Here is a 72,089-nt window from a genome sequence, read left to right as displayed (position 1 = left end):
GGCAAGAACACTGTAGTGGGTTGCCATTTCCTTCTCCAATGCATGAAAGTGAAAAGTGAAAAGTGAAAGTAAAGTTGTTCAGCAGTGTCTGACTCTTAGCGACCTCATGGACTACAGCCCACCAGGCTCCTCTGTCCATGGGATTTTCCAGGCAAGAGTACTGGAGTGGGGTGCCATTACCTTCTCCGTCAGTTGCTCAGTCGTGTCCAACTCTTTGTGACCCCATGAACTGCACACCAGGCCTCCCTGTAAATAACCAACTCCTGGAGTTTACTCAGACTCACGTCCATTGAGTCGGTGATGCCATCCAATCATCTCATCCTCTGCTGTCCCCTTTTCTTCCCCCATTCAATCTTTCCCAGCATCAGGGTATTTTCTAATGAGTCGGTTCTTTGCATCGGTTCTTTACTACCAAAAGATAGTAGTTTTGCTTCAGCATCAATCCTTCTAATGAATATTCAGGACTAGTTTCCTTTAGGATGGACTGGTTGGATCTCCTTGCAGTCCAAGGAACTCTTAAGAATCTTCTCCAACACCACAATTCAAAAGCATCAATTCTTTGGCTCTCAGCATGCTTTACACTCCAAATCTCACATCCATACATCACTACTGGAAAAACCATAGCTTGACTAGACAGACCTTTGTTGGTAATGTCTCTCTTTTAAAATATGCTGTCAAGGTTGGTCCTAACTTTTCTTCCAAGGAGCAAGTGTCTTTTAATTTTATGGCTGCAGTCACCATCTGCAGTGATTTTGGAGCCCCGACCCCAAAATAAAGTCTGTCACACTTTCCACTGTTTACCCATCTATTTACCATGAAGTGGTGGACCTGCTGCCATGATCTTAGTTTTTTGAATGTTGAGTTTTAAGCCAACTTTTTCACTCTCCACTTTCACTTTCATCAAGAGGCTCTTTAGTTCTTCTTCGTGTTCTGCCATAAGTGTGGTGTCATCGGCATATCTGATGTTATTGACATTTCTCCCGGAAATCTTGATTCCAGCTTGTGCTTCATCCAGCCTGGCATTTCTCATGATGTACTCTGCATATAAGTTAAATAAGCACGGTGACAATATACAGCCTTGACATACTCCTTTCCGGATATGGAACCAGTCTGTTGTTCCATGTCAGTTTTAACTATTGCTTCTTGACCTGCATACACATTTCTCAGGAGGCAGGTCAGGTGGTCTGGTATTCCCATCTCTTTCAGAATTTTCCACAGTTTATTGTGATCCACACAGTCAAGGGCTTTGGCATAGTCAGTAAGGCAGAAGTAGATGTTTTTCTAGAACCCTCTTGCTTTTACTATGATCTATTTTTGGGGGCTCCAAAAATAACTGTAAATGGTGATTGCAGCCATGAAATTAAAAGACGCTTACTACTTGACAGGAAAGTTATGACCAACCTAGATAGCATATTCAAAAGCAGAGACATCACTTTGCCAACAAATGTCCGTCTAGTCAAGGCTATGGTTTTTCCAATGGTCATGTATGGATGTGAGAGTTGGACTGTGAAGAAAGCTGAGCGCTGAAGAATTGATGCTTTTGAACTGTGGTGTTGGAGAAGACTCTTGAGAGTCCCTTGGACTGCAAGGAGATCCAACCAGTCCATTCTGAAGGAGATCAGCTCTGGGTGTTCATTGGAAGGACTGATGCTAAAGCTGAAATTCCAATACTTTGGCCACCTCATGTGAAGAGTTGACTCATTGGAAAAGACTCTGATGTTGGGAGGGATTGGGGGCAGGAGGAGAAGGGGATGACAGAGGATGAGATAGTTGGATGGCATCACCGACTTGATGGACATGAGTTTGAGTGAACTCCGGGAGTTGGTGATGGACAGGGAGGCCTGGTGTGCTGCAATTCATGGGGTCCAAAGAGTCAGACATGACTGAGAGACTGAACTGAACTGAACGGATGTTAGCAATTTGATCTCTGGTTCCTCTACCTTTTCTAAATCCATCTTCAACATTTGGAAGTTCACAGTTCATGTACTGTTGAATCCTGGTTTGGAGAATTTTGAGCATCACTTTGCTAGTGTGTGAGATGAATGCAATTGTGTGGTAGTTTGAACATTCTTTGGGATTACCTTTCTCTGAGACTGAAATGAAAACTGATCTTGTCCAGTCCTGTGGCCACTGCTGAGTTTTCCAGATTTGCTGGCATATTGAGTGCAGCACTTTCACAGCATCATCTTTTAGGATTTGAAATAGCTCAACTGGAATTTCATCACCTCCAGTAGCTTTGTTGGTAGTGATGCTTCCTAAGGCCCACTTGACTTTGCATTCCAGGATGTCTGGCTCTAGGTGAGTGATCACACCATCGTATTACCTGGGTCATGAAGATCTTTTTTGTATAGTTCTTCTTATATTCTTGTCACCTTGTCTTAATATCTTCTGCTTCTGTTATGTCCATACCATTTCTGTCCTTTATTGAACCCATCTTTGCATGAAATGCTCCCTGGTATCTCTAATTTTCTTGAAGACATGTCTGCTCTTTCCCTTCTATTGTTTTCCTCTATTTCTTTGCATTGATCACTGAAGAAGGCTTTCTTTTCTTTTTAATATTTATTTTTATTTATTTGGCTGCACCAGGCCTTAGTCGCAGCGTGTGTGATAGTTAGTTGCGGTGTGTAAACTCCTAACTGTGTCATGTGAGATCTAGTTCCCTGACCAGGGAATGAACCTGGGGCCCCTGCATTGGGAGCGCTGAGTCTTAGCTCCTGGATCACCAGGGAAGTCCCTGAAGAAGGCTTTCTTATCTCTCCTTGCTATTCTTTGGAACTCTGCATTCAAATGGGTATATCTTTCCTTTTCTCCTTTGCCTTTAGCTTCTTTTCTTTTCTCAGCTATTTGTAAGGCTTCCTCAGACAACCATTTTACCTTTTTGCATTTTTTCTCTTGGGGATGGTCTTGATCACTGCCTCCTGTACAATGTCATGAACCTCCATCCACAGTTCCTCAGGCACTCTGTCTGTCAGAGCTAATCCCTTGAATCCATTTGTCACTCCCACTGTAAAATTGTAAGGGATTTGACCTGAATGGTCTAGTGGTTTTCCCTACTTTCTTCAATTTAAGTCTGAATTTGGCAAAAAGGAGTTCATGATCTGAGCCACAGTCAGCTCCCGGTCTTGTTTTTCCTGAGTTTATAGAAATTTTCCATCTTTGGCTGCAAAGAATATAATCAATCTGATTTCGGTGTTGACCATCTGATGATGTTCATGTGTAGTCTTCTCTTGTGTTGTTGGAAGAGGGTGTTTGCCATGACCAGTGTGTTTTCTTGGCAAACTCTATTAGCCTTTGCCCTGCTTCATCTTGTAATCCATGGCAAAATTTGCCTGTTACTCCAAGTATCTCTTGACTTCCTGCCTTTGCATTCCAGTCCCTTGTGATGAAAAGGACATCTTCTTTGGGTGTTAGTTTTAGAAGGTCTTGTAGATCTTCACAGAACTGTTCAACTTCAGCTTCTTCAGCATTACTGGTTGAGGCATAGGCTTAGATTACTGTGATAATGAATGGCTTGCCTTGGAAACGAACAGAGATCATTCTGTCATTCTAGAGATTGCATCCAAGTACTGCATTTCGAACTCTTTTGTTAACTGTGATGGCTACTCATTTTCTTCTAAGACATTCTCGCCCACAGTAGTAGATATAATGGTCATCTGGGTTAAATTCACCCATTCCAGTCCATTTTAGTTCACTGATTCCTAAAATGTCAACGTTCACTCTTGTCATCTCCTGTTTGACCACTTCCAATTTGCCTTGATTCATAGACCTAACATTCCAGGTTCCTATGAAATATTGCTCTTTATAGAATTGGACTTTACTTCCATCACCAGTCACATCCACAACTGGGTACTGTTTTTGCTAAGGCTCTGGCTATTCATTCTTTCTGAAGTTATTTCTCCACTGATCTCCAGTAGCAAGATATGTCTAGTCTTTAACAATGCTGCAGAATAACTCATTATGGAACATCCCATACTTTATTCCACAATATCTATTGTCAGTTCCATAGGCTGATTTGTTTTCTGTAGATAACCAGGCTGTCATAAATGCTTTTATGTATAAATCTTTCCAATTTGTATTTTAGTTTTGTAGGATTTTTAGGAGTAAAATCTTGCTACAGAATTGTATATTGAATATCTTGATAGATAATACCAATTTTTTTTCACAAGAGTTAGATTGTGTCATTGATTATTGTTGTTCAGTCACTCAATAGTGTCTGACTCTTTGCTACTCCATGGATTACAGCATGCCGCGCTACCCTATCCTTCACTATCTCCTGGAGTTTGTTCAAACTCATTTTCATTGAATTGGTGATGCTATCCAACCATCTTATCCTCTGTCATCCCCTTATCCTTCTTCCTTCAATCTTTCCAAGCATCAGGTCTTTTCCAATGAGTTGGCTCTTCACATCAGGTGGCCAGAGCATTGGAGTTTCAGCTTCAGCATCAGTCCTTCCAATAAATATTCAGGACTGATTTCCTTTAGGATTGACAGGTTGGATCTCCTTGCAGTTCAAGAGACTCTCAAGAGTTTTCTCCAACACCACAGTTCAAAAGCATCAGTCTTTTGGCACTTAGCTTTCTTTATAGTCCAGCTCTCACATCCATACTCACTACTGGAAAAACCATAGCTTGACTAGATGGATCTTTGTCAGCAAGGTAATGTTTCTGCTTTCTAACATGCTGTCTAGGTTGGTCACAGTTTTTCTTCCAAGGAGCAAGTGTCTTTTAATTTCATGGCTGCAGTCACCATCTGCAGTGATTTTGGAGCCCAAAAGAATAAAGTCTGTCACTATTTCCATTGTTTCCCATCTATTTGCCATGAAGTGATGGGAGCAGATGCTATGGTCTTCATTTATTAAATGTTGAGTTTTAAGCCAGCTTTTCAGTCTCCTCATTAACTTTCAATAAGAGGCTCTTTATTTCTCCTTTGCTTTATGCTCTAAAGGTGGTGTTATCTTCATATCAGAAGTTATTGATATTTCTCCCAGCAATCTTGATTCCTGCTTGTGCTTCATCTAGCCTGGCACTTCACATGATGTACTCTGCATATAAGTTAAATAAGCAAGGTGAGAATATACAGCCTTGACCTACTCGTTTCCCAATTTGGAACCAGTCTGTTGTTCATGTCCGGTTCTAACTGTTGTTTCTTGACCTGCATACAAATTTCTTAGGAGGGAGGTGAGGCGATCTGGTATTCCTCTCTTTTGAATTTTCCACAGTTTGTTGTGATCTACACAGTCAAGGGTTTTGGCATAATTAATAGAGCAGAAGTAAATGTTTTTCTGGTATTCTTTTGCTTTTTTGATGTTCCAACGAATGTTAGCAATTTAATCTCTGGTTCCTCTGCATTTTCTAAATCCAGCTTGAACATCTGGAACTTCATGGTTCAGGTACTGTTGAAGCCTGGCTTGGAGAATTTTGAGCATTACTTGCTAGCATGTTAGATGAGTGCAATTGTTTGGTTTTGAACATTCTTGGCATTGCCTTTTTTGGGGATTGGGATGAAAAGTGACATTTTAGAATGCTCTGGCCACTGCTGAGTTTTCCAGATTTGCTGGCATATTGAGTGCAGCACTTTCACAGCATCATCTTTTAGGATTTGAAATAACTCAAGTGGAATTCCATCACCTCCACTAGTATTGTTTGTAGTGATGCTTCCTAAGGCCCACTTGACTTCACATTCCAGGATATCTGGCTCTGGGTGAGTGATCACACCATCATGGTTATCTGGGTCATGAAGATTTTTTTTTGTATAATTTTTCTGTGTGTTTTTGTCATGTCTTCTTAATATCTTCTGATTCTATTATGTCCATACCATTTCTGTCCTTTATTGTTCCCATCTTTGCATGAAATGTTCCCTCGGTATCTCTAATTTTCTTGAAGACATCTCTGATCTTTCCCTTCTATTGTTTTCCTCTATTTCTTTGCATTGATCACTGAAGAAGGCTTTCTTATCTCTCCTTGCTATTCTTTGGAACTCTGCATTCAAATAGGTATATCTGCTTTTTTGTCCTTTGCCTTTTGCTTCTCTTCTTTTCTCAGCTATTTGTAAGGCTTCCTCAGACAACCACTTTGCCTTTTTGCATTTTTTCTCTTGGGGATGGTGTTGATCACTGCCTCCTCTACAATGCCACAAACCTCTGTCCATAGTTCCTCAGGCACTCTATCAGATCAAATTCCTTGAATCTATTGTCACTTCCACTGTGTAATCATAAGGGATTTGATTTAGGTCATATCTGAATGGTCTAGTGGTTTTCCCTACTTTCGTCAGTTTAAGTCTGGATTTGGCAATAAGGAATTCAAGATCTGAACCACAGTCAGCTCCCAGTCCTGTTTTTGCTTACTGTATAGATCTTCTTCATCTCTGGCTGCAAAGAATATAATCAGTCTGATTTCAGTATTGACCATCTGGTGATGTCCATGTGTAGAGTCTTCTCTCGTGCTTTTGGAAGAGGGTGTTTGCTATGACCAGTGCGTTCTCTTGGCTAAATTCCGTTAGCCTTTACCCTGCTTCATCTTGTTCTCCAAGGCCAAACTTGCCTGGTACTCCAGGTATCTCTTGACTTCCTACTTTTGCATACCAGTTCCTTGTGATGAAAAGTACATCTTCTTTGGGTGTTAGTTCTAGAAGGTCTTGTAGGTCTATATAGAAACATTCCACTTCTGCTTCTTCAACATTATTGTTTGGGGCATAGACTTGGATTAGTGTGATATTGAATGGCTTACCTTAGAAACGAACAGAGATCATTCTGTCATTTTTGAGAGTGCACGTAAGTACTGCATTTAGGACTCTTTGTTGACTATGAAGGCCACTTCATTTCTTCTAAGAGATTCTTTCCCACAGTGTAGATACAATGGTCATCTGAATTAAATTCACCATTCCAGTCCATTTTAGTTCGCTGAATCCTAAAATGTCGATGTTCACTCTTGCCATCTCCTGTTTGGCCACTTCCAGTTTACCTTGATTCATGGACCTCACATTCCAGGTTCTTATGCAATAATGTTTTTTACAGCATCAGACTTCACTTCCATTACCAGTCATATCCACAACTGCGTGTTGTTTTCGCTTCAGCTCCGTCTATTCATTCTTTCTGGAGTTATTTTCCACTGATCTCCAGTAGCATATTGGGCACCTACTGACCTGGGGAGTTCATCTTTCAGTGTCCTATCTTTATGCCTTTTCATACTGTTCGTGGGGTTCTTAAGGCAGGAATGAAACCACTGAAGTGGTTTGCCATTCCCTTCTCCAGTGGACCACTTTTTGTCAGAACTCTCCACCATGACCCGTCAGTCTTGGGTGGCCCTACATGCCATAGCTCATAAGTGTTAGTCACTCAGTCATGCCCGACTCTTTGTGACCCCATGGACTGCAGCCCACCAGGCTCCTCTGCCCATGAGATTTTCCAGGCAAGGATACTGGAGTGGGTCACCATTTCCTTCTCCAGGGGATCTTCCCAACCCAGGGATCAAACCCAGGTCTCCTACACTGCAGGCATAGCTCATAGTTTCATTGAATTAGACAAGTCTGTGGTCCATGTGTGCAGTGATTTTGGGGCCCAAGAAAAGAAACTTTGTCAGTGTTTCCATTGTTTCCCCATCTATTTGCCATGAAACAATGGGACCAGATGTCATGATTTTGATTTTTTGAATGTTGAGTTTTAAGCCAGATTTTTCACTTTCCTCTTTCACTTTCATCAAGAGGCTCTTTAGTTCTTCTCTGCTTTCTGCCATAAGGGTAGTGTTATCTGCATGTATGAGGTTATTGATACTTTCCCCAGCAATCTTTATTCCAACTTGAGCTTTGTCCAGCCTGGCATTTCACATGATGTACTCTGCATAGAAGTTATAAGCAGGGTGACAATATGCAGCCTTAACCTACTCCTCTCCCAATCTTGAACCAGTCCATTGTTTCATGTCTGGTTCTAACAATTGGTTCTTGACCTGCATACAGGCATTTGTTGATATCCCACCCAAATTATGCATGATTCTCTACACTTTCCCATATGCCAGTTATTATTATTATATTTCTTTTAGTTTTCTACATTTACACTTTTTATTATCTGGAATTTATATCATGTATAGTGTGAGGTGGGCTTCCCCACTGGCACTAGTGGCAAAGAACCTTCCTGACAATGCAGGAAGTGCAAGAGACACGGGTTCAATCCCTGTTTCGAGAAGATACCCTGGAGGAGGAAATGACAACCACTCCACCACTCCAGTATTCTTGCCTGGAGAATCCCATAGTCAGAGGAGCCTGGTGGCATACAGTCCATGGGGTCACAAAACAGCTGGGCACGACTAAAGCAATAGCACACATGCACTTAGTGTGAGGTAGGACTCAAACATATCTTTTTTCCCAAATGAATATCAAGACCCAGAATAATTTATGCATTGAGTCTCCTTTCCTTTCAAATTGTGATGCTGGAGAGGACTCTTGAGAGTCCCTTGAGCAGCAAGGATGTCAAATCAGTCAATCCTAAAGGAAAGCAACCCTGAATATTCATTTGAAGGACTGATGCTAAAGTTTAAGCTCCAATACTTTGGCTACCTGATGGGAAGAGCTGACTCAATGGAAAAGACTCTGATGCTGGGAAAGCATACATAAAAAGGAAATTATAGGCAGAATGATGAATGATTTGGTTAAGCAATTCTGAAACATCAATGAAGGAATCATTCTCCCTTAAGATATTCCTAGCTGCAAACGGGAAGTAGAGGTAATGAAATTCCCTAATTCATTTTCTCAGAATATAGATTGCAGCCTCAAGAGTGATCAGGAGGCACACCACTCTATCCAGAGTCACTCTTAAAAATAGGATTCCACCCAAGTGGGAGAAGGGGCAAAATGTTCCCTCTTTTCACCCGTGCTGCCAATCATTCTATTAGTAAAGGCTTACACTGTGGCAATATTCCATTAAGTGGCATTGACAAAAAGTGTTCTATTCAGAATATGGAAAGAGTGTTTCCCATCCCTTGGAGAGAGCCATGAGTCCAATTCTCAATCCTCTGAGATCCATGGTGATCTCAGAGGATCACCATCCCTCTGAGAACTCAGACAACCTCCTAATACAGAAAAGATAGAAATTTCACATTTGTAATCTCTTGTGAAATCATACTATTAGAAAAAAATAGAACTTTATATAGATATGAAATAATCTGCAGAATATAGGAATGCTAATGAAAAGAAAATCTTTCATGAGGAAATCCATCAAATAATTAGCAGTGAATATCTCTGGGGATAATACTGAGATAAGGAAAAGATGGTGAAGATTTCACTAGAGACTTTCATTTTTTACTTATTTACTTATTTATAAGTTTCTGCTTGTTTTTTTTAACAATGATAAAGAATGCATGCAACCCCTAATGTAGCGAAAATATTGATTGACACTTCTATATAATTTAATATATCAAGATGTTAGCTGGGTCATTCCTGCCCAAGGAAATCTAGATAGGAGTGCCATAAAACTTCAATTCCATGGCCTAAGGAATCCCTAATCTCTGGATTCCAGGAATTTACTCTTTCATGGGCCTTTGTACTTCTTCCTCCATCTTCGTTTGCTGTATGATTGTAGCAGATGGGCTTACACATATACCTTAACAATCCTAGTTGTTGTTCAGTCGCTAAGTCATGTGTGACTCTTTTGAGACACCATGGACTGTAGCCTGCTAGGCTCCTCTGTCTCCATACTCCTCTTCAGTATTCTTTCCCAGGCAAGAATACTGAAGTGGATTGCCATTTCCTTCTCCAGGATCTTCCCCACCCAGGGGTTGAACCTGCTACTCTCCTGCATTGGCAGGAGGACTCTACCACTGAGCCACCAGGGAAGCCCTAACAATCCATTTTGTTGTTCTTGTTTAATCCTTAGGTTCTGTCTTAAAGATCCATATGAAAGCTACAAGGGCAATATAGACCTGTATGAAGACTCTATGGGGAGTAAGGGAAGACTCGACAGCATGCAACCTAAAAATGCTTATTTACTGTTCTGTTTTCCAAAGATGCTCTTCACTGCTCTCATACTCCAGTGACCCCATCTCCTTTCTCCTTCCACACAGCTCTGAGTCTCCTTGAATTCTCTGTCTCCCTTCCAAATTTTCAATTTCTGTCCTTCCATTTGCCTTAGTTATTTAACTCCTACTGCCAATTTTTGCACATAAACATTTCAAGGTGCTCTGAAGAACAGAGCAATGATTTTAGACAGAAATTATTGTTATGAGTGCTGATTATTATGTCATGTTATATCTTCCTCCCTTGAAAGAAATAAAATATTTGTAATTCTTAAATGCTTCTGATTCATGCCTTGTTGCCTTTCCTTATGCTTGGCGTCTTCTTGACTGGTGCTTTCTACCTAACACGGGGAATATCTTTCACCTTCATCTTCAAGGTTCTTATTCACCACTTCTTCCCTCCTTCAGGCTGTAATTCAGCTGTTTCAGGAAAGGGCTTTGCTTCTCATTATTTCTGCATCTGGGCTGAGTCATCCTTGCATGAACACTACTTCCTCAGTTGCTTCCAGTTCTAAGGATACAGTTCAATTTTGTTCTGTGGTGAATGCTGAAGTCATCTTCCTATCTCCTCATCCCAAATTATCTCCATGTACTATGATAATTTATGGAGACACTCAGGGCTCTCAGACACAGTGTGCCTCCCTAAAATATTCTGCACCAAATTGCTTCTGCAGTGTCTAACCACAACCAAACCAGATTTTTGAGACTGAGTTCAATAGCACCTACTTGTATGGCTCATTGGAATCAACTTTGATTTGAAAATATATGCAGAGGACTCTTCAGATAAACATCATCTACAGTTGTGAAAAAAGAACCCTGAATTAACACCAAATGTTAATCAATACTGTAATAAATAAATAAATATATATATATTTCATTGGAATATCCAGTGGGATGAAGTGATGGAGAATTAATGATTGAGAGCTGTATGTAGTCTCCTGGATGAATCTCATGGTAGAAATACTGAGTGGGAGACAACTTATATATGAATCAGTTCAGTTGCTCAGTCGTGTCCTACTCTTTGCGATCCCATGAATCACAGCACGCCAGGCCTCCCTGTCCATCACCAACTCCCGGAGTTCACTCAGACTCACGTCCATCAAGTCAGTGATGCCATCCAGCCATCTCATCCTCTGTCATCCCCTTCTCTTCCTGCCCCCAATCCCTCCCAGCATCAGAGTCTTTCCAATGGGTCAACTCTTCACATGAGGTGGCCAAAGTACTGGAGTTTCAGCTTTAGCATCATTCCTTCCAAAGAAATCCCAGGGCTGATCTCCTTTAGAATGGACTGGTTGGATCTCCTCGCAGTCCAAGGGACTCTCAAGAATCTTCTCCAACACCACAGTTCAAAAGCATCAATTCTTTGGTGCTCAGCTTTCTTCACAGTCCAACTCTCACATCCATACATGACCACAGGAAAAACCATAGCCTTGACTAGACGGACCTTTGTTGGCAAAGGAATGTCTCTGCTTTCAATATGCTATCTAGATTGGTCATAATTTTTCTTCCAAGGAGTAAGCGTCTTTTAATTTCATGGTTGCAGTCACCATCTGCAGTGATTTTGGAGCCCCCAAAAATAAGGTCTGACACTGTTTCCACTGTTTCCCCATCTATTTCCCATGAAGTGATGGGACCAGGTGCCAATGATCTTCGTTTTCTGAATGTTGAGCTTTAAGCCAACTTTTTCACTCTCCACTTTCTGATAGTTAAATTTACATAAAGTTGTAAATATTTTGTATACATTTACTATATCAACATATAAGAAAATAATAACAAAACACTCTTTTGATGTATTAGTCTAATTCTGAGATTGATTTTAGTTTTTTAAACATGTTTCTTGGAATATTTTGAGGGACTAAGGTTCACTTTAGCTACAGGATTGAGAGATATACTAGATACAGGAGCAAGAAACCAATTTTCCTCCCATTTGTGGTGAAATAACCTGTGTTTCTGTAATTCTAGAAAGTGAAACTGTTTTGCTAGCTAAATTATGCTAGTTGCAGACCTGTACAACAGATTAATGAGGTACCTTGACCTTGAGAAATCCCTAAGAGATTAGGCACCTGTAGGTGAGAACATTGAATGAAAATACCCAGGAGACTGAACCCCAGAAAGAAAAGGATGAATGGCAAGAGATAACCTCAGGTAGCATTTCATCCTGAAGACCTCTGTGAAGCAGGAAGAAGGTTTTTACAATGTCTTCCTCAGTTTTCTAGGTCAGTCTAACCCAATAATTAAGAGCAAGTGTTTGAGGAGAAACTGGCAACTGCTGAAAGAAGCTGAAAACAAAGCAACACAATCTTAAAACAAGTTCCTGGATCTTCTCTCTCAGGAGAGGCACCTTTGTACTAACATGTGCTCTCACAATTGCCCTAGCAGCATCAACCACTAGCAGAGAAGTGCTGCTCCCCAGAAATGACTCGCTGCTTTGCTCCCTGTCCATTCACCAAAGCAAGTCCAGTGGCAATACCTGAAGCTGTAAGAGGATGCGTTCATGCGTGCTAGGTCACTTCAGTTGTATCTGACTCTTTGTGACCCTCTGGACCATAGTCTGCCAGGCTCCTCTGTCCATGGGATTCTCCAGGCAAGAATATTGGAATGGGTTGCCATGCCCTCCTCCATGAGATCTTCTCGACCTAGGGATTGAAACAGCATCTCTTATGTCTCCTGCCTTGGCTGGCGGGTTCTTTACCACTAGCGCCCCCTACGAAGCCCTGTAAGATGATGGGGAGATTCAGTTCTCAGAAGTAAAGTATTCACATAGCTATGCACACGCCTCAGTAGCACCTATTACCCAGAACAGGCACCAAAAATCCATTTCATTTTACATTTTTATCAAGATGTAAATGTTTCTAAAGAAAAATAGGAAAAAAAACTAATCAATTTTCAGGAAAACACTAACTATAACCCAGAAACAATTGAGAAATCTCTTGTCAAATCTGTTTGCCTTTATTTACTCACTGGAAGAGATGCAATTAATGTAAACTGACTGGAAAAGAGAAAACACTCATTATATGACCATTGATTATACAGCTTCCAGGGACGATCATGCACAGCCTATAGCAAAACCGAGATTTTGCCATTTCAAGAGCTTCCTCTTAAGGAAAAGCTAACCCCCAGATATCAACTGAGCAGACTCTACATAGATCACATACTGCTCGGGTTAAAAGAAAATAAGGAAGATAGGTTAGAAAAGAGAAGAATGTGTGGGAAATGGCAGAATGTTATTTAATACAGAAACAAGAGGTTAATTTTGAATCATCTTGCCAAACTGCTTCTTCATCTTTCTTCATCTTTTCTGTAGTTTAGCATGTTGATCAGCTTTTCAAAATCAACAGTTTTCAATTTCATAAATGAAAATTGTGGTTCTCAAACTGTGACAAAAATTAGGGAAACGTTTAGCTGGCAGGAATTTTAGATCTCTTTTACACTTCTCTCTACCTTTGAGAAATCCACCTTAGATCAGACTCAGTCAGATATAGTCTGAGGTTGCATTTAGTATAATGTTTATTTTTGCTAGCTGTTTCTTTCCCTTCAGCCCTTTAATGTCCTGGGTTATAAATAAGGTGAGATGTCCTTCCTCTAAATCAATGGTTCTCAAAGACCTGTATGCTTAAGATCCAAATAGAGTTGTTATTAAAAAAAAAAATCCTTATTCCTGGATGATATCTCTAAAGATACTGATTCAGAAAATCTCAGATAGGGTTCAGCAATTTCCATTTTAAACCAGAGCTTCTGTTGGTTCTGTTATCAGAATCTGAATACCACCCTTTGAGACTCTCTGTTATAAAGTGATCAACATGGATCAATTGATTCAATAATTTTTTCAACACCTGTTGTGAGTACCCAGGAGACTGGCTGGGTACCATCCATGGTGGCATTCCAAGAAAGCTGTGTGTTTTTTACAGCACTGATTCTCTATGGAATCATTGATATTTGCTATCCTCTGACCTCTGTCAAACTAGTAGTGACTTCCATCACAAATGAAACACTAATACAGTCTCTATGTAGAGACATTAGCTCTGACTTCAAGGTGCCTAGTTTTTTAGGGGAGTAAAGCCAGGCAGACCAGGTAAAAGCAGAAACAGATGCAAGAAGGTGGCATTTGGCTGGGTCTTAAAGAACGTGAATGTTAGTCATTCAGTCGTGTTGGACTGTTTGCAACCCATGGACTGTTGCCCACCATGCTCCTCTGTCCATGGAATTCTCCAGGCAAGAGTACTGGAGTGGGTAGCCATTCCCTTCTCCAGGGGATCCTTCCTGACCCAGGGATAAAACCTAAGTCTCCTACATTACAGAAGGATTCTTTACCATCTGAGCCATTGGGGAAGATGCTTGGAGGAAGAGTAGCATTTTAATAGGCCTTGGATTGAATACGTCTTAATTAGTGGGGACAGTATGGACCCAGGCTTAGGTAGAGAGATGTACAATTGTGTGCTATGTGAAGAGGTAGTTAGTGATCCAGGATGACTAGGATCTAGTGATGTGCTGATTTTCTCAATGATTTATTGCAGTCTAGAAATTTTAAAGTGAATAATTTTGTGCACGTGGGGGAGGAGTGTAGGTTGAAGGAGAGGGAAAAAGAGCTGACATTGTTTTTTTCTGAGAGTAATCACAATAAACTCTGTAAAATTTAATCATATTTAATTCTCAGATTAATCCTTTAGTGAAAGGACAAGGAGGTGAAATTATGTAAAAGCAGACAGCAGGAGGGAGGGAGGAGCAGGGAGAGAAGCAGAATGGAATGAGGCTAGATAGCTGTAGTGTGCTGTGAAGAACATTACCCCATTGCTGGGGTTGCTGTGATTGTGTCTGATTAAGGTTGGCATAAAAAAGCTACTTATGAGCTGGCAACTGTACAGAGGAAGGCAAAAGAAATAGACCCGATTTTAAAACACAGTCAGTTCAAAAGGCTCCCAAGAAATGACTCAAGTAAGTGTAATATGTGATTTGCCTAGTGTATATAAACATCATTGCTGCTTGTGATAATAGGTCAAATTCTGTTCAAGAGCAATACTTTGCTCCTAATTAGAATGACTCTTAGAGAAATAGATATCAGTTTGCCTGAGGACTTTATTCCATTTCGAATATGTTTACTCCATTGGATGCCCCATCTCTAATAAGAAATTCAATTATGACACATCACTTTCATTTTTGACACTTTTATTTTTGACACTATTTTTAAAGGATTTATGAAATAAAAAATGAATTACTTTTCCTTTTGCCAAGAATAGGCTGCACTGCAGTAGGTTCTAGAGAAATCTACTCACAATGCTTTGATCAGAAAAAAGTTTTCCCCAAATTGAGATAATGACCTTTAAGAAACGGAAAATAGATTTGGGTTGCTGTCCTTTGTGCAAGATGATATATCTGAATGGAGATAACATAATCTTACATATTCAAATTATTAATGTAATTAATTGTTAATGGTTCTGTGCCATGTCATCAAATTGGAATCTAGAATAAGTTAAATTTGTTTTTAAACTCTATTAATTTTCTAGCATTTTTCCAATTTAAGAATTATAGTAAGCAAAATCCCAACTTTTGAGATTTTCTAAAAATTTTTACATTTGGTAGAATGCATTATTCTCTACTCAGAAAAAAAAAAGAAAAAGATTTTTCAAAGCATTTAAATTGTGATTTAACAAAAAAAAAAAACCAGTTTTTGTGTAATTTCTAGGAGTCTACTTCATAAAGCAAGGCAATCTTTAATATGATAGCAGATAGGAAGGGAGAAATGGGAATGTCAGATTATGGGTATATATAATAGCACAAGTTTGCAGGGATGTGCGAACAGCATTTATACTAAACAGATAATGTGGGTAGACTGAAATGCTCTAGCAATGGGAATGTGCCCATTTTGAACAACTTGTTCAGGAAATTGGAAAGAGTACCAGAGCAATCTGTCTACATTGAAAAAATTGCTTGGCTTGGAACCAGTCACCCAACTTGTCTGCACCTCACTTTATTCATCTGCATTATTATTAATAATGGAGTTGGACCAGATGTTCATTATTGGAAACTTAAAAAATGCAGAATACTGGATTATACCAAGATCTACTGAAGCAGAAATAGTATTTAATATAAGCTATGGATTCTTCCTATGTGTATCAAGTTTAAAAAGCACTATCTTAGATGGTTTTTACATTACCCTAAGTTGTACTTTTCTTTGTGTATCTCCTTCTTCTCTACAAATTCTCTCTTTGGCATAGCAGGCAACAGGCTTTAGCAAAAGGTCAATGTTTTCCTGAGTTTGGGAGTCAGACAAACTTGGGATTCCTGGCTCCCAGTTAGTTACATTGTGGGACTCTGGATAACTGACTCCCCTTTACTTAATCACAGTTTTCTTATCTTAGTAATGCATATTAATGCGTTCATCACATGTTTTCTGTGTTAATTAATGTTTGTTGAGTCTCTGACACATATTTGAGGCTTAATAACTGGTAGCTTTAATTATTGCTATGATTCCAATCATTTTTACAATCCTGAATTTCCCTGTATAATTCATGTTAGCTAAGGGATAAGTCTAACTAATAATGGTTTAATGATTAATCTCTTTTTTTGGTAAAATATCTATCTATATATATAGATATATGTGTATATATATATATATATATTTATTTATTTATTTTTGTTTGTGCTGGGTCTTCAATGCTGCCTGGGCTTTTCTCTAGTTGCGCATAGCCGGGACTACTCTCTGGTTGCAGTGCACAGGCTTTTCACTGTGGTGGCTTTCTCTTGTTGCAGAACACAGGCTTTAGGGCACAAAGGCTTCAGTAGTTGTGGTTCCCAGGCTCAGGCTCTATGAGTGTGGCACACAGACTTACTTGCTCCACAGCATATGGGATTTTCCTGGATCAGGGATTAAACCTGCATCTCTCGCATTGGCAGGCGGATGTTTTTACCACTGAGCCACCAGGGAAGTCCTCCATCTCTTTCTGTGCTTTCCTTTCAAAAGGAGAGTCTAAAAGACTATTGGTCATGGAAGGACATTGTCCAAATGGCCTTCAGGTCACCTCTCTTCTCAGTTGTTTCCGGACTGTTACTGGAGTCTGGATAAGCATCCACACCCTGTCATTCACTCTAGAATTATAGGGAAGAGTGATGATTCACTCTTGTGATCCAATACTTGTCTCTGTGGCAGATCCTAGACTCACTTCCTCTGTTGCTAGTGAGGAAATAAAAAGTTTCCTGTCCCAGAAAGAGAGCTGATCTATGATTTAAAGCTTGAAAAATATCTTCTATCAGGTGTTATTATGTTGCAGATGAACTGAAAGAAGAGTCCAAATATCCTCAGTGTACACTGCCATTTTTGGAAGAAATTGACCCATCCTGGTCCTTCCCCATCTTAGCAGCCGTTGCTACCAAGGGGAAGTAACCAGTCACTGCACTATGATGGTGGTTTAGTTGCTAAGTTGTGTCTGACTCTTGTGACCAGGGTCCTCTGTCCATGGGATTTTTCAGGCAAGAATACTGGAGTAGGTGGCCATTTCCTCCTCCAGGGGATCTCCCCAACCCAGAGATTGAACCTGTGTCTGTGCATCACAGGCGGATTCTTTACCACTGAACTGCCAGGGAAGCCCTAGGCACTGAACTGGTCATATCCAATTTTATCTTGACTGTTGCCTGACCCCAGAGTAGGCTAGTTCCTAACTATTGGCATTTTGCATCAAGAAAACAAATGAAATCCCACATAGCATTATCTCCAAAGTAGTTGAAGTCATAAATTGAAACAGCATTACTTTGATGAATCTGAGATTTTCAAGTTAATTTAAAAATTTTAAGTACATTTAAAAATCTTTTATAAAGAAAATAATTATCTAGAGTTCTAGTGTTCAGTATCTTCCCAGTTGCCAATGAAAAAAACAATATGACTCCTTATGTCTCTCTGTCTCATTATATATATATATATATATTATTATTTAATACCACAAAATATTATTCAGTAGCCTTTTGCAACTGTTGAAAATACTGATTTGTAAATTTCTACAAATTGCAATATAAAAGGAAGCAATAAAATGGACACTCATTGTTCATGGGAAACAACATTTAAGACTTAAGAATCAAAAACATGGTATCTGAGAAGAATATTACCACATTACTTAGTCTTTTCAATTACTTAAGGGCTAAAACTGCTCAAATATCTCCCATATTCTGAAGCATTGTATTTTTCCAACATAGCATAGTAAAACCTATAAATTTTGATGATATTTGTCTGTTTTTTTTTTTTTTTGATAGCATAGAGCAGAAGATGTTGAGAAGCTTTATTTTCCTGAGCTTGAAAGGTGTTTATCGAAAGGGAGGACACCCAGGTTACAGGTTGTCTGCCCCAGGAACACATCCTTGTGCTCTTCAGTATACTTATTAGTTTGCAAGAGCGTGAAGAAGGGAATGGCAACCCACTCCAGTATTCTTGTCTGGAGGATCCCATGGACAGAGTATCCTGGTGGGCTACAGTGCATGGGGTCGCAAAAAGTGGGACACAACTGAGGGACTTAGCACGCATGATATGCAGAGCTCTCTGAATAGAGTGGTTCAGTGGAGAAGTCCCTCTTGCTTGAGTATAAGGACAGTAGGTTTCTGATCCCACCAAGATAGTTGGCTAAAACTGCCTCATAGAACTAGAGCACACTGAATGATATCCAAGCCACCCCAAGCTAACTCTTCCCTTTGGAAAATGGTGGTTTGTGTGGCCAGAATTTCTGTCTTGAGAATTCTCAAGCACATTTTCTGTGTATTTATAAAGACTCATCTCTGTCATGGAATTTGGATAACTGAACCCTAGTTGATGTGTTGCATAAACCGATTACTGCTCCCACTCCAGGCACCTTCATCCTTGCAATAAACATATACGATTATGGATAAGCTGGGATTTTTATTTCTTGAGATCCTGGGTGGTCTAAATAGCATGTCTAATATACATCCTTTATAAATAACTTCAATTTCATACCATGTTATCTTGCACAAGCCATTATTATCCCAGAGCTTCAATGATCTATTAGTATAAAATGAGGAAAATTATATCTATCTCTCAGGTATGCTTCAAGGACTAAATATGTTAATATGCTTAGAAGGTGCTCAGTTAATTAAATATGAATATAAGTCAAAAAGTACACGACTAAAACCCAGAAATGCTTTTGCCATTAACACCTTTACATTTCATGGTAAGGCTGTTGAGACATTATTTCCTTCTTGCCATAGTGTTGCTGTTGTTTTTGTCATCAAATAACTCTGAGAGTCACTTGTTATGGGTAATTAGCACACTCATATGAAGAGCCACTGGTTCCCTACACTGATAAAGTTTAAAGAAAGAGACAATAGGAAGCTGGTTGTTGAGTCAGGCTTCTATCTGAGGACTGCCAAGTTGGGATAAGCCTACAGACCTTCCACGGTTCAAACAGAGGAAATGAGCTTTTAGGAGCCTGAGGGCTTGAGGAAAATGTTATTTGCTACATTTCTGAGATGTATTGCAGGGAAAACAACTGAAACATTTATTGCCTCCAGCTGCTGCGTACTCCAGTTTTGTTTGGACTTGACCAGTCCATTGGCGGATGCTATTGCTGCTAGCCAAACTCTCACACCTGGATTTCCTTAGAGCTACTCTTGTACTGTCACTTTTGAGGTGTCCTAGAATTATTTTGTAATATAAGTATGGTTCAGAGTTACTTTGCCAAGTTGATGTCTAATAGCAAATATTGGATAGCAATGGAGAATCCAGGATAAAAAGCATTTAAATACATGCATTTCAATATGGTTTTCTATTTGTTTAAATGTCTTGTAGTTCATCTATTTTCTAAAAGGATTTGGGGTAACCATTTGGTAATGGTTTGGATACACACCCAAAATAAACACTTGAAATAAAATTTTTAATTTTAGATCTGCATGAAAAGAGACTGAATGCTGCATCAGAAATTTAGGATTAGAAAGCTACTCTTACTGCATTTAAAATTTATATCTGAATCCCAGGATATAAGAGCAGGAAGTGTTCACATAAATAGCTATCACACTCCTCATGGGGGGAAATAAAATGTCTAAATTCACCTGAACATACAAAACTACTAAATATATATTCTGTCCCCCAGTATTATATAATCCACAGATTATATGTAAATGCATTCTGAGTCTAGGATTAAGATCTGTTGAATAATCATGTAAGATTATGTTGGCACTGCATTCCCAACCCCTAATCCATTAGCACATTTCTGTACTTTCCTTCCCTGCCTACTTCCCCAAACACATTTCACTCCTTGGCTTTCAGAATGTTTTCAATGGCCAGACCTAAGGCTCTCCTTCAGCCCACTGCCCTAGGCCTAGTTTATGTGGCCCAGCACTCCCCTGTGGGAATATTAAATCTCAGTTCTCTCATCCCTACTAGGGACAGCTCTGCAGAGTACCCCATACTTCAGGGTTCCCTTGCAGGATCAGTTGGGGAGCACTTCCTGAATAAATTATTTGTGCATAGAATCTCTTTTTCTCTTTGTAAGATCAGCTTCTGGGAAATTCAGTCTAGCACAATAATTGATGAACTCTAAAAAACTCTCAAGTCTTCTCTCTTGGAGCTGAGGCAGGACAGTAAAGTTCAGGAATACCTCAACTCGATTTGTTTCTCAGAGTTGAGGAACCGAATCTTCCAGTGTTTAAAAGAAAATATGTTTAGAAATTTTAAGGAATATAGCAAGCTCATTTATAATTTTTTTAAGTCTGAAGATAGGATAGTTTTATGTTTCACTTCATCCCAGGAGAAACATGACAGAGCAAAGAGCTAATTAGGAGAAATGGATATGATAATAGTGATTCTGCATCAGAAGAGACTGTCTCTTAGAACTGTCAACCTTTTAATAGATAATTAATGGGATGTTTTAAAGAAGATCCTGATCCTGGATTCTACCTAGGACAACAATAAAGTCTATAAACTGTAGGCAAATCATCTGAACTGACCCAGCAAAATTTTTTTTTTTTTAACCAAAGCTTTGTTGTCTAGTTGCCAAGTTGTCCAACTCTTTGAGATGCCATGGACTGCAGCAAGCCAGGCTTCACTGTCCTCCATCATCTCCTGGCATTTGTTCAAACTCTTGTCCATTGAGTTGGTGATGTCATCCAACCATCTCAAATTTCTGTCTCCTCGTTCTCCTCCTGCCTTCAATCTTTCCCAGCATCAGGGTCTTTTCCAATGAGGTGGGTCAGAGGCAAAAGGATCTCCAAATATGCTTTTTTATTGGCCTCAGAATGTCACCAAGCGTCATTATACCCAATTTAGTTTTCTTTGGTACATTATTTATAATTAAAATATTTTTGAATATGTATATTTATATGATTCATAAAAGGTCTCACATTTCTGCTATAATTGGCTTGGTCCCCACCTCCCATTCCCACAGAGAACCACTAATATCAGTATTTAATGTATTCTTCTAAAGTTTCTTTGTGTAAGTATAAGCAGATAAAAATAAGATTTCTCATCCTTTCCAGTGCCCTGATGCCCAGGTATAGAGCAGTTCAGCTGGGTTGCAACTTGTGAGTAAATGTTGCTATGAAACCGTAGAGAGGACTCTTCCAAGAGTACTGATCAAAAGGCTGAGAATTCTCTAGACCTCAATTTCTTCTTCCTGATTAGTTCCTCGTACAGGAGTAACAGCAGGGGAGTATTTGTACTGGCACCTTATGCATTTCCTAGAGGACAGACATTGGATGTTAGCTTCCCATTTAACTTCTGATGGCAGTGAATTAAGATGGACCCTGTGGATGAGCATGTCCAACTGTTGTTTCCTGATGTGTGACACTGACCTATGCAATTCTATGTGTCAGTTTTCACTCTATATTGGATTGGCCAAAAATTTCGTTGTGGACATCTTACAGAAAAAAAATTGAATGAAATGTTTAGCCAACTCTCTATTTTGTGGCATCAGTTATTAAGATCTGAATGTACTCTGTATATTCACCAAACATTTTTTTTTCCTAAACAAAAAGGAGAGAGGCAAATCAATATGATGTGGAAACAGAAGTCTCTCATGCATAGCCCCCTTAGGCTTTGTCTTTGAACCCCACATAGAATGGAGAATTAAATATTAATTTTTAAAGACAGCAAGATTCTTTTTACTCTCCCTCAAAAGTAATTTTTATGTTTTAACTAGGAATTATTAAGTTATAAAAGTTCAGTTCAGTTCAGATCCGTCACTCAGTCGAGTTTGACTCTGTATGACCTCATGGACTACAAAACGCCAGCCTTCCCTGTCCATCACCAACTCCCAGAGCTTACTCAAACTGACGTCCATCGAGTCGGTGATGCCATCCAACCATCTCATCCTCTGTCATTCCCTTCTCCTCCCGCCTTCAATCTTTCCCAGCATCAAGATCTTTCAAATGAGTGAGTTCTTCCCATCAGGTAGCCAGAGTATTGGACTTTCAGCTTCAGCATCAGTCCTTTCAATGAATATTCAGGACTGATTTCCTTTAGGATAGACTGGTTGGATATCCTTCCTGTCCATGAGACTCTCAAGAGTCTTCTCCAACACCACAGTTCAAAAATCAATTCTTTGGTGCTCAGTTTTCTTTATAGTCCAACTCTCACATCCATACATGACTACTGGAAAAACCATAGCATTGACTAGACAGACCTTTGTTGGCAAAGTAATGTTTCTGCTTTTCAATATGCTGTTTAGATTGATCATAGCTTTTCTTCAAAGGAGCAAGTGCCTTTTAATTTCATGGCTGCAGTCACCATCTTCAGTGATTTTGGAGCTCCCCCAAAATAAAGTCTCTCACTATTTCCACTGTTTCCCTATCTATTTGCCATCAAGTGATGGGACCAGATGCCATGATCTTCATTTTTTGAATGTTGAGTTTTAAGCCAACTTTTTCACTGTCCTCTTTCACTTTCATCAAGAGGCTCTTTAGTTCGTCTTCATTTTCTTCCATAAAGGTCATGTCATCTGCATATCTGAGGTTACTGATATTTCTCCCATTCTATTGTTTTCCTCTACTTCTTTGCATTGATCACTGAGGAAGGCTTTCTTATCTCTCCTTGCTGTAAAAGTAATACATAAGTATTTTATTATTGTTAAAAAATCAATTACACATGAAAACTAATAAGTTAAAATGTGGTGACTCTTCCAGCCGTTACAAATTTTATCCCCAGAGGGAACCACATGAATCAGTTTTGTCTTTACCTTTCCAGACACTTTTCCTGTACATTTGTACATTTGTGCTGCTATGGGCATCATAGCTTTGATGTGCTATTGTTATGAATGGAGTCATATTCTGCAAAATGATCTCCCTATCTTTACCACATAGAGATAAAATTAAAAATGTTTAATATCATAATATATACATCTGAACCTAGTATTCTGGGTCATGAAGATCTCTTCTGTATAGTTCTTCTGTGTATTCTTGCCACCTCTTCTTAATATCTTCTGCTTCTGTTAGGTTCATACCATTTCTCTTCTTTATTGTGCCCATCTTTGCATGAAATCTGAATCTTCTTCGTTTCCTGCATCAGAAGGCAGTTCTTTACCACTGAGCTACCAGGAAAGCCCTTGTAGCAGCACTGTTTACAGTCACCAGGACATGGAAGCAACCTAAATATCCATCAGCAAAGGAATGGATAAAGAAGATGTGGTATGTATATACAATGGAATATTCAGTTCAGTTCAGTTCAGTTGCTCAGTCATGTCCTACTCTTTGCAACCCCATGAATTGCAGCACACCAGGCCTCCCTGTCCATCACCAACTCCCGGAGTTCACTCAGACTCACATCCATTGAGTCGGTGATGCCATTCAGCCATCTCATCCTCTGTCATCCCCTTCTCCTCCTGCCCCCAATCCCTCCCAGCATCAGAGTCTTTTCCAATGAGTCAACTCTTCACATGAGGTGGCCAAAGTACTGGAGTTTCAGCTTTAGCATTATTCCTTCCAAAGAACACTCAGGACTGATCTCCTTTAGAATGGACTGATTGGATCTCCTTGCAGTCCAAGGGACTCTCAAAGAGTCTTCTCCAACACCACAGTTCAAAAGCATCAATTCTTTGGCTCTCAGCTTTCTTCACAGTCCAACTCTCACATCCATACATGACCACTGGAGAAACCATAGCCTTGACTAGATGGACCTTTGTTGGCAAAGTAATGTCTCTGCTTTTGGATATGCTATCTAGGTTGACCATAACTTTCCTTCCAAGGAGCAAGAGTCTTTTAATTTCATGGCTGCGATCACCATCTGCAGTGATTTTGAAGCCCCAAAAAATAAAGTCTGACACTGTTTCCGCTCTTTCCCCAGCCATAAAAGGAATGAAACTGGGTCATTAGTAGAGACTTGAATGGACTAAGAGATTGTCATACAGAGTGAAATAAGTCAGAAAGAGAAAAACAAACATCATATATTAACACACATATGTGGAATCTAGAAAAATAGTATAGATGATCTTATTTGCAAAGTAGTAATAGAGACACAGATATAGAGAACAAATGTGTGGATTCCATGGGGTTGGAGAGGAATAAGAGAAATTGGGAGATTGGGATTAATACATATATACTATTGATACTATTGCCAGCAGAAATATCAATAATTTGATATTAATAATATCAAGATTGCTGGGAGAAATATCAATAACCTCAGATATGCAAAAGATGCCACCCTCATGGTAGAAAGTGAAGAAAAACTAAAGAGCCTTTTGATGAAAGTGAACGAGGGGAGTGAAAAGGCTGGCTTAAAACTCAGCATTCAAAAAGAAGATCATGGCATCCAGTCCCATCACTTCTGGCAAATAGATGGGAAAACAGTGGAAACAGTGAGAGACTTGGTTTTCTTGGACTCCAAAATCACTGAAGATGGTGACTGCAGCCATGAAATTAAAAGAAGTTGGCTCCTTGGAAGAAAAGCTATGACCAACCTAGACAGCATATTAAAAAGCAGAGACATCACTTTATCAATAAAGGTCCATCTATTCAAAGCCATGGTTTTTCCAGTAGTCATGTATGGATGTAAGATTTGGACTATAAAGAAAGCTGAGTGCTGAAGAATTGATGCTTTTGAACTCTGGTGTTGGAAAAGACTCTTGAGAGTCCCTTGGATGGCAAGGAGATCCAACCAGTCCATCCTAAAGGAAATCAGTCCTGAATATTAATTGGAAGTCCTGATGTTAAAGCTGAAACTCCAATACTTTGGCAACCTGATGTGAAGAACTAACTCATTGGGAAAGACCCTGATGCTGGGAAAGACTGAAGGCAGGAGGAGAAGGGGATGACAGAGGATGAGATGGTTGGATGGCATCACTGACTTGATGGACATGAGTTTGAGCAAGCTCTGGGATTTGGTGATGGACAGGGAAACCTGGCGTGCTGTAGTCCATGGTGTCGCAGAGTCAGACACAACTGAGTGACTGAACTATACAACTAGAGAGAACATACTGAATAGCACAAGGAACTCTACTTAATGCACTGTGATAACTTAAATGGGAAGGAAATCTAAAAAAGAGTGGATATATGTATATGTATGGCTGTTTCATTTTGCTGTACAGTGGAACTAACAGAACATTGTAAAGCAACTATAATCTAATAAAAATTAATTTAAAAACAGTTCCAGGCAGATGGGACAGCAAATGCAAATCCTCACTCAGGCACAGGTTTGATATGTTCTGGAACCAGAAAGGGCCACTATGACTTGAACATTAGTGAGCAAATGGGGATAAGCAACAAATGGAATTGAATAGGTTGATCAGAGCACATATGGTCTGAAAGGCTGTAGAAAGACTTGTGGTTTTTTCCTATATGTTAAGAAAAATTATTGGAAGATTTTCAGCAGGGAAGTGACTTGGATGTTTTTAGGAGTTACTACCCTCACTACCCAATCATCTGAGTGTGAGACATAGTGACCTGAACTAAGGTAGTAGGAAGGAAATTGGTAAGAAGTAGTTATATTTGGCTAGTTTGAAAGTAGAATTTTGTTACGAAATGATGGGGAAGAGAGAAAAGGGAGACTCATAGATGATGTCAAAGGTTTTAGCTTGAGCAACAGATGACAGTATTATTTACTGAGATATAGAAGAAAAAGTAAAGAATAGATTTATAGAAGGGGATCAAGTTGTGTTTGACATATTATTTGTGAAATGACTCTGAGGTATCCAAGTAGAGATATCAAGTAGACAATTAAGTCAGAAGAGGAGGACAGAACCGGGCATATAAATGTGAAAATCACTAGTATATGGATGGTATTTAAAGTCATGTTACTGTATGAGATCACTTAGAGTTTAATGACAGTGAGGAGATAAAGACCTAGAGAACTCCGACATTTAGAGATCAGAAGGAGGTGGTAAATTCAACAAAGATGAGCAAAGTTAGCTTACAAAGTAGGAAGAAAATCAGGATCATTTTGTGTCCTGCAAACCAACTGTGCCAACTATTTCTACTGTGTTTAATACTCCTGAGAAGTTGAGTGATAGGAGGACTGAAATGAAACAGTGGGTTTAGGATTATGGAGCACTTGTGGGTTTAGCAGTAGGATTTTGAACAGAGAAGCACAAGGAACAATAGCCAGATTAAATAAGAAATAACACACCATAATTTCTCTTTAGAGCATCTTCATTTTGAACATAACGGCAAAGTTCTCCTCTTTGCAAAGATTCTATAAAATCATGATAAAGGACATTATAATGGAACTATTTTAGACCCAATTTTGGCTGAGGCATTAAATGACAGATGCACAACCCACAGTGAGACATGAGATATAAAAAAGGTTGTATCAGAATATTGGTTTCCATCATTGGTTGATTACTTACCTCTAACAGATCTTGGATAGTCTAAGAAAATAGATCAGAAATTCAAATAGAATTTTTGAATAGAGTGTTGCTGTTCTATGGTTTTTTCCAAACTGCAAAAACCAAAGTGCTTTTCCTTTTTTCTTTTTCAGGCAAATAATGGGGATGCAAGAAAAGAACTTGGAGAGCTTAATATTGGGTTGGCCAGAAAGTTCGGATTCATCTGTTAAAATGGTATGGAAAAGTCCAAATGTACTTTTTGGCCAACTCAGTACATTCCCTTCCTTTGGCCGTCTGACCCGTGCCTGAGAAAACTCCAAGGGCAAGTCTTGGGCTGCCTTTCTGGGGCTGAGAGAAGGGAGGTTGTTGTAGCTTCAGAATTGTGCTACACTCAGAAGTTCAGCAGGGCAAAGCTGTGCGTTTCTCCTATGCCCAAAAATGGTCATGTCAGAAGAAAGAGTGTGAGCTTGTCTTTGTTCTTGCCTAAGTCTTGTATCAGTTAGACTTTGCTGTGTAAGAAACCAAACAAAACTTTGGTGGTTTAACACAGCAAATGTTTGTCATTTTAATGCATCAACCACATGACTATTCTGGGGTCAGCTGGCAGGTTGGCTGGGGCTGGACTGCCTAGAATACTTTCATTCCTATATCTGGTCATTTGTGTTAGCTGGCGTGATGATAGGGACATCTCTCATCATTAGTAGGCCAGCCAGCACCATTCACGTGGCAGTGGTCACAGGGAAGACTGAAAGTTTCAAAGAGTAAGTCTTCCTTATGCCCCTCAATTACTTGAAAAAGTTTTCTTATAGGTGTTGTATGTTAATTGCCAATTTTATTTCTGTTACTTATATTTTTGTTAATATTACGATCAACAATAACATAATAGTGAAGTTAACATGTACTTTTCTATATTTACTAGCAATTTATTTTGAAAATAGTATTTGGAAATGTCATGGATAATTATAGAAAACTAAAATGCATCAATTAATTTTCAGTTTATGATACCTATCTGTAAGACCTGCTCAGTCATTTTTTTAATTTGGATTCTCTGTTTTAGATCTCCCTTTGTGCTGAGCTCACAGAGATGAGATTATTCCCGACTATTTTGTTTCTATCTAATCCCATTTACAATTTTTGCAGTTTTATTTTAATGGCCTATAATTTGATGCATAAATGTTACTGACAGGTAGTTAATGTGGTTTGCTCTAACTGATGATTATAAACTTTCTTTATTTTGCTCAGTTCATGATCGTTGGATTGAACTCAAGCTTATAAGTGCCTACTTAACATTCTTATTTTAATAATGTGTGCAGATTTGCTTCAGTTGTGTCAAACTCTTTGCGACCCTATGGACTGTAGCCCATCAGGCTCCTGTCCATGGGATTCTCCAGGCAAGTATATCGGAGTGGATTGCCATGCTCTCTTCCAGGGGCTCTTCCCAACCCAGGTATCGAACCTACATCTCTTTTATCTCCTGCATTAGCTGGCAGGTTCTTTACCACTAGCGCCACCTGGGAAGCCCTTATTTTAATAATAGATTGTTCCAAACTTGGTGAAAGTTTGGGAATTCACACTTTTTCATAAATCAGACATAACTTCAGCTATAGTTATATTTAATTAATGAATTATTTTTATAAACTATTTAAATCATTTATCAAATTATAAATGTATTCAATTATTAATCAAATGTTCGAATTATAAGGATTAATCTTGCAAAAATTCCAAGAGAATAAATTTTTCTAGTATTTTGGAAGTTATATTTTATTTGCAAATAGATATTTAAATAACTACACTCTGACTTGCCCTAAAAATATTTTCTTCTTTGAAAGTGAATCTTGGGGTTGAAGATTTTGCTAAAAACCATATAAAATGTTGAATAGTTCATATATTAGAGTAAGTGACACATATCAAAGTTTTTGTCCTCCCTGCAACAAGCACCACACAAATATTACTACCATGCTAGTTACAAATCAATATGATCTATCTAATCAGTTATATAACCATTTTTTCCTCAGCACATATTCTGTGCACTTAACATTGTGCTAAGCATTTCTGTATATTATGTAATTTGATTCTCACAATGTTATGTGAAGCAAGTACCCTTATTTTTACTTACAGATGAAAGAATTGAGGCTCACAGATGTAATGTGACTTCTCAAGGCTACACAGCTACTAAGTGGCAGAAGTAGAATTTAGACCCAGGTCAGTTTGATGCCAAAGAGCATACACTTCATCAGCTTTGCTCTTATGTTTAATATTCCCTTCCTAGGAAACAACCTGAGTGAATAAAAGGATGTTAGCTTAATAAGGAAGAAATATATTTACAAAAAGCAATTTAACAGTATTTAAGTATGTGAATTGGGGTTTCTACTAGATCAGCTAGGTCTTTTGGGAAGGGTAAAGTAAGGAAGTTTCACTATTAGCATTTTTGTATTATAATACTGGGGATTGAATGGTTTTAGAACTTCAAGTGCATCCCAATATTCTAAAAATGTTGATTTTCTCTAAAAATAAAAAATAATGATCTAAACAGTTTGCAGAGTTTTCAATGTAACTACAGTATGCAAATGTATGATATATAAATAATATCTATCTGGTGGCTCAGACGGTAAAGCATCTGCCTACAATACCGGAGACCCGGATTGGATCCCTGGGTCGGGAAGATCCTCTGGCAGAGTAAATGGCAACCCACTCCAGTACTCTTGCCTGGAAAATCCCATGGACGGAGGAACCTGGTAGGCTACAGTCCATGGGATCACAAAGAGTTGGACACGATTTAGCGACTTCACTTTCACTTTTCATCATATGTCAAAATAGATAATTATCGAATATTTGATAAAAATGTGAAAACCCTGCCATGAAAGTCTTAAATGATACTCAGATCTCCAGGAGAGGAAATGGTAGCATTGGCATTCAGTAACCCCCACAGTCCACAGCCAGTACACGGGGTAAGGGGAGTTTTTCCTTCCAAGGCTGTCCTATGAGAGGCACTAAATTCTGCTGTCTGGGTCACTGGTGCCCTCTGCAGGACAAATGTATGCTCTACAGTCCTAAAGTGTTTGCAGCGGAAGCATTGAGGCAAATTGCCTCCTATTGGCATTCTATGGCTGTTCTTGAATAGCTATTAGCCAAGGAGATGCTAATGACATGTCTCTCAGCCTTCAGCAGGCTACCCTGGGCTATTTGCATGGCAGTGGTCATAGGATGAATTGGAAATGTTAAAGAACATGTTTTCCTAATGCCCTTCAGTTGTTTTTTAAACTTTTTTCTGCATATAGGTATTATGTAACTGTAATGCAACACTCATATAACAACTTTTTACACTGTTCAGTTAATTCAGGATGATTATTTGTAAAAGGGGGAGTAGAGAAACAGACCTGGTGATGGCGAGAGTAGATTTTTCTTTAAAGTCTTTGAGAGGCTGCGTTTCATCTTGCAAAGAACGCTCTCTGTAATGAGGACACAGCGATCAGAACCTCACTTTCTCCTTCACTGCCTCACAACTCTCAACGTATTATTGAACATCTCTGAGCCTGGGAGTTCTTATCTGTGCAATGAAGTTACTATCTTCCTAATTGGTTTATTGTAAGATAAATATTTTATGTAAAGCACATGGCGTACAGGACCTCTGAAAGAATTATCACTCTATCAATTAAGTTTTACAATTTTTTGTGAGAACAGAGCAAGCTAGGGTGAGTATGGAATGGCTGGGGGTTGTGGAAGAAAGCAGGCAATGTGAACAAAGGCTCTACATAGTCTTCAACGAAAATATGTCTCAGTAAATACATTTTGTATAAAACAATTGAAAAACAGACACAATATAAACACATGTTTCAAGCATAATAAAGAAAAGCCATGTAAGGTTAATGTTATGCGTATTTTTTTCTTAATTAGAAACGTAAGCTTGCAGTCTTTGCTCCGGGTCAAACTTAAGCTGTTGGTTAGATTTATTTACAACCTTTTTCTTGACAGTTTTCTGACATGGACTAATTTGGAACTCCCTGACTCTTTGTAAAGAGACAATCTCTAGTTTTGTCCTCTTCTCTGTGTATGGAGAATAACAGCATCCTAACGCCACTAAGGGGCTTCCCAGGTGGTTTAGTGGTAATCTAAGCCTGTCAGATTATCACTGAATCTGCCTGTCAGTGCAGGAGACGCAGGAGACATGGGTTCGATCCCTAGGTCGGGAAGATCCCCTGGAGAAGGAAATATCAGCCTACTCCAATATTCTTCGCTGGGAAATCCCATGGACAGAGAAGCCTCTCAGGTTACAGTCCATGGGGTCACAAAGAGTCAAGCATGACTGAGCCACTAAACAACAAATTCCGCTAAGGTTTTTGTTTTGTTTTTTAGGCTAAATAAGAAATTCATGTAAAAACACCTAAGACTTCTCATGCTGGACATGGTTATAAGTTCTTCACATATAACAACTTGACTCTCACAACAATCTTTCAACAAAGGGATGATTTTCCTCATTTTTCAAAAGAGGAAAGCAAGGTAGAAAAAATTTTAATAAATTGCCAAAGTTGACACAGTTTATAAGTGTTGGACCCAAATCCATCTAGGGAAATCTGGTTCCAGTTATCTATGTGCTTTATCGTATATTCAATCTTAGCATGTTTTTATAAAGTGATATTTAAATTAAGGCATTGTTATAAGGATTGATACTAATCAGGTCATTATTTCTCACACTCAGCTAAACTGAGTTAATATGAATGGGCCCATTTAGAATGATCAAAATTAAACATTATTCTTAGAGGTCTGGATACCATAATTTTGGCACCATTTATACTGGAATGGGATATGATGTTTCTCTTCTGTTAAATAGGTTTGATTTTCTTCGGTTGCTTAAATTTTTCTGTAACTTTATGCCACAAATGTGCATCCTTACTTATAGCATGGTACCTTAGGGTATGATGTTTAGGTCAGGTTATAATATTTAGATATTCAATTAAAATGTTTTTGTTTCTTTGAAAGTAAATTTATTTTTTTTAATTTAAATTTATTTATTTTAATTGGAGGCTAATTACTTTACAATATTGTATTGGTTTTGCCATACATCAACATGAATCCGCCACGGGTGTACATGTGTTCCCCATCCTGAACCCCCCTCCCACCTCCTTCCCCGTACCATCCCTCTGGGTCATCCCAGTGCACCAGCCCCAAGCATCCTGTATCCTGCATTGAACCTGGACTGGCGATTCATTTCTTATATGATATTATACCTGTTTCAATGCCATTCTCCCAAATCATCCCACCCTCTTCCTCTCCCACAGAGTCCAAAAGACTCTTCTTTACATCAGTGTCTCTTTTGCTGTCTTGCATACAGGGTTATCATTACCATCTTTCTAAATTCCATATATATGCATTAGTATACTGTATTGGTATTTTTCTTTCTGGCTTACTTCACTCTGTATAATAGGCTCCAGTTTCATCCACCTCATTAGAACTGATTCAAATGTATTCTTTTTATTGGCTGAGTAATACTCCATTGTGTATATGTACCACAGCTTTCTTTATCCATTCATCTGCTGATGGACATCTAGGTTGCTTCCATGTCCTGGCTATTATAAACAGTGCTGTGATGAACACTGGGGTACACGTGTCTCTTTCAATTCTGGTTTCTTCGATGTGTATGCCCAGCAGTGGGATTGCTGGGTCATAAGGCAGTTCTATTTCCAGTTTTTTAAGGAATCTCCACACTGTTCTCCATAGTGGATGTACTAGTTTGCATTCCCACCAACAGTGTAAGAGGGTTCCCTTTTCTCCACACCCTCTCCAGCATTTATTGCTTGTAGACTTTTGGATAGCAGCCATTCTGACTGGCGTGAAATGGTACCTCATAGTGGTTTTTTTTTGCATTTCTCTGATAATGAGTGATGTTGAGCATCTTTTCATGTGTTTGTTAGCCATCTGTATGTCTTCTTTGGAGAAATGTCTATTGAGTTCTTTGGCCCATTATTAAATGCCTTTCTACAGTACTCAAAAAACAGGATCTGTATATATATTTGGAATTCTTAAATAATTTAATTATCTTAGTCTATTTGTCGGAGAAGGCAATGGCACCCCACTCCAGTACTCTTGCCTGGAAAATCCCATGGACGGAGGAGCCTGGTAGGCTGTAGTCCATGGGGTCGCTAAGAGTTGGACACGACTGAGCAACTTCACTTTCATGCATTGGAGAAGGAAATGGCAACCCACTCCAGTGATCTTTCCCAGAGAATCCCAGGGACGGAGGAGCCTGGTGGGCTGCCGTCTTTGGGGTCAAACAGAGTCGGACACGACTGAAGCGACTGAGCATAGCATAGCATAGTTTATTTGTGCTGCTATAACAAAATACCATAGACTGGGTGGCTTATAAACAGAAATTTATTTCTCACGGTTTTGGAGGCTAAGAAGTCCTAGATTTACCATGGGAGGAGTGATAAACAAATATGATTATTAAATCATAGCAGAAGCCACATAATGCTTAAGCAAGAGATGATGTAAGAAGAAACTTTAAAAGAAAGAAAATGCCTATTGTCATCAGACCAAGGAACTTTAGGACTAGAAGTCTTTATTTTACAAATCAGTGTTTACGAAGCAAGGTAAAATAAATTAATTTTCTAAAATTATGTAATTGTTAGCATCAGTCTAGAATGAGTGGCAATTCTAGCTGGAGTGGTTGTTACTTCTTATCTGATAACATCTGATTTTAAGGGTATATAATGACTGTTTTTGCTTAGGACTTGGTGCACCTGGCACCTTTAGCTAATTCAAGTCAATAAAGGCTTAATAAGGTGTTTTATTTTTAGTTGCCCTGACTCTTGCCCTGTACTTGCTGTACTTTAAGCTTTTCATCCTCTTCAGTGACAGAGCAGACAAGAGCTTGGAGGCTTTTTACTAAGCAAATTTCAAAATATCAGACCAAGCTTATACTACTGCAATTTTTTTTTTCCAACCAGAGAGTCTTATCTGAAAAAAAATAGTTATCTTTTAAACTCAATTTTTATGAATAATTTATTTTGCAATATTTTATTTTATCATATTACAGCTCAGTTTTAGCTAGAGCTAGTGGTAACTCTGAGCTTCCCAGGTGGTGCTAGTGGTAAAGAACCTGGCTGCCAATGCAGGAGACATAAGAGATGTGGCTTCAATCCCTGGGTCAGGAACATCCCCTGGAGGAGGGCATGGCAACCCACTCCAATATTTTTGCGTGGAGAATTCCAAGGACAGAAGAGCCAGGCAGGCTACAGTCCATAGGGTCGCAAAGTCAGACACGACTGAAGCAACTTAATATGCACACAATAAGAACTCTAGGCTGCTGTTTTTTTTTTTTTCTTCAAAACTTGAAATGTGAGTTTGAACTATTTTACCCAAAAGAAAATAAAATCTAATTTACAAATACAAAATCATAATTTTCTATGTCTGACAATAAGTAACAAGGGCACCTATTTCTGAAGTATTTCTGTATGTTTGGACATTTTTTTCAGTGGTAGGATTACAAAGGACATTATAGAGTGTCTTACTTCACTAATGCACCTGAGGTTATATGACAATGAGTGTTTTGTTAGTCTGCCAACACTATATGGGCTTTAGGTTTTGAGGAATGAAGTAAAAATGGCAAGCCTAGACTAAAACTCCGTTTCAGTTGATACTTCATAAGGAAATTAAAATTCTAAATCTGTCATAATTTTCCGCTAACACTATGACCTATAAAGTTTTATTGAGATTGTGTTTTCAAAGTTAATGCTTTCTCATGTTGTAAATTCATAAATACTCAAAGTTGGAAGAGACCCAACTCAGCCAGCTAACTGTGGTCAGGTAAATGAAGAGACTGAGAGTTTAAGTGGCTGTCTCAAATAGGTGCACAACCAATTACTGGCAGCCTTGATGATATTTCACAAATTTTTAATATGTTGTATTTCATTCTCATTCAGCTCAAAATATTTAAATTTTTTCTTATAACTTCTTTGACATCTGGTTGTTTAGAGATATCATTTCTTTTCTAGACATTTGGGAATTTTGCAGATAGCTCTCCTTTGTTAATTTGTGATTCAATTCCACTTTGGTCAGAGAAAATAGTTTGCATGATTTCATTTGTTTCCAATATACTGAGAGTTTATTTAAGGCTCAGGATATAGTCTATTTTAGTAAGAATTCTGTGTACGTTTCAAGAGAGCCCATCTTTTGCTCTTGCTGGCAGTCACCCAGGGAGGGTGTTGCTGGACTTGCTGAGAAGTCGCTTGTGCTGCCTGCAGAACTTTCTGGGAAGAAGTCCATGGATGTGTCATGGAAGCTCACTGGGAGTAAGTTCAGCTGTGTGTCCCACTTGTCAGCTGAATGCTATAGAAGCAAGAAAGGAAAAAAAAAAAAAGAAAAGCACAGGGGAATTATAAGAGACGGTCCTTCCTACCCTGCTGTGTCCCTCAGGATGCCATCTAGATGGCTGGAAAGAGAAATGATTTTAAGATTCAGCTCCACAAGCCATACAGTCAAGAATGGAATGGATTTGGAACTGAGAGGCAATACGCTGGTAGCTGGCACACTGAAACCTCTTTCTAATAAAATGGATCTTATTTTCTTTTGCATTGTATCAATAACAACCATCAACAACAGACTAGGAATTAAAATCTTTGGAATGGCCACAGAATAAATAGAATCATATTTCCTGTCATTTTTGTCTTTAATTTTCATTGAATTAAAATTAAGCTGTCTTATAAATAAGTAGATTTATCAGTAGATGGTGCTGTTTGCCTTATATTTTAATTTTTTCCAGAGAATTTAAAGTATTTTTATCTTCCTTTATTTAACAGTTATATACCTTTTAAAAGTTACAAAATACAACTTATATTTAAGCAATTTACAAAAATACTTAAATTTAATTTATTTGACTAACTAGGCAGGCTTTCACAAAGCAATAAAAAGTGCAAATAGGAAAAAATGCTAACAGTGAAGCTTTCAGAGAAGTACACATTCTGACAGATGTCATTAAGTTAGTTCTTAATTCTAAGTTCTTAACTATAAAAAGTACAGTAAAACTTAATAGATAATACTAAAAATTACTCACAATACCTTTCTTGAATTGATTTTTCAAGTGAGTGACATCAGGAAAGTAGATGGAACATTAAAAACAGCTTTCTCCAAAATGCATACCTAATTAAACATGAGTTTTAGTATAAGAGATGCAGTTCAATCAGAGAAATAGCAAACAGTGTTGCCTAGAGTTTTGATGAAGTGTAAATAGTCAATTGATTGCACTAAAGATGAGAGTTGGACATATGCTAAAGATGGGAATTAGACATGTTTTACCACTGAACGGAAATAAGAATTGCATTGAGAAGTCATATGTAAACTTTCATTGGCTTAGAAACTTCAGTGATAAATGCTTTATTGAATATTATTTTTCTATTTTACTCAAAATATATAGTTTCTCATATTAGGAAAAGGTATATTTTGCTCTGAGAGTGCATACCATTTATATGCTAAAAGTTAACTTTGAAGATTTGACTGGTAAGGTTTATTTATAGAGACCTGTGGACTCAGGTTACATTATCCTTTCTGATGTTTTTCCGGATACATTATTCTTTCTGACAGCATTGTCTTAGTTAATTTGGGAGCGTTTTCAGTGGAATACATTGATCGTTTGACTTCCAATTTACAAACACTCAGTTTGTATATAAATAACCTCTATATATAAACATGTGCCTTTACAACACTTCATTTCCTAAATCTGTCGTTGATTCTGTCATTGTTGCTGTTTGCATTGTGGAACCAAACCAGCTGTGTGCTTTCTCTTCCTCTTCCTTTCTCTTCCCTTTCTTTTCATTCCTAAATATTTTTCCAGAGCAATTTAGTCCTAAAGCTTTAGACAGGGCAGTGAAATGTAGGGAGGAAAGAGAGACAGACAGACAGAGACAGAGAGAGAGGGAGAGAGAGGAAGAGAGAGAGACTAAAGAATACAAGGCCATCTGCCTTGAAGGGCAGCTTGGTGCAGAGCCTGAACAAAGACAAAAGGAAGCTGAACTCAGAGGGCCCTAAGCTAGCAGTATCATAGGAGAGTTAGGAGAGAATCCGGGCAGGGAAGAGATCTGATGTGGCGAGTCAGCCCACTCAGGGTGAGGAAGAAATGCATGTGGGAGGAAGGCACAGGATGGAAGTCAGAATGGGCTGAGCAGGGTGACCCTGCACACCCAGTGTGGAGCATCTGACCCTGAGGACTCGGTGTGAATGGCGTCCCCACAGTGGGGCAGCACGACCTTGTGTGTACAAGCCCGAGCAGGGTGATGAGGGCATGCACGTGGCAGTGGGCGATGGCCTCGTATGCAGAGTCACAGTGTGCAAAGCATATAACTGAGCATCTGAGGTAATCCTGTGAGGGGTGGTAGACATGAAAATGGGTCTCAGCACACTTGGATTTAAAGCAGTAGACTGAAAGCACTAAAAATCAAATTTGCCTACTAGGACGAAATCCTTGCTCTTATCGTTATGATACAAAGTCATCCTATGATGTTAATAACTGTCTTCAGCGTTGGATTTTATGAAGTTCCACATTTCATAGTATCTCAACTCAGGAAATGTCAATGAGAAAGCAAGGGATGTTCTTGGAACAGTTGCTCTGGTCTCCTTGGTTTCTTAGAGAAACACTGACCGACATTTTCCACCAGCAGAGTCCAGAACATCCTCATCAGGTCTGAGCATGTTCAAAAATTCCAGAATGTCCCACAGATTTCCTCCTGTCTGCCCTTCCTGGTCAGTGAGACACAAGTGGCATCTATCTAACAAGATACATCAGAATACACTTAACCTTTAAATGAGCACCCTTAGCTGGTCATGGTTTGGGAATCACCTACATCCCACTTGTATTTCTATACCACAAATATAAAAATTCAAATATATAATAGTGGTTTCAGGAGCAAATTTCGTCTCTTAACTTTCTATTGAACAGTATCCCCTGCCATACCAAACTCTGAAGGAGAGTCTGATGTTTCTGAATGAGTATCCCTTATGACAGAAAACTCATTACTCATCAGATTGCTCTTTCTGTTTTCAGTTAGAATGATGTGCTTTGCCATGAAACAACTGTCTTCCTACACCTTTGGCCCATCAGAACTCATTCTTACTTTAACGGTTGCATGAAATGAAGCATAACCCACATTTCCCAGAGCAGCCACTGAGACACGTAAAGCCTCACTTCCTAATCTAATACCATGTTTTCTCCACAATTATCAGCCCCCAGTCCCCTCCGCAGCTTATTGGGTGGAATGGTTTGCTGAATCACATTATCTCATCTACCTATTTGCAAATTATTCTTCTTAACATGTTCCAGTTTTTCTCTGTTCCTCCTGATCTACATGTGCAGAACTGAACATGATAACCCAAATAACTTCATCTCTACAATTTTGGTATCCATGTAAGTAATTTCATATTTTTGTCTATGAAAATTAGCCCTACTTACTACCTTTGCAATTTTTCTGTAAATCTAAAATTCTTATAACTAAAAAGTTCTATTAAAATTTCCTGAATTGATTTTTTTAAAAAGTATTACTAAAATTGTAACTCCATACATTAAACATGCATGCTCATATATATAAATGCACCTTCATTTTTCATAGACAAATTCTAAAATTCCACTATTAAACTTACTATGGAAGTATACTAAGTTATTTGATTATGGAAGACCAGTTTCCTTATCCAGAAAATAATCTGGATAAGGTTAATTAATAATCTTAATTTGGGTAAGATATTCTCTAACTTTTATAAATTATTTTTATTCAAAACATTGGACTTTTTTTTACACATTATTTTCAGTAAAATTTAGAAGTTAGACCAAAGCATGCCACATTCTCAGCAACAGTAGTTCAATAAAATTTTCTGACAGTTTATGTAATATTCCACAAGATGGTGCTAGGTTACTATAAAAAAATATTCAAATTTCCAATTTCACAAAGCATCAGTTCAGTTTAATCGCTCAGTCATGTCTGACTCTTTGCGACCCCATGAACTGGAGCACGCCAAGGCTCCCTGTCCGTCACCAACTCCCAGAGTTACCCAAACTCATGTTCATGTCCATTGAGTCAGTGATGCCATTCAACCATCTCATCATCTGTCATGCCCTTCTCCTCCTGCCCTCAATTTTTCCCAGCATCAGGATCTTTTCAAATGGGTCGGCTCTTTGCATCAGGTGGCAGAAGTATTGGAGTTTCAGCTTCAACATCAGTCCTTCCAATGAACACCCAGAACTGATCTCCTTTAGGATGGACTGGTTGGATCTCCTTGCAGTCCAAGGGACTCTCAAGAGTCTTCTTCAATACCACAGTTCAAAAGCATCCATTCTTCAGCATTCAGCTTTCTTAATAGTCCAACTCTCACATCCATACATGACCACTGGAAAAACCATAGCCTTGACTTTCTTTGGCAAAGTAATGTCTCTGCTTTTTAATATGCTGTCTAGGTTGGTCATAACTTTCCTTCCAAGGAGTAAGCATATTTTAATTTTGTGAATGCAGTCACCATCTGCAGTGAATTTGGAGTCCCCAAAAATAAAGTCAGCCACCGATTTTAAGGTTTCCCAATCTATTTGCCCTGAAGTGATGGGACTGGTTGCCATGATCTTCGTTTTCTGAATGTTGAGCTTTAAGCCAACTTTTTCACTCTCCTCTTTCACTTTCATCAAGAGGCTCTTTAGTTCTTCACTTTCTGCCATAAGGTTGTTGTCATCTGCATATCTGAGGTTATTGATATTTCTCCCATCAATCTTGATTCCAGCTTGTGCTTCAGCCAGCCCAGCTTTTCTCATGATGTGCTCTGCATAGAAGTTAAATAAACAGGGTGACAATATACAGCCTTGACGTACTCCTTTCACTATTTGAAACCAGTCTGTTGTTCCATGTCCAGTTCTAACTGTTGCTTCCTGATCTGAATACAGATTTCTCAGGAGGTCAGGTGGTCTGGTATTCCCATCTCTTTGAGAATTTTCCACAGTTTATTGTGATCCACACAGTCAAAGGCTTTGGCATAGTCAATAAAGCAGAAATAGATGTTTTTCTGGACCTCTCTTGCTTTTTCGATGATCTACTGAATGTTGGCAATTTGATCTCTGATTCCTCTGCCTTTTCTAAAACCAGCTTGAACATCTGGAAGTTCACAGTTCACATATTGCTGAAGCCTGGCTTGGAGAATTGTGAGCATTACTTTGCTAGGGTGTGAGATGAGTGCAATTGTGTGGTGGTTTGAGCATTCTTTGGCATTGCCTTTCTTTAGGATTGGAATGAAAACTGCCCTTTTCCAGTTCTGTGGCCACTGCTGAGTTTTCCAAATTTGCTGGCGTATTGAGTGCAGCAGTTTCACAGCATCATCTTTTAGGATTTGAAATAGCTCAACTGGAATTCCATCCTTTCCACTAGCTTTGTTCATAGTGATGCTTCCTAAGGCCCACTAGACTGTTAGGTTGCATCTATTTTTTCAATAATTATTTGAGAAAAAAATAGTTAACCTATCAAACTAACAAAGAAATTAACTTATGCCAAAACCCACTGTTTAAATCAGAGGTTGGTAAACTTTCTGAAAGGGCTAGATAATACATATATTAATAGCACAAAAGCATGCATACATGCTCAATCTCAAAGTTGTGTCCGACTCTTTGGGACCCATGGACTAACAGTAGCCTGCCACGCTCCTCTGTCCATGGAATTTTCCAGTCAAGAATACTAGAGTGTGTTGCCATTTCCTACTCCAGGTGATCTTCCCAACTCAGGGATCAAACCCACATCTCTGGGTCTCCTGTGTTGTCAGGTAGATTCTTTACCACTAGCGCCACCTGGAGAGCTTCCCTCCCTGGTAGCTCAGATGGTAAAGAATCTGCCTGCAATTCCATGGACAGTCCTTGGGTAGCAAAGAGTGGGGCATGACTGAAGGACTAAGCACACACAAAGAGTGGGACACGACTGAACTACTAAGCACACACAGCACCACCTGGGAAGCACATCCATACTTATGGGTCTCATTCAAATGCTGATTTTTATCTCTAAGCTACTATTACTCAGAGTCAGTGAGAAATGTGCTTTCTTTGGATTTTGCATAAGTTTTGAAAGATTTATACTAGCCATTTGAGTTTTTAACCAATGTCATCCATTTAAAGAAAATAGTTATTCTTTTGTTCTGTCATGTGAACACTCTGGGGCCACAGCATCTCAGGAGATGTGTCATCCTTCATGTTGTGAGTGCAATTTTTCAGGTCAATACTTAGAGTTGGAGGTTGGCTTTCATGGAGGTCTCATTAACTTTAAAGTTGCAACAACTTTATTGTCTTCTTCTGCTGCTGCTGCTAAGTCACTTCAGTCGTGTCTGACTCTGTGCGACCCCATAGATGGCAGCCCACCAGGCTCCCCCGTCCCTGGGATTCTCCAGGCAAGAACACTGGAATGGGTTGCCATTTCCTTCTCCAATGCAGGAAAGTGAAAAGTGAAAGTGAAGTCGCTCAGTCGTGTCTGACTCTTAGTGACCCCATGGACTGCAGCCTACCAGGCTCCTCCGTCCATGGGATTTTCCAGGCAAGAGTACTGGAGTGGGGTGCCATTACTGTCTTCTAGCTGCCATTATACTTCCTAACACCATCAGTCAACTGGTCAGCCATCTCTTTTCTGTAACCACAGGGAGGAAAGAAAGAAACCATTACCCAAAGAGCTTGCAATCTGTGGGACTTAGAAAATAAGCTATGACATTCTGGAGATTCCTACAGAACCTACTCTGAGACTATAGTAATAATGACAAAGTGTTCCAAGTATATACATAGTTATTTAAAGCATGAGAGGAATGTACCTACATTTTATAAGCTATCCCCTTTTGAAGTTTCTTAGCAAGGCCAAAGAGTAAGTGGGGAATTGGATTTGAATCTAGCCAGAGTCATCATATGTGCTCTTAACACCAGGATGTAGTGTGTCTTCTGGCACAAACTAAAACAGAGTTAAACCCATTGACGCTTGGTTTCTTGCATTTCTGTCATTGCCAAGAGAAAGGCCTATCGTGGGCAGCCTGTGGGTTTCCAGAGAACAAAAGGCACATGGAGTAGACACAAACCTATAATCTAAATACAATCCCTCTCGATCTTCTCTGAAAACAGCTGCCCAGAACTTGCCAGGTGAATGAGAAATAAATTCTTCCTGTCATACACTGCTGAGTTTTGGGGTTGTCTGGTATGTGTATTTCTGTGGAAGCAGCTTACTGATATACATCTGTAAATAATATGTTGGTATTTACTCTTTCCAAAATAACTGATAATTACTTTATTAAAAAATACTTCTGTTTTTCATTCTTGATTTATTCTTGATTACTATTCAAAACTTCAGGACAGAAACTTAGGGCTAATATAATTCTTTTTTTTAAATTTTATTTAACTTTACAATATTGTATTGGTTTTGCCATATATCAAAATGAATCTGCTACAGGTATACAGGATGTGTTCCCCATCCTGAACCCTCCTCCCTCCTCCCTCCCCATACCATCCCTCTGGGTCATCCCAGTGCACCAGGCCCAAGCATCCAGTATCATGCATCGAACCTGGACTGGCAACTCGTTTCATATTTGATATTATACATATTTCAATGCCATTCTCCCAAATCATCCCACCCTCTCCCTCTCCCACAGAGTCCAAAAGACTGTTCTATACATCAGTGTCTCTTTTGCTGTCTCGTATACAGGGTTATTGTTACCATCTTTCTAAACTCCATATATATGCATTAGTATACTGTATTGGTGTTTTTCTTTCTGGCTTACTTCACTCTGTATAATAGGCTCCAGTTTCATCCACTTCATTAGAACTGATTGAAATGTATTCTTTTTAATGGCTGAGTAATACTCCATTGTGTATATGTACCACAGCTTTCTTATCCACTCATCTGCTGATGGGCATCTAGGTTGCTTCCATGTCCTGGCTATTATAAACAGTGCTGTGATGAACATTGGGGTACACGTGTCTCTTTCAATTCTGGTTTCCTCAGTGTGTATGCCCAGCAGTGCGATTGCTGGATCATAAGGCAGTTCTAGTTCCAGTTTTTTAAGGAATCTCCACACTGTTCTCCATAGTGGATGTACTAGTTTGCATTCCCACCAACAGTGTAAGAGGGTTCCCTTTTCTCCACACTCTCTCCAGCATTTATTGCTTGTAGACTTTTGGATCGCAGCCATTCTGACTGGTGTGAAATGGTACCTCATAGTGGTTTTGATTTGCATTTCTCTGATAATGAGTGATGTTGAGCATCTTTTCATGTGTTTGTTAGCCATCTGTATGTCTTCTTTGGAGAAATGTCTATTTAGTTCTTTGGCCCATTTTTTGATTGGGTCATTTGTTTTTTTGGAATTGAGCTGTAGGAGTTGCTTGTATATTTTTGAAATTAGTTGTTTGTCAGTTCCTTCATTTGCTATTACTTTCTCCCATTCTGAAGGCTATCTTTTCAACTTGCTTATAGTTTCCTTTGTTGTGCAGAAGCTTTTAAGTTTAATTAGGTCCCATTTGTTTATTTTTGCTTTTATTTCCAATATTCTGGGAGGTGGGTCATAGAGGATCCTGCTGTGATGTATGTCAGAGAGTGTTTTGCCTATGTTCTCCTCTAGGAGTTTTATAGTTTCTGGTCTTACGTTTAGATCTTTAGTCCATTTTGAGTTTATTTTTGTGTATGGTGTTAGAAAGTGCTCTAGTTTCATTCTTTTACAAGTGGTTGACCAGTTTTCCCAGCACCACTTGTTAAAGAAATTGTCTTTAATCCATAGTATATTCTTGCCTCCTTTGTCAAAGATAAGGTGTCCATATGTGCGTGGATTTATCTCTGGGCTTTCTATTTTGTTCCATTGATCTATATTTCTGTCTTTGTGCCAGTACCATACTGTCTTGATGACTGTGGCTTTGTAGTAGAGCCTGAAGTCAGGTAGGTTGATTCCTCCAGTTCCATTCTTCTTTCTCAAGATAGCTTTGGCTATTCGAGGTCTTTGGTATTTCCATACAAATTGTGAAATTATTTGTTCTAGCTCTGTGAAGAATACTGTTGGTAGCTTGATAGGGATTGCATTGAATCTATAAATTGCTTTGGGTAGTATACTCATTTTCACTATATTGATTCTTCCAATCCATGAACATGGTATATTTCTCCATCTATTAGTGTCCTCTTTGATTTCTTTCACCAGTGTTTTATAGTTTTCTATGTATAGGTCTTTAGTTTCTTTAGGTAGATATATTTCTAAGTATTTTATTCTTTTTGTTGCAATGGTGAATGGAATTGTTTCCTTAATTTCTCTTTATATTTTCTCATTATTAGTGTATAGGAATGCAAGGGATTTCTGTGTGTTGATTTTATATCCTGCAACTTTACTATATTCATTGATTAGTTCTAGTAATTTTCTGGTGGAGTCTTTAGGGTTTTCTATGTAGAGGATTATGTCATCTGAAAACAGTGAGAGTTTTACTTCTTCTTTTCCAATTTGGATTCCTTTTATTTCTTTCTCTGCTCTGATTGCTGTGGCCAAAACTTCCAAAACTATGTGGAATAGTAATGGTGAAAGTGGGTACCCTTGTCTTTTTCCTGACTTTACAGGAAATGCTTTCAATTTTTCACCATTGAGGATAATGTTTGCTGTGGGTTTGTCATATATAGCTTTTATTATGTTGAGGTATGGGCTCATATAATTCTAACTAAATTCCAAATCAGTTCTTAATGGTTCTAATTTGGCTCATTTGTCTACATTTCTTAGATTTTTTTCCCCCTCTTTTGTTGATTTGGAGTTATTTATATCATGCTTTTCTTAGAAAAATTCAGCAAAGTAATCTTTAATGTGGTATCTTTGAATCTGAAAAATAACATATTCAGCAGAATACAAGGGAATGGTATTTTATCATACTGAATGGCTACTTTGGCAGTTTCTTATTCTACCATTGATTTTTTTCCCAAAATAAGTTCTTATTTTTTTTAAAGAATAATTTCCAATTCCATAGTAATCACACTAATTAGAATTTTACAAGTAGGTATATTCTTAGAATTTGTTTTAATTACATTATAATAATCTGAAACTCATTGTGTACACTATTGCAGCTTAAAGATTCTTGACCTGGAAAATAAACACTTCAGTGCATTATCTACTGAGAAATAGTACTGTAATAACCTCAGGAATTATTAGAACATAGCTAACTTGCTACCATGGGATGGTTTCAGTACACACAAAAAATTGGATTCTAAATAATCCAAGAGCAAGACTACAACATTAAAGTGTTGACTAGGTAATTTTTTGAATCTCAGAATTTGAGACCTAATTGTTTTCTAAGATACATACAGACTCCTATTTATAAGTTCATCACATTGAAACTGTATTATTGTCTCAGATCATTAGGATACCTCAATGTCCCTTGGTCTCTATAAACAGTCTTACTTTGATCATTCTTTAACAGCTCAATGTTTGCTCATAAAGCTAATAAAGCAAATAATTCTAGGTGGTACTGTATGAGAGAAAGAGATAAAAACTGCTCTAAACTGGGTTGTTCTAAACTGAAAGCAATGAGATGACTTGTGAATACTTCATTCTCTGCTACTTAACCCAGGCTCCGGTTGTTCTCTTTGTAGGAACACACTCTGAACCATACCTCAAGATTCGCATCATGTAAATCTTCTCATAAAAATTAGCAAATGATTTTTGTGAAACCTCTAACAGCCCCACATGGTAAAGAATCTGCCGTCAATGCAGGAGACCTGGGTTCGATTCCTGGATTGGGAAGATCCCGTGGAGAAGGAAATGGAAACCCACTCCTGTATTCTTGCCTGGAGAATCCCATGGACAGAGGAGCTTGGCAGGCTACAGTCCACGGGGTCACAAGCGTGGACACTACTTAGTGACTAAGCCACCACCACCAACTGCCCCACACAGAGGTAAACACTTGGCCTCTGTTTCACTTCCTGTTAGTTACTCTATTATTTTTCTAATTGGAGGATATTGCTTTATTAATAAATGTTGTATTAGTTTCTGCTGTACAACACTGTGAATCAGCCGTATGTATACCTATATCCCCTCCCTCTTGAGCTTCCCTTTCACCACCCCATTGCACCCCTCTTGGTCATCACAGAGCCCTACACTGTTTGCTCTCCGTGCTGTACAGCAGCTTCCCACTGGCTCTCTACTGTTACACATTGTAGTGTATATATGTCAATGCTTCTTTCTCAGTTTGTCCCCAGCTCTCTTTCTGCCCCCACCCCATGTCCACAAGTTCATTTTCTACATCTGTGCCTCATTAACTGCCTGTGTGTTACTCTCACCATTAGGTTGTGAACTCTTCAAGAAGAGAGAGCTTGACTCATGTTTTTACACTATTGGGAACTTTATTGATACCCAAGATATATCTGTAGAATTAAAGAATAATCTCAGAACTAAATACAGGAATCTAGTTTCTCCCTTCTTTTACTCTTAACATTGGGAAGCTAAGTCACACATCCTAATTGAAAAATCTTTCTCAAACACATATGTTAGTGTCTTAACAGTTAAATATTTTTTTTACTTCTAGTCTACTTGATATTAAGTTGACATGAGAAACTAAAATTTGGCTTTGTTTTTAGACACATGATTGTCTCAAACACACTTAAAATTTTTAATAATTACCTGGAGGACTTTCAGCTACAGGTTTTTGCTATTTACTGAGCTATCTAATTGAATCAAAATACTGTTGTTCAGTGAGCTAAAATTGGGTTATCTTTGAAAACATTTTCAAAACCACAATACTAGTATCATATTCCTACTTTCCTATATCTTTATAACCTTTTCTAAACTCTGCTTCTTGAGACTTTCTGGTTCCCATTTGCTTTTCATGCTTTGCCAAATCATCCTAATTTCTGTTCCTCTTAGCAGTTTGAATTATTCTGGTTGACATAAACTATTACTTACACCCTTTTATGGAAGATTTAAGTGTTGTTTGATATTGAATAGTAGTAGACTGAAGGTGGCAAAAGACAGCATTTTTTTCTCTAACAATTCTTTATTATGACAGACATCAACTAGTCTCACATTAAATAATTGCAATATGCAGTAATAAGAATTGGAAAGAGTTACAAATACTGCACAAAACCTATGTCCCTACACAGGTAACCAGAGATGGATTATTGAGGTGATCAGCTAACAGAAGATGAGTGATGAGAGACCTCATGCTAACACTGTAGGAAGTCTCAGAATTAAGCTAATCAATATACTTAAAATTTTATTTTTGGCAATTGTGAAAGTTGAAGAAATCTAGTAATTCTGTGTTTAGACTTTTCTTAAGGTAAACTAATATTTGTGAACTTACTCTTAAGAACGATCTTTCCATTTCTCTTATAAGCCAATAAGCTGCTAACAGATTCTTATAAGGGATTCAGGTGTTGCTGGTGGTGAGAGCAAGTATTTCTGGGGAGATCCTGTTTACCATTATGACATCATGGTCCTTTACATAGATAAGTGTGGGTTTGGATGACATTAGGAGACAGATGGTTAATACAACGAATAGTAGAAAGCAACGTCACTGAAGAAATATGCCTACATATTTTTAGCCACTGATGTATGTTCCAGTGACCTGCAAATAAATCACTGGGATGAGAATGGAACAAATGGCCATGACATTCCTATGCTTATGTGGTACCTTTGATCCAGCACCACAGGAGTCATCACACATGTCTGCACTGCTTCATGTCACAAGCCAAGTATTCTGCCTTCTTTCACCAATCACAGTGTGATATCTGCACTTTCAGATATTTTGGATTTGTGAATACATGATAAAGTCCAGATGATTTAGTCTTTTCATAGAAAAAGAAGATTTGATAGTTTTTCTCTTGAGAAATCAATTCATATGAAAAGAGTCCAATTTAAAGAAATGGATTTAACCGATATTTTAAAAATATAATTGCCTATTTCTTTAGTTTTGTGTTTAGGTAATGATGGGAATCATTTAACAGCCAAAATTGCAAAGACAAGATGATGCTGATTTTTAAATTTTGAGATATATTCTTTTGTTCAACCAAGTAATTTTACCACATAAGAAGAAGTGAGCTATAGATCCTAAAGACATAAATTGAAGATTTAACATCAGAGGACAATGCAAAGTTAATTTACTTGACTGCCCTTCAAAAGAAAAATTTTAATCTAGTCTTAGCAGATTGAATAGCATTGTATCACAACAATTTATCTTTGAGTAAGTATTAAATTTACCTAGGTATTGGGAGGTTTTAAAAATGTACTATCTTTAAATAACCATTTGATTATTTTCATCATCATTTAACTATAATTTGGGGGAAATTATAAGATGTTATTTTGGGTCTTCAGTTCATTGAAAGAATGTAGGACATATGTAAGCTTATTTTTTCAGTGTAATATTGAACTGGTATCTTCTAAGGCTTCTACAAAGTGATGAAATAACTTTTTGAAACAAATAATTTTTTAACTTATTCTTGTTTAAAACTTGATGACATGATGAACTCATTGAGGGAATTGGTCATCTGTCATTATCACTCTTATGAAACTAAATTGAGACATCAAAATGAGACATTTCTCTAAGAGAATTCTAGACCCTGCTATCTGTTACAATTACTCTTTCCTTTTTCATATTTGCCTTAGAAATTTGCAGATAGAGTTTGGGAATTCAAGCAAATATGTACTCCTAATTATGATCCTCCTAATTTCTGTCATTATCCTGCATTGACAAAGTGAATGGGAATAGGCTTTAGAGGTTGATAAATTTGGACACAGATATTACTCTTTTTTTAATCTTTATTTTATTGGAGTATAGTCAATTGATATTGTTTTGTTAGCTTTAGGTATACAGCCAAGTGAACCACTTACCTGTATCAGTTCAGTTCAGTTCAGTCGCTCAGTCGTGTCCACCTCTTTGCAACCCCATGAATCGCAGCACACCAGGCCTCCCTGTCCATCACCAACTCCCGGAGTCCACCCATACCCATGTCCATTGAGTTGATGATGCCATCCTACCATCTCATCCTCTGTGGTCCCCTTCTCCTCCTGCCCTCAATCTTTCCCAGCATCAGGATCTTTTCAAGTGAGTCAGCTCTTTGCATCAGGTGGCCCAAGTATTGGAGTTTCAGCTTCAACATCAGTCCTTCCAATAAACACCCAGGACTGATCTCCTTTAGGATGGACTGGTTGGATCTCCTTGCAGTCCAAGGGACTCTCAAGACTCTTCTCCAACACCACCATTCAAAAGCATCAATTCTTCAGTGCTCAGCTTTCTTTATAGTCCAACTCTCACATCCATACATGACATGTATCTATTCTTTTTCAAATTAATTTCCTATTTAAATAATTACACAGACTATTGAGTACTAGGTCATTGCTATTTATTTTAAATATAGAAGTGTGTACATGTCAATCCCAAACTCCCAGTGTATCCCTACCCTCATCTTCCATGCCTGGTCGCCATAAGTTCATTCTCTAAGTCTGTGACTCTGTTTCTGTTTCGTAAATGGATTCCTTTATATCATTTTTTTTTAGATTCCACATACACATGATATCATATGACATTTGTCTTCCTCTGTCTGATTTAATTCACTTAGTATGATAATCTCCAGGTCCGTCCATGTTGCTGCAAATGACATCGGTGGTTTAGTCGCTAAGTCATGTCCAACTCTTGTGAACCCAGGGACTGTAGCCTGCCAGGCTTCTCTGTCCATGGGATTTCCCAGGCAAGAATACTGGAGTGGGAGGCCACTTTCCTTCTCCAAGGGATCTTCTCAACCCAGGAATCGAACCCACGTCTCCTACACTGCAGGCAATCTGCATTACAAACTGATTCTTTACTGACTGAGCCACTATGGAAGCCCCTGTAAATGACATTATTTCACTCTTTTAATGACTAAATAATAGTCCATTGTGTATATGTACCATATCTTCTTTGTCCATTCATCTATTAATGGATATTCATAGCTTCCATATCTTGGCTATTTTAACAGCACTGAAGTGCACACTGGGTTGCATATAACCTTTTGAACTATGTCATTCTCCAGTTATATGCCCGGGAGTGGAATTGCTAGATCACATGCAATTTTTAGTTTTTTAAGGAACCTTCAAGCTGTTCTTCATAGTGGCTGTACCAAATTATATTCCCACAGACAGTGTAGGAGGATTCACTTTACTCCACATACTCTCCAGAATTTATTGTTTGTAGACTTTTTGATGACGGCCATTCTGACCTTTGTGAGATAATACCTCCGTGTAGTTTTGATTTGTATTTCTCTAATAATTAGTACTGTACTCAATATGCCAGCAAATTTGGAAAACTTGGCACTGGCCACAGGACTGGAAAAGGTCAGTTTTCATTCTGATCCCAAAGAAAGGCAATGCCAAAGAATGTTCAAACTACCGCATAATTGCACTCATCTCACATGCTAGCAAAGTAATGCTCAAAATTCTCCAAGCTAGGCTTCAACTGTACATGAACTGTGAACTTCCATATGTACAGGTTGGATTTAGAAAAGGCAGAGCAGCCAGAAATCAAATTGCCAACATCTGTTGGATCATAGAAAAGGCAAGAGAATTCCAGGAAAAACATCGACTTCTGCTTCATTGACTATGTTAAAGCCTTTGACTGTGTGGATCACAACAAACTGTGGAAAATTCTGAAAGATATGGGAATACTAGACCACCTTGTAAGCATCCTGAGAAATTTGTATACAGGTCAAGAAGCAACAGTTAAAACTGGACATGGAGCAACAGACTGGTTCCAAACTGGGAAAGAAGTATGTCAAGGGCTGTACATTGTCACCCTGCTTATTTATCTTATGCAGAGTACATCATGTGAAATTCTGGGCTGGATGAAGCCAAGCTGGAATCAGGATTTCCGGGAGAAATATCAATAACCTCAGATATGCAGATAACACCACCCTTGTGGCAGAAAGTGAAGAGTAACTAAAGAGCCTCTTGATGAAAGAGAAAGAGGAGAGTGAAAAGGCTGGTTTAAAATTCAGAATTCAAAAAACAAAAATCATGGCATCTGGTCCCATCACTCCATGGCAAGTAGATGGGGAAACAATGGAAACAGTGACAGACTTTATTTTCTTGGGCTCCAAAATCACTGCAGATGGTGACTGCAGGCACAAAAGTAAAAGACCCTTGCTCCTTGGAAGAAAAACTATGACCAACCTAGACAGCATATTAAAAAGCAGAGACATTACGTTGCCAACAAAGGTCCATCTAGTCAAAGCTATGGTTCTTCCAGTAGTCATGCATGGATGTGAAAGCTGGACCTTAAAGAAGGCTGAGCACCAAAGAACTGATGCTTTTGAACTGTGGTGTTGGAGATGACTTTTGAGAGTCCCCTGGATTGCAAGGAGATCCAACCAGTCCATCCTAAAGGAAATCAGTCCTGAATATTCATTGGAAGAACTGATGCTGAAGCTGAAACTCTAATTCTTTGGCCACCTGACAACAAAGAGACAACTCATTGGAAAAGACCCTGATGCTGGGAAAGTTTGAAGGCAAAAGCAGAAGGGAATGACAGAGGACAAGATTGTTGGATGGCATCACTGACTCAATGGACATGAGTTTGAGTAAGCTCTAGGAGATGGTGAAGGACAGAGAAGCCTAGTGTGCTTCAGTCCATGGGGTTTCAGAGAATCAGACAAGACTGAGCGACAAAACAACAGTAATTAGTGATGTTGAACATCTTTTCACATGATTCTTGTCTATCTGTATATCTTCTTTGGAGAGGTGTCTATTTAGGTCTTCTCCCTGTTTTTTGATTGGTTTGTTTGTTTTGATGATATTAAGCCATGTGTGCTTTTTGTAAATTTTGGAGACTAATCCCTTGTCAGTTACATTGTTTGCAAATATTTTGTCCCATTCAATGGGTTGCTTTTTGTTTTATTTATGATTTCCTTTGCTGTGCAAAGATATTGAGTTTAGTTAGGACTCATTTGTTTATTTTTGTTTTTATTTCCATTACTCTAGGAGATGGCTCAAAAAAGATATTGCTGAGATTTATGTCAAGGAGTGTTTTCTCTATGTATTCCTATTAAGACTTTTATAGTATCCAGTCTTAAATTTAGGCTTTTAATCCATTTTTGAGTTTATTTTTGCATATAATGCTAAAGAATATTATAATTTCATCCTTTTACATATAGTTGTCCAGTTTTCCCAGCTCCATTTATTGAAGAGACTTTTTCTCCCTTGTATAGTCTTGTGTCTTTTGTTATAAATTAATTGACCATAGGCGTGTCAGTTTATTTCTGGGCCTTCTATCCTGTTCCATTGACCTATATGTCTGTTTTTGTGCTACTACCATAGGGTTTTGGTGAATGTAACTTTGTAGTAATAGTTTGAAGTCGAGGAGCCTGATTCCTCACGCTCTGTTTTTCTTTCTCAAGATTGCTTTGGTTTTTTTGGAGATTGATCACATTCTAGGCCTCAAAGAGAGCCTCAATAAATTTAAGAAAATTGAAATCATCTCAAGCATCTTTTCTGACCACACATTATGAGATTAGAAATAAACTGCAAGAAAAGAAAGTATAAGAAACAAACACGTGGAGGCTAGACAATATGCTGTGTGCTGTGCTTAGTCGCTTCAGTCATGTCCAACTCTTTGTGATCCCTTGGACTGCAGCCCTCCAGGCTTCTCTGTCTATGGGGATTCTCCAGGCAAGAATACTGGATTCGGTTGCCATGCCCTCCTCCAGGGGGATCTTCCCAACTCAGGAATCAGGATCTCCTGTGTTGCAGGCCGATTCTTTACCAACCGAGCTACCAGGGAAACCTGCCAAAAATATGCTACTAAACAACTGATGTATCACTGAATAAATCAAAGAGGAAATAAAAAAAATACCTAGAGACAAGTGAAAATGAAAGCACAATGATTCAACGCCTATGGTATGCAGCAAAAGCAATTCTAAGAGGAAGCTAATAGCCATACAATCTTATCTCAGGAAATTAGGAAAATCTCAAATAAACAGCCTAACCTTAACACGTAAAGCAACTAGAGAAAGAAAAACAAACAAAACCCAATTAGTAGAAGGAAAAAAATCTTAAAGATCAGAGCAGAAATAAGTGGAACAGAAATGAAGAAAACAATAGAAAAGATCAATTAAACTAAAAGATAATTTTCTGAGAAGATAAAGAAAACTGATAAACCTTTAGCCAGGCTCATAAAGAAAAATCAGGAGAGGGTTCAAATTAATAAAATTGGAAATGAAGAAGTCAAAGTTACAATGGACACCACAGAAATACAAAAGATCATCAAAGGATCATAGACTACTACAAGCAACTATATGCCAATAAAATGGACAACATGGAAGAAATGGACAAATTCTGAGAAAGGTACAATCTCTTAAGACCTGACCAGAAAGAAATAGAAAATATGAACTGATCAGTCACAAGTACTGAAATTGAAACTGTGATTAAAAAACTCCCAACAAACAAAAGTCCAGGACCAGATGGCTTCACAGGTGAATTCTATCAAACATTTACAGAAGAGCTAACACCCATCCTTCTGAAACTATTTCAGAAAAGTGCAGAGGAAGAAATACTCCCAACCTCATTCTATGAGGCCACCATCACCCTGATACCAGAACCAAAGATACCACAAAAAAAGAGAGAACATTGCAGGTCAATATCACTGATGAACATAGACATTGAATCCTCAGCAGAATACTAGCAATCTGAATCTAACAGTACATTAAAGAGATCGTGCACCATGATCGAGCTGGATTTATCCCCAGGGTACAGGGATTTTTCAATATCTGCAAATCAGTCAGTGTGATACACCACATCAATAAACTGAAGTATAAAAAAATCTCATAATCATCTCAACAGATGCAGAAGAACCTTTTGACAAAATTCAATAAACATTGAATTTTGAACATACATACCCATTGAACATCATTAACAGACATTACTCTTTGCTCACCTAACTAGTTAATCCCAGCTTTTCAACCCTCTCTCGTCACCACAGTGACCTTCAGAAGGCTGTTGTAGTCTAGAAGGCATCATCATCAGCCAGCTGTCATTTACTCTCCTAAGAAAATGGTCAAAACTAGTTTAACTGTTTCTTCCCTGGAATTGGGGCTTCCCTTGTGGCTCAGCTGGTAAAGAATCCACCTGCAATATGGGAGACCTGGGTTTGATTCCTGCATTGGGAAGATCTCCTGGAGAAGGAAACAGCTACTCACTCTAGTATTCTGGCCTGGAGAATTCCAAGGACTGTATAGTTCATGGCATTGCAAAGAGTCAGACATGACTGAGCAACTTTCACTCCCTGGAATTGAAACTTAAAAGCCAGTTGCATCTATGCTGAATCTTGAGATGCATGTCCCAAGTATTAAAGGATGAAGCCAGTGTGTGGTTCAAACTACATTCATATTTTTTACACTTATCATTATCTAAACCATATACTTAGACTTAGTTTCCTTGAACCCCTTCTAATTGGCCCTAGAAATTGAATGTATAAGGCTATGATGTATGTCCTTTTTTTTTTTTTTTTTTTTTTGCTTCCCTGGTGAAATCTGAACTTGCCTATGTCTTTACATTGGTCTGATATCTGGATCTTATTTTTGAATTTGTGTAATAGTGACACAGTCTATTTCTGAAACATGATCCCATTCAGTTCAGTCACACAGTCATGTCATACTCTTTGTGACCACATGGACTGTAGCACACCAGGCTTCCCTGTCTATCACCAACTCCCAGAGCTTGCTCAAACTCATGTCCATCGAGTCGGTGATGCTATCCAAACATCTCATCCTCTGTCATCCCCTTCTTCTGCTTTCAATCTTTCCCAGCATCAGGGTCATTTCTAAGGAGTCAGTTCTTCACATCAGGTGGTCAAAGTATTGGAGTTTCAGTTTCAGCATCAGTCCTTCCAATGAATATTCATAGTTGATTTCCTTTAGGATTGACTGGTTTGATCTTGAAATCCAAGAGACTCTCAAGAGTTTTCTCCAACATCACAGTCCAAAAGCATCAATTCTTCGGTGCTCAGCTTTCTCTCACATCCATCATGACTACTGGAAAAACCATAGCTTTGACTAGATGGACCTTTGTTGGTAAAGTAATGTCTCTGCTTTTGAATATGCTGTCTAGGTTGGTCATAGCTTTTCTTCCAAGGAGCAAGCGTCTTTTAATGTCATGGGTGTAGTCACCATCTGCAGTGATTTCGGAGCCCCTAAACATAAAGCCTGTCACTGTTTCCATTGTTTCCCCATGAAGTGATGGAACTGGATGCCATGATCTTTGTTTTTTGAGTGTTGAGTCTTAAACCAGCTTTTTCACTCTTCTCTTTCACTTTCATCAAGAGGCTCTTTAGTTCCTCTTCACTTTCTGCCGTAAGGGTGATATCATCTGAATATCTGAGGTTGATATTTCTCCTGGCAATCTTGATTCCAGTGTGTGCTTCATCCAGCCCAGCATTTCACATGGTGTACTCTGCATATAAGTTAAATAAAGCAGGGTGACAATATACAGCCTTGATGTACTCCTTTCCCGATTTGAGCTAATCTGTTGTTCCATGTCTGATTCTAACGGTTGCTTCTTGACCTGCATACAGATTTCTCAGGAGGCAGGTAAGATGGTCTGGTATTCCCATCTCTTTCAGAATTTTCCATAGTTTGTTGTGATCTACAGTCAACGGCTTTGGCATAGTCAATAAAGCAGAAATAGATGTTTTTCTGGAACTCTCTTGCTTTTTCAATGATCCAGCAGATGTTGGCAATTTGATCTCTGGTTCCTCTGCCTTTTCTAAATCCAGCTTGAACATCTGGAAGTTCACGGTTCATGTACTATTGAAGCCTGGCTTGGAGAATTTTGAGCATTGCTTTGCTAGTGGGTGAGATGAGTGCAACTGTGTGGTAGTTTGAACATTCTTTGGCGTTGCCTTTCTTTGGAATGGGGATGTTGTCATAGCTAATAGCTTTCATATTGGCCTGGAAGTTTTATTGAATACTTTGCTCTTGCCCTTACATATCTGTAATCTTCATCAGATCAGATCAGATCAGTCACTCAGTCGTGTCCGACTCTTTGCGACCCCATGAATCGCAGCACACCAGGCCTCCCTGTCCATCACCAACTCCTGGAGTTCACTGAGACTCACGTCCATTGAGTCAGTGATGCCATCCAGCCATCTCATCCTCTGTCGTCCCCTTCTCCTCCTGCCCCCAATCCCTCCCAGCATCAGAGTCTTTTCCAATGAGTCAACTCTTCGCATGAGGTGGCCAAAGTACTGGAGTTTCAGCTTTAGCATCATTCCTTCCAAAGAAATCCCAGGGCTGATCTCCTTTAGAATGGACTGGTTGGATCTCCTTGCAGTCCAAGGGATTCTCATGAGTCTTCTCCAACACCACAGTTCAAAAGCATCAATTCTTTGGCGCTCAGCCTTCTTCACAGTCCAACTCTCACATCCATACATGACCACAGGAAAAACCATAGCCTTGACTAGATGAACCTTTGTTGGCAAAGTAATGTCTTTGCTTTTGAATATGCTATCTAGGTTGGTCATCACTTTCCTTCCAAGGAGTAAGCGTCTTTGAATTTCATGGCTGCAGTCACCATCTGCAGTGAGTTTGGAGCCCAGAAAAATAAAGTCTGCCACTGTTTCCACTGTTTCCCCATCTATTTCCCATGAAGTGATGGGACCAGATGCCATGATCTTCGTTTTCTGAATGTTGAGCTTTAAGCCAACTTTTTCACTCTCCTCTTTCACTTTCATCAAGAGGCTTTTTAGTTCCTCTTCACTTTCTGCCATAAGGGTGGTGTCATCTGCATATCTGAAGTTATTGATATTTCTCCCGGCAATCTTGATTAACCCTCTCTAAACCATGACAGCATGGCACAGATTTTACATAATTATATGATTTACTCTGGTTGTCCTATTATTAGTCCAGGTTGCCCAGTTTTGAATCAGAAAACAGAGTGTGTGTGTGCTTGCATGCTAAATAGCTTTAGTCATGTCTGAATCCTTACAAACCCCTGCACTGTAGCCCACCAGGCTCCTCTGTCCATGGGATTTTGTAGGCAAGAATACTGGAGTAGATTGCCACTTTCTTCTCCAGGAGATCTTCTGGACCCAGGGATCGAACCCTTGTCTCCTGCACTGGCAGGTGGATTCTTTACCACTGAGCCACCAGGGAAGCTCCTTTAACTAAGTTACCTATTTAAAAATTTTACCTCAAAATAAAGTCCATGGGTGAACATAGGGCCATGTACAAACCAAGGAAATTACAGTGTTTATTGGCTTCTCACACCATTCAGTTGGGGGTGAAAAAAGGGGAAAGGGCAACTGGTGTGACTGGAATGATTTCCTTGTCCACAGACTCCAATGCAGTTTCTACACTGTTTTTCTGTTTTGAAAGTGCTGAATGTTACCACTTAAACTAAGCTGAGGGTAAGAATAATTTGAATGAGGTACTCCAGAGACTGTCCAGTGTGACTCTGTTTTGTTCATCCACATCAGTGAATCTGAACCAGGAACTTTGAGTCCTGTGCTCAAAGCTTGGAGATCAGTAAATAAACGCTTGTCCTCATTAAGAATAGACAATGTTTTATTTGACAAAACAGCATTCATATTCTGTCTGCTTCCTGAGCTTTCAATGAGACTAGTGCTACAAAGGATATACTAAACAAAAAAAATAGAAACATAACATACAAAGCAGTAAAAACACAACTGCCCACATTTATTGAGTTAAAAACCTTACTCTCCCAAGGTTGTCATTCTGTTACCTTTCATGAACTCCTTATTATCATAATTTGACAAAAATGAGTTATTTTGACTGAGATCAATTTATTATCCCTCCATTGCTATTGAGAAGGAAAAAAACCCTAAAACTGAAATACAACTTCAATGTCACTGAAGTCTCTCTTAACCACGGTAGCAAATTATATTAAAGACAAAAGTATTTGTTTCATCTGGGTAAAAGATGTGATGATTGGATTGTTTGAGCAAGACAATAAACCAAATGAAATTCTGCCCATGTGTCAATGCACAAGCTTGATAGGTTTTGTTGTTGCTGTTGTTTTCTGTTTTTGGACAATGGAGACACTGAATTAGAAAAGATAGCTTTTGAAGGTGCATTAGTTTGGTGGGGACTTCCCAACCATTCCTCTGTCAAAATGTGCTATCCCATTATTAAGAACCTCCACTCTGCTTTTATGAAGTTTGTATTTGTTGTATTCCTGTGCTGGATGATAACACTTTCGTTCAAATAAAAACTCTTGTCTTTACTCATTTATAGAGAGTGTCTCAAAAGAATCAAGATATGTTGTTGTTCAGTCTCTAAGTTGTGGCAACTCTGTGACCCCATGGACTGCAACATGCCAGGCTTCCCTGTCCTTCACTACCCCCTGGAATTTGCTTAGATTCATGTCCACCGAGTTGGTGAGGCTATCCAGCCATCTCATCCTCTGTTGCCCTCTTCTCCTTTTGCCTTCAATCTTTCCCAACATCAGGGTCTTTTCCAATGAGTTGGCTGTTTGCATCAGGTGGTCAAAATATTGGAGTTTCAGCTTAGCATCAGTCCCTCCAATGAATATTTAGGGTTGATTTCCTTTAGGATTGACTGGTTTGATCTCCATGCAGTTCAAGGGACTCTTAACAGTCTCCTCCAGCAACAAAGTTCAAAAGCATCAATTCTCCGGTATTCACCCTTCCTTATGTCCATCTCTCACATCCGTACATGACTACTGGAAAAAGCATAATTTTGACCTTGTCAGTAAAATGATGTCTTTGGTTTTTAATATGCTATCTAGAGTTGTCATAGCCTTCCTTTCAAGGAGCAAGCGTCTTTTAATTTCATGACTGCAGTTACCATCCTCAGTGATTTTAGAACCAAGATATATTTGCAGCCTATTTTTATGAGACCACTGAAGCAATTCTTCAGCATGCTTCTCTTTACATTTCCCCTGTCAATTAAATATTTTCAAAACAATTTTGAAAGATCATTTTCACACTATATATTTTATTGAATTGATTTTATTATTTTCTAATTAGTAGAAAATCTTTAGCCTTGGTATGTAGATTTATTAGAACCCATTAGGTCATTCATATTTAACACATGATTCTAATAATCACAAAAACTACTGTCTTTCTACTTATAGCTCTGTTAATCAACCTGTGCTCTCACTTAATTACTGCCCCCAAAAAACACAAAAATCTTTTGACATGTTTAACTACAAGGAGCTATTTTGGAAAGGCTCTATATATGTTGATAGTTTTAAACTTATATTTTTGCCTGAAGTGAATAAAAATAAATATGGGTAAATTAAAATATTAATATAAAATAGTTTATTTTATATTCAGAAAAATTCCTGAAAAGTTCCCCTGGTCTTTTTCTTCTATCATCATTGTAGCCATTTTTAAAGGCATTTCAGTTCAGTTCAGTCGCTCAGTTGTGTCCCACTCTTTGCAACCCCATGGATTTGCAGCATGCCAAGGCTTCCCTGTCCATCCCCAACTTCCAGAGTTTACCCAAACTCATGTCCGTTGAATTGGAGATGCCATCCAACCATCTCATCCTCTGTCATCCCCTTCTCCCACCTTCAGTCTTTCCCAGCATTAGGGTCTTTTCAAATGAGTCAGCTCTTTGCATCAGGTGGCCAAAGTATTGGAGCTTCAGCCTGAGCACCAGTCCTTCCAATTAATATTCAGAGTTGATTTCCTTTCGGATTGACTGGTTTGATCTCCTTGCAGTCCAAGGGATTCTCAAGAGTCTTCACCAACACCACAGTTCAAAAGCATCAATTCTTCGGTGCTCAGCTTTCTTTATGGTCCAACTCTCACACCCATACGTAACTACTGGAAAAACCATAGCTTTGACTAGACAGACCTTTGTTGGCAAAGTGATGTCTCTGCTTTTTAATAGGCTGTCTAGGTGGGTCATAGCTTTTCTTCCAAGGAGCAAGCGTTTTTTAATTTTGTGGCTGCAGTCATCGTCTGCAGTGATTTTGGAGCCCAAGAAAATAAAGTCTGTCACTGTTTCCATTGTTTCCCCATCTACTTGCCATGAAGTGATGAGACCCGATATCATAATCTTAGTTTTCTGAATGTTGAGTTTTAAGCCAGCTTTTTCACTCTCCTCTTTCACCTTTATCAAGAGGCTCTTCAGTTCCTCTTTGCTTTTTGCCATAAGGGTGGTGTCATCTGCATACCTGAGGTTATTGATATTTCTCCCGGCAATCTTGATTCCAGTATTCAGGATCAAATAAGGGGTCTAAAATGCCACTGTCTTTGTTATGAATGTAGTGAGATTAAAATCTCTTCAATTACATTTCAAAATGTGACTAAACACAATAATATTGTGTAAAATTTGTGATTTTTCAGTGTCCACATTTAGACTTTTTTCCTAAAAAAATATGTATCATCATTTCAGTCACACACACACACACACACACCGTGTCTTCACATATGCTTTCCGTTGCTGTTTCTGATTTCTGGTTTCTTTATTCAACAATGTGCTATAAAATTTTCCACATGATTTACAAATTTGTGTTCCTTACCCTATCATGCTGTTCCTACTTTATATCTAGTATAAAGAATAAATGACCAAGTGATTCAAGTTGAAAATTACTTGTCATTTCTTTTAATGGATATATTACATTGTGGACATACCTATGAAGTCTGAAATGTGAAATAGTCTGAAAGATATATATAGCTCATGATATGTAAGTGTTTTATATTTATGTGTAATTTTAGACTCATGGTAAACTAATTACTATGGCATGAATGTTTTAAACTTTTACTGTAAGTAAAATATTTCTCCCTTTTATGTCATCTTTGCAATGGACATTGCTTAATCATTAGGATTTTTTAATAGTCCATTGTGGATCAAAAATGTGATAGAAAGTCGAACATAATCTCTATTTGTAGTTGCAAAAGTGCTAACCAAAAGGCTTTCAAAAATAATTTGCAATTGCTCCTTCAGCTAACAGTCTTTAAAAGCAAATTGATTTCACCAAATATTTTTCATGTTTTTTAGTATTGTGCTTTTTCCTGTCCAACAATATTTGAATAAAATACCACATTTTAAAATGACAAGGTTCCTGTGAGAAAAAGAAGAAAAAATTTTAACAAGTAATAACTGCCCCCAAAACCCAGTGAACCAAGACATGACTCACCCCGGTGTGAAGTGGCGTGCTATGCTTCTTCTGGCTAGCTTACTTCACCACCTCCCCAGGAGGGTGAACAATTACTGTTAGAAAAAGTGAACATAAAATGATTGTGGGAAAAAGTTAGATTCATAACTGTATAAAAGTTTTTTAAGCTTCTGTCAAAGTAGTATGTTTCCTTAAAGTGCACAGAGAAAACTAAATGGCTTACAGCTTTAAATGGTTCTTTTACTTCTAACAACGCTACTTCAGATCATTCAATCTATATAGAAATTCTGTAAACAAATAGACTATCCTTCAGATCAGATCAGATCAGATCAGTCGCTCAGTCGTGTCCAACTCTTTGCGACCCCATGAATCGCAGCACACCAGGCCTCCCTGTCCAACACCAACTCCCGGAGTTCACTCAGACTCACGTCCATTGAGTCAGTGATGCCATCCAGCCATCTCATCCTCTGTTGTCCCCTTCTCCTCTTGCCCCCAATCCCTCCTAGCCTCAGAGTCTTTTCCAATGAGTCAACTCTTCACATGAGGTGGCCAAAGTACTGGAGTTTCAGCTTTAGCATCAGTCCCTCCAAAGAAATCCCAGGGCTGATCTCCTTCAGAATGGACTGGTTGGATCTCCTTGCAGTCCAAGGGATTCTCATGAGTCTTCTCCAACACCACAGTTCAAAAGCATCAATTTTTCGGCGCTCAGCCTTCTTCACAGTCCAACTCTCACATCCATACATGACCACTGGAAAAACCATAGCCTTGACTAGACGGACCTTTGTTGGCAAAGGAATGTCTCTGCTTTTGAATATGCTATCTAGGTTGGTCATCACTTTCCTTCCAAGGAGTAAGCGTCTTTGAATTTCATGGCTACAGTCACCATCTGCAGTGATTTTGGAGCCCAGAAAAATAAAGTCTGACACTGTTTCCAGTTTCCCCATCTATTTCCCATGAAGTGATGGGACCGGATGCCATGATCTTCGTTTTCTGAATGTTGAGCTTTAAGCCAACTTTTTCACTCTCCTCTTTCACTTTCATCAAGAGGCTCTTTAGTTCTTCTTCATTTTCTGCCATAAGGGTGGTGTCATCTGCATATCTGAGGTGATTGATATTTCTCCCGGCAATCTTGATTCCAGCTTGTGCTTCCTCCAGCCCAGCGTTTCTCATGATGTACTCTGCATAGAAGTTAAATAAGCAGGGTGACAATATACAGCCTTGACATACTCCTTTTCCTATTTGTAACCAGTCTGTTGTTCCATGTCCAGTTCTAACTGTTGCTTCCTGATCTGAATACAGGTTTCTCAAGAGGCAGGTTAGGTGGTCTGTTTTTCCCATATCTCTAAGAGTTTTCCACAGTTTATTGTGATCCACACAGTCAAAGGCTTTGGCATAGTCTATAAAGCAGAAATAGATACTTTTCTGGAACTCTCTTGCTTTTTTGAAGATCCAGAGAATGTTGGCAATTTGATCTCTGGTTCCTCTGCCTTTTCTAAAACCAGCTTGAACATCAGGAAGTTCATGGTTCATGTGTTGCTGAAGCCTGGCTTGGAGAATTTTGAGCATTAGTTTGCTAAGGTGTGAGATAAGTGCAATTGTGCGGTAGTTTGAGCATTCTTTGGCATTGCCTTTCTTTGGGATTGGAATGAAAACTGATCTTGTCCAGTCCTGGGGCCACTGCTGAGTTTTCCAAATTTGCTGGCATATTGAGTGCAGCACTTTCACAGCATCATCTTTCAGGATTTGATATAGCTCAACTGGAATTCCATCACCTCCACTCTCTTTGTTCGTAGTGATACTTCCTAAGGCCCACTTGACTTCACATTCCAGGATGTCTGGCTCTAGGTGAGTGATCACACCATTGTGATTATCTCAGTCATGAAGATCTTTTCCCCATAGTTCTTCTGTATATTTGCCACCTCCTCTTAATATCTTCTGCTTCACAATTTCTGTCCTTTATTGAGCCCATTTTTGCATGAAATGTTCCCTTGGTATCTCTAATTTTCTTGAAGAGATCTCTAGTCTTTTCTATTCTATTGTTTTTCTCTATTTCTTTGCATTGATCACTGAAGAAGGCTTTCTTATCTCTCCTTGCTATTCTTTGGAACTCTGAATTCAAATGGGTATAACTTTCCTTTTCTCCTTTGCTTTTCACTTCTCTTCTTTTCACAGCTATTTGTAAGGCCTCCTCAGACAGCTGTTTTGCTTTGTTAAATTTCTTTTTCTTTGGATGGTCTTGATTGCTGTCTCCTATACAGTGTCACAAACCTTCGCCCATAGTTCATCAGGCACTCTATCTATCAGGTTTAGCCCCTTAAATCTATTTCTCACTTCCACTGTATAATCATAAGGGATTTGATTTAGGTTCATACCTGAATGGTCTAGTGGTTTTCCCCACTTTCTTCAATTTAAGTCTGAATTTGGCAATAAGGAGTTCATGATCTGAGCCACAGTCAGCTCCCAGTCTTGTTTTTGCTTACTGTATAGAGCTTCTCCATATTTGACTGCAAAGAATATAATCAATCTGATTTCAGTGTTGACCATCTGGTGATGTCCATGTGTAGAGTCTTCTCTTTTGTTGGTTAACATTAAATGACGTGAAAGTAGTCTGTGAACTGTATCTTGACAGTCCATCCTTTTCTAAAGTGTAATGGCATTACACAAGAGATTTGAAGTTTTTAAAGTAAATAATTTCAGTAGAACAATGCATTCTTTAGAAGTAGTTATATGAGACAAGACTGATTAGCTACAAATATTTATGTTGGAGTTTGTTGATATGATAATGGCATTATTTCTTCTTTGTGTTTTGAGATCAACCAAAAACTCTTGAAAGTGAAAGTGTTAGTCATTCATTCATGTCCGATTCTTTGTGACCCCATGGTCTGTAGCCTGGCCAGGCTCCTCTGTTCGTGGAATTTTCCGTGTAAGAATACCAGAGTGGGTAGCCTTTCCCTTCTCCAAGGGGATCTTCCCAACCCAGGGATTGAACTTGGATCTTGTGCATTGAAGGTAGATTCTTTACCATCTGAGCCACAAACTCTTTAGACAAATTGAATTTGACTTGGGTCTGTGGCCACCCTCCAGGGCTTCACAGTTGTGTTTTGAGAAATCTCATCCAGAACTCAACTGCAGAGCAGATTTACCAGAAAATCATGGTGGCAGTTATTATATTACCACATACATTGTAGACCCACTAGCCCAGACAGAGAATGACTGGCTTTCAGGTCTGGTGATGAAGAAACACTTGGAACTTCTCCAGCTGAAATTATTTGGTAGAGGCCACATGCTCTTGGAGCAGCTAGCCCCCAAGAGGTTTAAGCCAAGCAAACTTACTTTCTTTTCCAAACCTCACAAATTTAGTCAAGAAAAATTTTAATTATCTAAAGGGAAATAGATTGAATAATGGAAGAAGGACAGAAAGTGTCTTTGTATAACAATTTGAAAACGTGTATATTCTTTCAAATATTTCTAAGTATCTAGATGTTTAGTGTTAGCCAAAATATTTAGGTACTCACTTATAACTTTGGATATTTATGAACATCATATGATATCTTTTATGGAAAAATTGAATAGCTCAGCATTCTGGCTGAGATCATTTAGCAAATGGGGTGGGGGATTCTTAGATGCTTGAACTCTGTGACAGACAAAGCCAAAGCTATGTTTCACAGAGATTTGAGAAAAATGTCCTACTACAATTAAACTAATACATAACACATGAGAAATTTACCTTGAAAATTGCTTATTAATTATGAGCTCAAATTAAGAGACATAGCAAAATCAATAACTACAAAATTGTGACTATATCTGTGGAGAACTTGAATGTCTATAAGTAATGAATCTACCTGACTCAATCCATAAGAAGTAAGAATTTTTAATAAAAGAGAGAAACATTTTAAACATTGAAAATGTTTTATTAAAGTCTTTATGGGAAAAAGATGAATATAGCAAATGCTCTGAAATTTCTTGCCTTCACATATAAATTCCTGCTGAAGGGACTATGATTAACCAAGATCAGCCTAATTGACTCCTGCTTTAATTACTGGTAGCCAGAGAGTGGGGTTATATTGTGTGACCAAATGCCTGGGCTTGGGGAGGCAAGGGAGTGTGTGTTGGGTGAGCAGATAACTTTATCTCTGGGTTGTGAGCATGCAGATGATTTTTGCTTTTCTTTCATTTGTGTATGCACTTTTAAGTGTTCTTAATAATCAACATGAATAAATTTAATTGGAAAATATTTTAAAATATGATTATTTAAATGTCCTTAAAGTTCAGTTAATTGGAACACATGTATACCTGTGGCAGATTCATTTTGATATTTGGCAAAACTAATACAATTATGTAAAGTTTAAAAATAAAATAAAATTTAAAATAAATAAATAAATAAATAAAACTAAGATAAAAAATTTTTTAAAAAAAAGAAAATGAAAGGAGTTAATGCTCATTGTCTGTTTAGTTCCATGGACTCATGGAACATGCACTTGTATTGTTTCTTCAGTGGGTTGATAGCTATATTGAGATGTCTGACCCTTGCTTACATTTTTTGACTAATGGCATATCCTGGTGAAATGTCTGGTTGAAGACAGAGGTCTTGCTTTCACTGTGACACGAGTGCTAATGTGAGATGTGGCAAGTATAGGTAAGTTATACGTTCAGCATGGACTTTGTATGCCTGAAACTTCAAACCATGGATACAGTTGTACAGTGACACTCAAAAAATGTTTGGGTTTAGTCTACTCTGATTTGTTTTTTCTCAATAATTTTAAGGACATTTAAGAGAGTTAGTTCCAAAGCACTTGGAGAAATTAAGGCACTTTGAGAAGTTAATTTCTCCAATTACTGTGAAATGGAAGTAAGGTAATAAACATTTATGATTGTGTTCATAAAATATAAAGATAACAAAGAGAAGTTACATAGTTTAGTTCAGTCACTCAGTTATGTCCGACTCTTTGCAACCCCATGAATCGCAGCATGCCAGGCCTCCCTGTCCAACACCAACTCCCGGAGTTCACTGAGACTCACGTCCATCGAGTCAGTGATGCCATCCAGCCATCTCATCCTCTGTCGTCCCCTTCTCCTCCTGCCCCCAATCCCTTCCAGCATCAGAGTCTTTTCCAGTGAGTCAACTCTTCACATGAGGTGGCCAAAGTACTGGAGTTTCAGCTTTAGCATCCTTCCTTCCAAAGAAATCCCAGGGCTGATCTCCTTCAGAATGGACTGGTTGGATCTCCTTGCAGTCCAAGGGACTCTCAAGAGTCTTCTCCAAATTTTTTTAATGCCCTTAGCCCGTTAAATGACAGCTAACAAAAGCTGTTTTTACAAAGAAGTCAAATCTTCCCAACCATTTTTTGAACTAGAGAAAATAGTACTAGGGACAACAATAATTATAAGTTACATTTATTGGATGCCGATTCTGTACAGATGGGCGCTCTGTCATGTGTGGGCACTCACTTAATTCTCACGAGTATGTGGGGGTAGGCACTGTCTGGTGCCCATTTTAGAGCAGAGAGAACTGAGGCGCAGAGAAGTAACTTGTCCAGTCACACAGCTAGAAGAGGTGGAGCCAAAACTTAAACCGAGACAATTGGGCTCTAATTTCTGTGTTACTACTTTTTATGCCACAGTAAATGTAATGAGAAATGGAATAATATTTTTAGCCTTGATTTCCCTTTTCAAGTTATTCTAAGTGACTAAAACCGCTTGGATTTGAATGTGGGATATCCTAAGATATCTAATTAAAATGTCACTCTTTACCCCAAATTCACTCAAAATTCATTATCAACTTTTGCATTACTCTCCTTTCTTTTGTGACATTTTATTGAATAAGAGTATGATAAGTTAGCTTCCCAGGTGGCACTAGTGGTAAAGAACCTGCCTGCCAATGAGACATGAGAGGTGGGATGGATTCCTGGGTTGGAAACATCCCCTGGAGGAGGGAATGGCAATTCATTCTAGTATTCTTGTCTGGAGAATCCCATGGGCAGAAGAGCCTGGTGGGCTACAGTCCATGGGGTTGAAAAAAGTTGGACAGGACTGAAGCGACTTAGCACCCAAGCATGATATGTTAAGTTGTATTTCCTTCCAGGTTAAAATTTCTGGAAAAACAATTCTCCTTAACATTTGTTTGGGAAATTAGATCTGTTGTTAGTAGTTTAAACTATAAACTTTACATGAGAAAACATATTTGTACTTCTGATATCTTTTAACCATTAAAGCAATCTTTATATCATAGTAAGATTGTATGCCTATGAGTGAAGGGAAAAAGATTATAGAATTTTTAAAGAAAAACTAGGAAAGCACTGGTCTCCAAATTTGACACTACTATAAATCCTAAAACTAATTAGTTGCAGATTCATTTACATTTATGCCCTGTTACTGCATTTTAACCACTAATATCATAAACTTTAATAACAAATTCCAAATGACTAATAATGCCAAACCTACCTTTTATAATAAAGGATAAGATAATAAAACCATATACCATGAATCTTAAAATTGTGTTTGGTTCAATTAACTGCAGATTACTTTACCAAGTAAAACTTGTCATTTTAGGGAGTCTAATCTTAAATAAACTCAGGCTAATCAGAATTATTTACTTCAGATAAGAATTAAAATGTATGACACAAATCTACCTTGCATCTTAGTGGAGAAGGTTTGTTATAATGGTAGAGAAAGCATTCTTTGTCTCTTTTACCTGGCATAGTGCTTGTTGCATTTTCCCATATAGCATGTAACACAATTGTGGTTTGTGGATTTGAAAATGTACTTATTTAATATTATGTGCCCATTTACCCCAGCACATGAGTGCCTGGAACACAGGCGCTGCTTGATAGACATTTTTGAATAGACAAAAATACATAAGTTGATTGATCTTTCCATCTTTTCTATTAAGAAGAATTTCCAGGTTGGAAATGGTCACACAGAAATAATTAAGAGAAAGCTCAGAAGAGAAGAGAAATGAGAGAGCTAACATAGCTACCTCAAATGAATACAAGTCTCCAGGAAGAGATAGATTTAATTTCTAGGTTAAAAAATCAATTTATATCCGAAGTCCATTCATTCTTCTTGCTAATGTGCTAACTTCATGAAAATATTACATGAAAATTAAAAACATGTATAGATATTTCTGTATCTCAAACAACAAATTTTGAATTTTCACTTGTGTCCTACTGTTTGTGACCCCATGGACTATACAGTCCATGGAATTCTCCAGGCCAGAATACTGGAGTGAGTAGCAAACCCAGGTCTCCCGCATTGCAGGCAGATTCTTTACCAGCTGAGCCACAAGGGAAGCCTGAGAATACTGCAGTGGGTAACCTGTCCCTTCTCCAGTGGATCTTCCTGACCCAAGAATCGAACCAGGGTCTCCTGCATTGCAGGTGGATTCTTTACCGACTGAGATTTCAGGGAAGCCCACAGATGAAGGTCCAGGAATCTTCATTTTGTAAAAACTTCCCAGTCATATCTGAGAATCAATGTAGAGAACAAAGTAGAAGGATCAAGATTCCTTTTGTACATATGGAGATCACAGTAACTCCACGTGATTTCAAGAAGTGTTAAAGTATTGTCACTGCTTCACATTTGTCACAAAGTGACTGACTATATATACCATTCTGCTTCGATTACTCCAGTGTTTGAAACAAAAGAGTCTAAGAATTCCAAACTGAGACAGCGATTTCTATTGTTAGTAAAAATTAAAGATTCTCAAGTTAAGCCTCCTTCTCAGCATCAGATTCCCATATCTACAATAGAGGATGTCTGTACATTGTTTCCATTTTTCTTAAGTCCTTGTCATCCTGAGGATTTCTCAGCATGAAGCTGTTTGATGAATGCAATGGTGAGGAACTTTATATAGTATTATAGCTTTGACATACAAATAGAGAGGAATGTGAGATTTTAGAGTTTTATCTTGTCAAATTTTTTATAGCAGCTGAAGGCCAGACATTTAGGCATTGTTCTTATAACTTCTGGTAATAAAAATTGCGAGAGTTCAAGCTTCATAGAACTAACTTGTCACAGATAATAGCACTTACCATTGTCTCCTCACCTCATACCTAAAATTCTATGTTATTCTAAGACATTTCATATATATCCCTTAATTTCTCCACATAGGATTTCTTTAAATGACATGTCTTATTCTCTATAAAAATAAATCATTATTATAGGAAAGAAGGAAATGTAAGTAGATTGAAGCATAAGCCTAAAGCAATCAACAGCATTAGTAGGAAAATGTTCTGGTGGTTGTAATTTTAGCATGAGGGTGATAATTTTTCCCTTTGGAGTTACAAAACAACAATGATGTAAAGAAAGCAAATGTATTGTGTTTTTAATCAGATAGATACTGTAGATTATTGGTTGATCAGTTTGCATAAATATCACTAAATATTTCTAGTAATCAGATATCAAACCTGTTATGTGACATAATGTCAGGTTGCATGACAGGCTTTCTGTGTTTTTGAAAGACCTGAGCAAGTAAGTTTTTCTGTGTCTTTAGAAGACAGAGATTTCCCTTGGGTTCATGTTGTGTCCTGCTGGGATATCATTTGTGACATTTATTACTTATGAATTGTGTAAAAAATTATAGTAACAACACAAAAAAATTCTATTCAGTATTCTTTTTATATAACACTGCACAGCATCCTACTGTAGAATTGTCATTATCATCATCTTCACCAATATCATCCAATAAAAATGAATGAAATTAATTCAACTGTATTTAATTTAAGTGTACTTCTGAGTGAAAGAGGTCAGTCTGAAAAGGCTACCTACTGTATGATTCCAATGACATTCTGAAAGAAGCAAAAGTATGGAGACAGTAAGAAAAAACTAGTGATTGCTGGGTTTCAATGGAAAGGAGATATGAATAGATAGACCACAGAGGATATTTAGGGCAGTTAAAATGCTCTTTGTGATGCTCTCATGGCAGATATATGTCAGATGTTTGTTCAAACCCATAGAATGCACAACACCAATGCATGTGTGTATATTAAGTCATTTCGGTCATGTCTGACTCCTTGCAACCCCATAGATTGTAGCCAGCCAGGCTCCTCTGTCCATGGGATTCTCCAGGCAATAATACTGGAGTGCGTTGCCATGCTCTCCTCCAGGGGATCTTCCTGACTCAGGGATAAAACCCAGGTCTCTTACTGTCTTCTTCTTTGGCAGGCAGGTTCTTTATCACCTGCACCACCTAGGAAGCCCATACAATACCAGTATTGAACCCTAATGTAAATCAGTATCCCCACTGGAGAGGTACATGTTTTACAACTGAAACACCATTATCATCTATAATCTATCATTTACATTAGAGTTCATTAATGTAAGGTATAGCTTATGGATGATAATCATGTTTCAATGTAGGTTCATCAGTTGTAAAAAATATACCTCACCAGAGGTTGGGGGGAGGATATTGATAATGGGAGAGTCTGTGTATGTGAGGGAGCAAGGATATATGGACATCTCTGTACTTTCTGCTTAATTTTGCTGTGAACCTAAAACTGTTCTAAAAATTAATTTATGAAAAAATGGAAAGTAGTATATATGAGTTTCAAATTTAGTTTGAATTTGTTTCAAATTCAATTTCACTGGTTTCCATGGTGGTGACAAATGATATGTATCTTTGTGACAATAGGCAAGCCCTTTGTCTGAATAAAGAAATATCTTTTTCTAAATAGTAGCAAAACACAATAAATTAATTTGTTGTTCTGTTTATAGGGATAATAAAGTCAAACTAAAGATGTCACTCAGTTATAGTATAAGAACTGTAACCAGGTTAATTACTTATGTCGGATTTTTGAAACATTTTCCCTATGAAAATAAAAAATATTTTTCATCTATTTATTAGACAAAATAATTTTGAAAACTTCAACCACCACTTCCTCCTTAAAACTGAAGTTACATGAAATGCTACTAATCAGAATGCTGCTGCTGCTGCTGCCGCTAAGTCCCGTCAGTCATGTCCGACTCTGTGCGACCCCATAGATGGCAGCCCACCAGGCTCCTCCGTCCATGGGATTTCCCAGGCAAGAGTGCTGGAGTGAAGTGCCATTGCCTTCTCTGACAAATCAGAATAGATAACTATAATTAAGATAGACCTTCAATTCAGTCTGCAAGAATAGGCGATGAGGGTCCATGTTCTGTGGATTCACCAGTTGTAGTGACACATATACTCGCCACCGTCTTCAGGACAGACCACGTACCTGGGAGCAAGCCAACCTGAACCTCTCCTGGAGTTGCCCCCATCTTTGCCTACCAGACTCAACTGAATGAATGTGCTCATGAACATACATATGCTTGTTCCCTGCATGTTGTTCACAAATGACTCTGATTATTAGCTGCATCGCTAGATGTACCAGAGCACAGCAACCTATGACATGACTCTTATCCAATAATAATGCTTTGTGTTGCATAGTGATTGAAAAATCTATTTCGATCCTGTTTATTGGGACATTTTGAGTTGTAGAGAGGGTGGTAGAAGTAAGAACGGTAAGTATACCGCAGGATATTGAGGGAGGATCTGACAAGGACCTGGTTTGTAAGTAGGGTACTGTCACTAGAGTGGAGAGCAAGGGTGAGCTGGCTTCTGAGGGGATAAGACACCCAGAACTTCAGTACTTCTTTTGGTTCATCTAACTTGCAATTGTGTCTTGAATAGTTACAGTCTTCCAATTCTTCAAAGGTTCGGAACAGTTTCTGGGTTTCCTTACTTTCTGGCATTACGTAACAAATCTCTATCAGGTGACCCTGGTTTTCCCAAATCCTTGTTAGAAAAATCTTGAACAATGTTTATGCACTGATAAAAATGAAATAAATAAACTAATGCTACTACTATAGCACACACTCTTTTTTTAAAAACTTATTTATTTTAATTGGAGGGTAATTATTTTACAATATTGTGGTGGTTCTTGCCATACATCAACATGAATCAGCCATGGGCTCACATATGTTCCTCATCCAGAATCCCCCTCCCACCTCCCTCACCATCACATCCCCCCCAGGGTCATCCCAGTGCACCAGCCCTGAGCACCCTGTCTCATTCATCAAACCTGGACCGGCGATCCACTTCACATACAATAATATACATGTTTCAACGCTACCCTCTCAAATCATCCCACCCTTGCCTTCTCCCACAGAGTTCAAAAGACAGTTCTTTACATCTGTGTCTCTTTTGCTGTCTCGCATATAGGGTCATCATTACCATCTTTCTAAATTCCATATATATGCGTTAGTATACTGGACATGGGACAACAGACTGGTTCCAAATAGGAAAAGGAGTTCGTCAAGGCTGTAT

At 38.4% G+C, this 72,089-nt stretch overlaps 1 long non-coding RNA gene across 1 annotated transcript; it reads right to left on the bottom strand.

Moving 5' to 3' along the window:
* Positions 1-34,794: 34,794 nt before the first annotated feature.
* Positions 34,795-47,112, bottom strand: LOC133235735 (uncharacterized). Its single transcript, XR_009732632.1, has 3 exons — positions 47,034-47,112; positions 35,798-35,878; positions 34,795-35,068 (listed from the first exon to the last, which is right to left on the bottom strand). It is a non-coding gene; the product is annotated as an uncharacterized LOC133235735 (long non-coding RNA).
* Between the last annotated feature and the right edge of the window lie 24,977 nt (positions 47,113-72,089).

This window comes from Bos javanicus, chromosome 2 (genome assembly GCF_032452875.1).
Source record: "Bos javanicus breed banteng chromosome 2, ARS-OSU_banteng_1.0, whole genome shotgun sequence".
In the NCBI taxonomy this organism is placed as follows: domain Eukaryota; kingdom Metazoa; phylum Chordata; class Mammalia; order Artiodactyla; family Bovidae; genus Bos; species Bos javanicus.
The sequence above is the reverse complement of the archived record's forward strand: the minus strand, read 5'-3'. Positions and strand labels throughout refer to the sequence as shown.